At 42.7% G+C, this 72,089-nt stretch overlaps 1 protein-coding gene and 1 long non-coding RNA gene across 2 annotated transcripts; both read right to left on the minus strand.

Annotated features, from left to right (window-relative positions):
- Nucleotides 1-2,365: 2,365 nt before the first annotated feature.
- On the minus strand, nucleotides 2,366-6,604 carry LOC131401603 (5'-3' exoribonuclease 2-like). Its single transcript, XM_058536884.1, has 3 exons — nucleotides 6,516-6,604; nucleotides 4,451-4,562; nucleotides 2,366-2,712 (listed from the first exon to the last, which is right to left on the minus strand). The coding sequence occupies exons 1-3, from the start codon at nucleotides 6,531-6,533 to the stop codon at nucleotides 2,609-2,611; spliced, it is 234 nt and encodes a 77-aa protein (XP_058392867.1). The 5' UTR covers nucleotides 6,534-6,604; the 3' UTR covers nucleotides 2,366-2,608.
- A 24-nt stretch (nucleotides 6,605-6,628) lies between these two features.
- LOC131401604 (uncharacterized) lies at nucleotides 6,629-46,306 on the minus strand. Its single transcript, XR_009217778.1, has 3 exons — nucleotides 46,111-46,306; nucleotides 44,438-44,761; nucleotides 6,629-6,837 (listed from the first exon to the last, which is right to left on the minus strand). It is a non-coding gene; the product is annotated as an uncharacterized LOC131401604 (long non-coding RNA).
- Nucleotides 46,307-72,089: the final 25,783 nt, after the last annotated feature.

Here is a 72,089-nt window from a genome sequence, read left to right on the forward strand (position 1 = left end):
GTTCCCAGGTTCGGATCCTAGGCGTAGACCTACACCACTAGTCAGCCGTGCTGTGGTGGCAACCCACATATAACATAGAGGAAGACTGGCACAGATGTTAGCTCATGGCTAATCTTCCTTTAAAAATAAAAAATAAAGTAAAAACCATTCTTAGCTCATAGGCCAAATCTAGAGGGCTGGAGTTTGCCAATCTCTGACGGATAGCCAACCAGTATTTTGATGTGTATGCCTCTAGACCCTTCTCTGTGAGCATACAGTATACTTCTTACCTGCTTTTTTCACTCACTATGTCTTTTAAAGAGGTACTATATTCTTAAAACAGATAGAAACCTCTTTAGAGACTGGATATAATCAAGTGAACCCAAAATATGCAGAAACTAGGAGTAACTTAAAAGTATCAACAAGTTTAAAGTATCAACAAGTTTAATATATTTGATTTGTAGTTCCTTTTAAGAATAACCATTTGAAACATTACTTGTACAAACAAATCATGTGCCATGGACATTATTACCTATGAGACTTAAGCCTCGTATACTTACAAGCTATGTTAGAAAAAGTGGAGAGTAGAAAGAATGAGCACACGCATGCTTTTGAATGTGTCTTTAAAGAGTTTTCAAAGACACATTTCTATGAGAGGGAACAGAGTAAGTAGGTAAAAAATCTAATCAAAAATAGTCTTCTCTTTATTTTAAAAATGAAGCAACCTGAATATATTTAATGCTGTTCAATTATACACTTAAAAATAGTTAAAATGGTATATTTTGTATTATATATATTTTATCACAAAAAAAATAAAATAAAATTTTTAAAAATGAGGCAACTACCATCTCAAATTTCTTACCTTTCCCTTCTTTTCTCTTGGCAAACCTTCACAGTCCTTAACTTCATGTTCAAACTGATTACAAAGAGCACATGGCTTGGGTTTGTTTGGTTTGAATTCTTCTCTAATAATGGTAAAGTTGGGTTCATATGTAGCAAGGCCGAGCATAATGAGATCAGCTATCAATCAACAATGACAAAACACTGAACAGTGAGCACTTTCAGAAGATCCTTACCATAACCAAAGACATAAGACATTACCATAACACAAGACACCAACACAAAGAAAAGCCCAAAGGAGCACACAAACAGAGGCAGCAAAGTCAAAATGCCTAAAACTTCCTAGTAGTTCTCAGTCAACAAGATGTCCCCCAGATACATGGGCCTAGAGTGTAGACTACCACTCAGGAGTCAACACTCGTCCATTTTAAAGGTATGTGCAGCCATATTAAAAGGTAGAAAAATGTAAGAAAAAAATTAAAGATAGGTAAACATTAATCACAGATTAAATAACTCAGTACTAATTTCCTCTCAAACATAAAATCAGCAAGGCACTTTAGAATTTCCAGGCAATCATGAATAATTCATTACTATACACCAACTCATCAACTTGCTACGGTTTAATCCAAGAGACTCAAATTCCAAAGAAGAAACTTACCATCTGCTCCACATAAGCAATGATGAGTGTTTGGGTCATGGTTAGGCTGAGCTAAAGGAGGAGAAAACATATATTTATTATATTTATACCAGAGGAATATCACATTTTACCATTTTCTATATAATGGCTTGTCAATCAGATATTCATAAGTGATTTTTTCCTCTTTGTCTTCTAATGTAATCTATAATTTTATGTTCTCCTTCACCAGGAGCACTAGCATCAGATAAAATAACCTATAAAAGACAGTTTTTAACACTTTCAGCTCATCTCCAATTTTCTAGGACAAAAATCAACAGAACTGAGTATCTTAAAATAAACTGGGATAATTCTATTAAGATGTTATTAATTGGAAATTTTTCTTAATAAGGTGTGTGTGTATTAAACACCAAAACTGTTTACTTACCGCATGGAATAGAAAATCAAATGTCTGGGTTAAACTTAGCCATTAGCAAAACCGACCAGTCACAAGTCTCCACCATTCTCACTGCCACCTAAGGACACAGCACTGAAGCACACAAACCCTGGGAGCAATCAATAAAAGACACCCAGTAAACACAATTTCCCACACCTAATAACAGGGAAATAGGCTTATGACCCTAAAATCACACAACAGTTTGTTTAAATTTTACGTAAATACTTAGGAGAACACAGTGATTCTTTAAAGGCAGACCCACGACTTTAATTTTGCTATATTTTGATTTCAAATAGAAATTTTCATTTAAAAATTACTTTCATACATAAATAGATATTTTTTAAACCATGAGTACCATTTTATGGCTTCATAGTGACGGTACGAGGACAAAAAATTGGCATTGAGAGAAAATTCGACTGTCTAAAACTGGATCATGCAAGACATCCCATTTCTAATAACCCTGGCAGCCTCTCCTTTCCTCTGACAGTCAACTAGGATTTCACAGGGGGGAAAAAAGAAAAAAATACTATCAGTCATATCAAAGTATAGACTCAAATATCACCTTCATCTTTTTGAAGTACCAAAATGTGAAACTTACTGTCAAAATTTTCCACCCAGGATCATTATTTAAACGATCAGCTATGTAATAGCGAAGGCATTTAGCAAGATTGTCCATGAACTCGGTTCCCTAAAATGATAGAAGAAAATAAATTAAGCTATCATTTAAGAGTTAGCAATAGCCAGCAAAGTCTGAGACTACTTACTGGTGTAACACAGTTGCTGTCAAATCTTTCTTTTATTTCTTCTGGAGGAAGAAAGCCACCTAGAGAAAAAGGCAATGTTTTGTTATCGCCATAAAAAGTGAGGTAAACTACACAATATTAAGCCCAAACAACAAAAACAGTAAGTTCAAATACAAAAAAATGAGAAGTATTGTCACTTGAGGAACAATGTTCCCCTTTCTGGGAAGAAAATAAGATTCCTCTCCTCAAATTTAAATAAAGCTTTAACAGAAGTGTCAAACAATATATAGTACACAAAAGATACTATATTGTTATATAAAAATATAAAAATTATGATGTTCTTCCTAAGGCCCTCTGCAGCAGAATACACACACGGGTTAGGGGTTCTAATTTGATACCAGTTCTTAAAATAAAGGTGCCTTAGAAAAACAAAATTAGGGCCAGCCTCGTGGCTTAGCCGTTAAGTGCGCGCGCTCTGCTACTGGCGGCCTGGGTTCGGATCCCGGGCGCGCACCGAGGCACCGCTTCTCCGGCCATGCTGAGGCTGCGTCCCATGTACAGCAACTAGAAGGATGTGCATCTATGACGTACAACTATACACTGGGGCTTTGGGGGGAAAAATAAATAAATAAAAATTATAAAAAAAAAAGAAAAACAAATTAAAATGCTGAATTTATCACAGCTTATGATAAGAAATAAATGATAAGAAATAAAAATATCAGCTAGAGGGATACAAAAATCCTATTTTTCCCTCTGTATCACTGATTAGCTTTTTCTCAAGACACAAACATATTTCATAACATGTTCAAGAAAGAAGACATCTTTAAAATCAAAGATAATCTGTTATAGATACAAACAGGTTTTAGAGTATTAGTATAAGCTACAGCTAAAAGTAACTATATACTCGCATACTTCTAGCAAATTAAAATAACATAGAATGTATCATAATTGCAGGCTTGACCTGACTACACCATGGTATCCTTTTTCAACTTCCAAGTGTAATATCCTGAGCCAATAAACTGTGGCTTTCCTGGTCTATCATATTGCCCTATGTAACAAAACACCAAACAAACCACTCTGCTACAACCACACCCCATCTCACACACAGGTGTCTTGGGAAAGAACCAGTCAGAGTGGGCATGAAGACCTCTTGACCTTTCTCCTCTCTGAGCTTTAGCCAACTCCTACCTATGTACCCATCAGGAATTTCAAGGCTTTGAAGAATTGCAAAAATGGCCACATCCCACCCCTCCCCTCCTCAAAATTGAGAGAACCCTGGGTACCTCACTGCCTCGGTTCCTGCTACATCAATCTAGACTGACAGTGTGTGTGACTTGGTGAAAGCCTGGAATATGGATCACATCATCCCAGGCCTCCTCATGTAGACCTCTGAGTTCTAAGAGGAAGCAATAGGCAAGCTACCAAGACTGATTTGAGGAAAATGTTTACAGAATGCTAGCTTTCTAATAGCCCCCATTAGAAAAAAAGAAGTAAGAAGCACTTAAAATATTTCTGTTTTACAGATATAGAAAAGTTAGCAGAAGAGCTGCACTTGTCCTGAGAGGGACTGACAATCTGCTCTCCCTACCAGAATTCCCTCCTTGTATTCCCAAGTTTCTCTTTTACTACAGAGTTTGGAAACAAATAGTGAAGAATTCCATTAACAACTTTTCCTCAACAGTGAACATAAATTTTCCTTGCATATTCTGGGATTCTAAGTAAATTAAAACCTTATCTATTTGAAAGAAAAAGTTGCCGCCCCTCCCCCTTCTGCATACATCTTATAAAAAGTCCACCTTCAAGACTCATTTTCTTTACCTTTTGCCAGTATTTCTTCCCTGACTCGCTGCTTCTCTACTGCTGCTTCCATTCCTTCCTTTGATGCTCTGAACCTCCTCGAACGCTGCTGGCTCATTTTAGCACGTGGTTCCTGAAAAACATGTATTTCACATTCACATAATATTATTCAAAATATTTGCAACTAAATCTGCACATTATTTTGAATCAGTTGTTTTTATAAAAATAGTACACTAAAATGGAAAAGGTAAGTAATATGTCTAATAATCCTTTCACGACAGACAGGAGATCCTGAGGACTTAAATTTGGACCAAGAACCTAAAAGCTGAGCTCAGTGAGTGACATATCAAATGGACAAACATCCTATGAAGCCACAGCACTTAACAGTGCAGGCCCCACGACCTAATGCCAATTCCACTGGGTTATGGTGCTTCAAAGCACCCAAGAAGAAAGCTCACTTGACTCAAAGACTCAGCCAGCAGACAATGACTACAGAACCAGGATCAGGAAGAGCTTCCTTCTGTCCTTGCCTAAGAGGAAGGACGGTCTCCAAATGAGATCCACAATGCCCTATAAAAGCAAAAGAAAACTACTTGATCTATAGGACCCCAAGGCACTTCCATTTTGTACTTCCCACAATAAGCTTCATAATCACCACTCTGTCTCTACAAGCACAGCAGGAGACAGGGAACAAGGTTTTTACCAAAAGTACTTTTAAATCATTCTAACCAAGTGAAATTTAAATCACTGGATAAACCTAAATGAAGTGAACTGGACTGTAAGTTTCTGAAGTTACTGAACTGAGTTTTGGGGTTGGAAGGGACTCTAAAGTATCCTGTCTACAAAAAATAAGTTATTTTATATTCTCTTTTAAACAGTTCCCTTTTTTGTAAAATGAGACCACCTAATCTAATTCTTTCAAGCACCAAGTTCTGTGATCTACATTTATATTTTAACAAAAAAACATGTTACAGACATGAGCACATACACAACGCACACAAATATGTACATATTTTATACTTGATCTAGCAGTAAGGGCATACTGCAGTAAAGTTAAAAATTTTCTTCAAGAAACTTAGCTAATGTGAATTGGCATATGCTCCAAATAAGACATATTCCTGTTCCCTTTATTCTTTACTCCACTTTAACTACAACTTAACAAGTTATCAGGTAGCTAAGATTTTTCTTTGAGTAAAGAGAACCTCACAGAAAAGTTAATCTTCTTGGACCCAAAGTTTTCTGGATTTTCAAAATCATTCCATTAGCTACTACAATTGCTAAATCTAAAAGATAAAGAGAATCTATTTGCATATGGATAAATAAATTTAGGCTTATGATTTACCTTAATTTTCCTTGAACCCTGGTATATAGTTTGCTAACCAATTATAACCTAAGCTACTTGATATTATTATCATAGGTCAGTAAGTTATTCCCCTCTTAAGGTCCTGTGATGACTAATCACAGCCTATAGGATAAAATCCAAACTCCTGAGTATGGCAAGTGAGGCCTTCTTCAAGTCATCACTCTACTTCCCTTTCCAATCTAAAACTCCTACAGTTGCCCAAATATGTTAGTGTGATCATAGGCATGGAGAGTGTGTTTACCTGCCACATTTGAGAAGTCCATAAGGTCCTCCCTCCCCATATCTGTCCCATCCATCCCCTTCCACTGCCCACCAATCTCCAATTATTCTTTATCCTTCAAGAAATGGGACAAAAGTCACCTCCTCTCTATCTTCCAACTCTCTTAGTAGCACTGACACCTTCTTCCCTCAACATGCTGCATGTGTTATCTAGTGCCTATAAAGCCCATAAATAACTAACCTCACTCATTTATCTAAGTCTCTGTCCCTTTACTGGTAAGCCCTTCAAAAGCAAGGGCAGTCACCAACATCCCCAGCATTTCACAGTACTTGGTACAAAACAGGCATAAAAAGTGTTTGAATGCATGACTGAAGGATGAGGCTTGCTTTCTCAAATTTACCACACTCAATATTTTTCTTTATTTAGCTGACTTTCATTCTAGACACTGGGAACACAGCAAAAACAAAAACGGAAGACTCTAAGTTAATTATTTTAGCACTTACCACTCCATCTATTGCCATGTAGAGAAGTCATCTTGGTCTTACTATATTGAAAAGTCTGTCAATGTATTCAAAAATTGCAACCATCATTTCATCTTCGTTTTTTGGTGCCGGTCTATAATGATAAGCAAACAATGTAATATAATATAGTACTCCTCTGTAACTGGTGATGTCAGTGACAAAAACAGGTTACGTACTTGTCTTCAGGATGAGTACAGGGATGGATGATTCCATTCATATCCAAATACAGATTACCAAACTCCACGTCATTTGGATTAGGTTTACTGACATCAACAGGAATCTTTACACCATTGCATTCTTTTGGCTATGAGGAAATGATAATTAATAGTAGTTTGATTGTTCAAGTCTGAAATTGATATAACCTAGGCTCAGTAAATACCTGTGTTTCATTTCTGAATTGGAAATAAAACACTTTAAGCAATCTTTAAATTATAAGTTATCTTATTCCTTAAAGCAAACTGAAGTAGATATTTCATTTGTAGAAAGGAGACAGCTTCCAACACAAGTTAATCTTCTCTATGTGGAGGATAGTTATCAAATTTCCAAATCATTCAGTTGTCCAAGCGAAAGACCAGGGGAGTCACCTTAGAATTCTTTTCCCTTACCACCCATTCCAATAAGTCCTGTCAATTTAACATGAAAAACGCTAACAGCATCAGGGCATCATCTCTCACCTACAAGACTGGAACGGTCTTCGTGTGGACTGCCCACCTCTAGACTCTCCTGTCTCCAGCCTGCCCTCTATGCTGCCAGAGCTTTTTTTTCTAAAATACAAATGTGGCTGCATCTTAATCTTGCCTGATTCTCCCAGTGATTCCCATAGCGGGTGTAAACCAATGAGCCTGGACCCACCCTAGTCTCCTGTCCCACCACGATATTGTTCAGGTCCACCCCATCTCGTCTAAGTTCCTGGAAAACGCTCTCATCTCTCAACGTCTTTGCGCACTGCTTCCTCTCTCTCAACACCCACTTCCTGAAATCTTAGTAATTTTCCAGGGTCAGACTCAGATCAAATGTCGTTCATTTTATAACGCTTTGTACACATCTCCTAAGAAATGAACTGCTCTTCCTTCTGCATTTCCACAGAATTTTGCTTATTCACTTGTAGCACTTCCATGGTTTTATAATTAATTTGTCATTCTAACCCAGCTACACTGTGCATTCTTCAAGAGGTAAGGACTGTGCCTTACTCACTCCTGGAGGCACTCAATTATACTTTTGTGATAAACATTACCTTTGTCTTTTTCTCCCAGAGCTTCAGCAGATGATAAGAATATGAGATAGGTTTTTACTGTTACTAATAGTAAAAGTCACTTAAAAAATAATAGTTCCCCAACACATGCAAAGCATCATTTGTAACAGCAAAAAACTGTGAACAATTTAAAAGCCCACTATGTACATGCTATATCATGGATGAACCTCAAAAACATTCTAAGTGAAAGCCAGTCATGAAAGACCACAAAAGATTCCATTTATATGATCCAGAATAAACAAACCAATAGAGACAGAAATAGATTAGCTTTAATCTGAGGGTAGAGGAAGGGGAAGGGAGATAGGAAGTAACCACAAGTGGGTACAACATTTCTTTTGGGAGTGATGTAAATGTCCTAAAATTAGATAATAGTGATTGTTGTACAACTCTGTATATATACTAAAAACCACTGAATTGTACGCTTTAAATGGGTGAACTTTATGGTATATAAATTATATCTCAATAAAGCTATTAAAAATAGATAAATAAACGGTCAACTTAATTAGGAAAAAAAAGAGCCCAAAGAATGCATTAATAATCTGTGATATGTCCATATAGTAGAATATCAAATAGAAGTGAGATTCAAAGAAATAGAGCTGGATAGTCACAAACATATTGCTAAGACAAAAAAGCAAGCTGCAGAAGAATACATACAGTATACCACTTATTCAAAGTTATCAAACAGACAAAACAATATTAGGTATTGTTCAGGGATGAATACATATGCAATGAAAGCAAAATTAGAAAAGCAAAGGAATGATAAACACCAATTTCAGGACAGTGGTTATCTTTGAGAGAGAGGGAAAGGAATGAGATTGAGCTTCAGTTTGGATTTATAATTGGGAAAAAAGGATATCAAAAGAGATTTAAGGGCAGAATAGGGAAGAAGCTATCAGACAGTGTTCCATACTCCGTGCTATGAATCAGGAAAGAGGGGTTCAATCAGAAGCAGTGAATGGGATAACTGGTAAGGAAAACAGGAGGTCAATTTTTGGGGGGTCTATTGAAAAAGATAACCTGATGACCCCCAAACATAACAAAACAAATTCTATGAAGGCAGGAGGCTCTCTGCCTATCCAACTAACCTCTACACTCCAAAGTCCACATTTTCCTCTCTCCTGCACCAAATAGACACCACACTCAGGAGAATCCAGACTCACTTTCTTTATGCTCCCCAGGAAGCCAGATAGTTAGTATTTTAGACTTGTTGGCCATGTGATCTTAGTTGCAACAACTCATATCTGCCTTTGTAGAGTGAAAGCAACCCTAAAGAATACAGACATGAATGGGTATGGCTGTGTTTCAGTAAAACTTTATTTACAAAAACTGTACACTGGCTTGCTAACCTCGGCCTTAGTGCCTAGCACACCACTAGGCATATTGTAGCTCTTCAACGGATGTTGCGTATAGCTACATGAGAATTTCTACTTCCACTACCTAGAAAATATAGCACGGGGAAGGGTGCATGGGGAGGTCCTAACTTTGAGAAAAGAGCTCCAGGCATTCCCAATAAGAAAACTGAACATACTTTCCTCTCAGGAGTTACTGTAGATATAGTCAACACATTAATTATGTAAACTTAGAGTTTCTTTCTTCAAGAGAAGATTTTGATGCTCACCAAAGGAACTCACTCCTCAAGAGCCTTGCCAAACACAAGCCAACGTGTCTCCTGCTGCGTTAAAGAGATCCTCAATCAAAGGGCAGCTAAAAGGAGAGCCACTCTGAACCCTAAAAACAATTCATTTCAAAGAACTTTTCAATATCTCTTGGATTTACCAGATGATCAGAAAATAGTACCCTCAACTGAAGAAAGGAACGAATGTTAGATGGGATTTAAAAAAAACATGATTCAACTATATGTTGTCTACAGGAGACACACGAGATTCACAGAGACAAAAACACTGAAAGTAAATGGATGGGGAAGAATATCATGCAAACAGCAACCACAAGAAAGCTGGAGTGGCTGCACTAACATCAGACAAAATAGACTTTAAAACAAGAATACTAGAAATAGTGACATTTTATAATGATGAAATGGTCAATAGTTCAAGACATAACAATTAAAAACATATATGCATCTATTAACGGAGTATTGAAATACATGAACCTTTTAATAGAAATGAAAACAGACAATTCAACAATAGTTGGAGACTTCAATACCCCACTTTCAATAATGTATAGAACAACTAGACAGAAGATCAACATGGAAATAGACGACTTGAACAACACTACAAACCAACCAGATCTAACAGACATCTACAGAGCACTCCATCCAACAACAGAATATACATTCTCAAGTACATAAGGAACATTCTCCAGAACAGATCAAATGTTGGGCTATAGAACAAACCCCAATAAATTTAAAAGCATAAAAATAATACAAAGTATGTTCTCCAACCATAATAAAATAAAATTAGAAATCAATAGTAGGAATAAATTTGGCAAATTCATAAATATGTGGGAATTAAACAACACATTCATGAATAACCAATGAGTCGAAGAAGAAATCTAAAGGGAAATCAGAAAACGCTGGTTCTTTGAAGAGATCAACACAATTGACAAACCTCTGTCCAGTCTGACCAAGAAAAAGAGAGAAGATTCAAATTACTTGAATCAAAAACAAAAGAGAGAAAACAACACTACGCTATTACCTCACGCCCGTTAGGATGGCTATAATCACCAAGCCAAAAAACAACAAACACTGGAGAGGATGTGGAGAAACAGGAACCCTCATACACAGCTGGTGGGAATGCAAACTGGTGCAGCCTCTATGGAAAACGGTAGGGAGATTCCTCAAAGAATTAAAAATAGAGATGCCCTATGATCCAGCTATCCCACTACTGGGAATCTATCCAACGAACCTGAAATCAACAATCCAAAGGGCCTTATGCACCCCTATGTTCACTGCAGCATTATTCACCATAGCCAAGAAGTGGAAGCAACCTAAGTGTCCCTCGACTGATGACTGGATCAAGAAAATGTGGTATATATATACAATGGAATACTACTCAGCCATAAAAAAAGACAAAATCGTCCCATTTGCAACAACATGGATAGGCCTGGAGGGTATTATGTTAAATGAAGTAAGCCAGAAAGAGAAAGACAAACACTGTATGATCTCACTCATATGTGGAATATAAACCAACACATGGACAGAGAAAACTGTATTGTGGTTACCAGGGGCAATGGGGGTGGGGGGTGGGCACAAGGGGTGAAGGGAGACATATATATGGTGACGGACAAACAAAAACATACAACCCAAAATTTCACAATGTTAAAAACTATTAAAACATCAATAAAAAAAAAGACAAAACTGGAGGAAAAAAAAGAAAAAGAGAGGACAAGATTACCAACCTTACAGAAACAAAAAGGATTATAAACAAATACTATGAATAATAGTACACAAATTAGATAACTTAGATGAAATACACAAATTACTAGAAAAACACAAACTACAAAAATGACTCAAGATAATCTGAATAAACCTATAATAAGTGAAGAGATTGAATCAGTAATCCACAAACTATGCACAAAGAAAAGCCCAGGCCTAAATGGTTTCACCGCTGAAATCTACCAAACACTCAAGGAAGAATTAACACCAATTCTTCCAAAAAAAAAAAAAAAAAAAGAAGAGGAAGAAACACTTTCCAACACATTTTATGGGACTAATATTACCCCAATACCAAAATCAGACAAAGATGTCACAAGAAAGCAAAACCACAGGGGCCAGCCTGGTGGCGTAGAGATTAAGTTTGCACGCTCCACTGTGGCGGCCCAGGGTTCACAGGTTTGGATCCCGGGTATGGACTGATGTACCGCTTGTCAAGCCATGCTATGGTGGTGTCCCATATGAAAAAAAATAAATAGAGGAAGATGGGCACGGATGTTACCCCAGGGCCAATCTTCCTCCGCAAGGAGAGGAAGACTGGCAACGGATGTTAGCTCAGGGCTAATCTTCCTCACCAAAAAACAAAAAAAAGAAAGAAAACAAAACTACAGACTAATATCTCTTACGAACATGGATGTAAAAGTCCTCAACAAAATACTAGCAAACTGAATATAGCAATATATAAAAAGAATTATACACCATGACCAAGTGGGATTTATCCTAGGGATGCAAAGTTGGTTTAACATCCAAAAATAATTAATGTAATACATCATACAAATAGAATGAAAAACAAAAAATCACAAGACCATCTCAGCAGATGTAGGAAAAAGCATTTGACAAAATCCAACACGCTTTCATGATTTAAAAAAAAACTCAATAATCTAGGAACAGAAGGGAAGTTCCTCAATATAAAGGGCATCTACAAAAAATCTCCAGTTAACATCATACTTAATGGTGACATACTGGATGGTTTCCCTTTAAGATTAGGAACAAGACAAAGATTTCCACTCTTGCCATTACTATTCTAAATTGTAGCAGAGGTTCTAACCAGGGCAATTAGGCAAGAAAAAGAAAGAAAAGGCATCTATATCGGAAAGGAGGAGGTAAAACTATCTCTATTTGCATGAAGTGATCCTGTATATAGAAAATCCTAAGGAGTCTACCAAAATCTATTAGAAGTAATAAATGAGTTCAGCAAGGTTGCAGGATACAAGATCAATATACAAAACCCAATTGAATTTCTATACATTTGCATTGAAAAACCCAAAAGTAAAATTAAGAAAACAATTCCATTCACAATAGTATCCAAAACCAGGAATAAATTAACCAAAGAAATCCAAAACTCATGCTCTGAAGTTGATTCTAAATTCATACGGAATTCTAAGGCAACAAGCTACAACTAACAAAACAATTCTGAAAAAGAAGAATAAATAGTGTAAGACTCATACTTCCCAATTGCAAAAGTTACTACAAAGCAACAGTTGTCAAGACAGTGTGGTACTGGTACAAGGACAAACACACAGATCAATGGAACAGAACTGAAAGACCAGAAATAAACCTATACACCTATGGTCAACTGATTTTTCACAAGGGTGCCAATGGTGCTGTGACAATTGAATAGCTATATGCAAAAGAATGAAGTTAGACCCTAACCTTATCCCATAAGCAAAAGTTTACTCAAAATGGATCATACACTTCAATTTAAGAGTTAAAACTATAAAACACTTAGAAGAACACACAGGCATAAATCTTCATGACCTTGTATTTGGCAATGGACTCTTAGATCTGACACCAAAAGCAGAAGCAACTAAATAAATGAATAAATAAGTTAAACTTCATCATCAAAATTAAGAACTTTTATGCTTCAAAAGACACTATCAAGAAAGTGGAAAGACAATCTAGAATGGGAAAAAATATCTGCAAATCATATATCTAATAAGGACCTTGTATTCGGAACATATATTAAAAAGCTCTTGGGGCCAGCCTGGTGGTGTAGTGGCTAAGTTCGCGCGCTCCACTTTGGCGGCCCAGGGTTCATGGGTTCTGATCCCAGGCACAGACCAAAGTACCGCGTATCAAGTCATGCTGTGGCTGCGTCCATATAAAGTAGAGGAAGACGGGCACGGATGTTAGCCCAGGGCCAATCTTCCTCAGCAAGAAGAGAAGGATTGGCAACAGAAGTTAGCTCAGGGCTGATCTTCCCCACCTCCTCCCCCAAAAAAACTTCTTACAATTCAGTAATAAAAAGACAACCCAATTTAAAAATAGGCAAAGAATCTGAACAGATATTTCTCCAAAGAAGATATACAAATGGCCAATAAGCACATGAAAAGTTGCTCAGTATCATTAGTCATAAAGGAAACGCAAATCAAAACCACAATAAGATACCACTTCATACCCACTACAATGGCTAAAATTAACAAGTTAGATAACAAGTGTTAGTGAGAATGTGGAGAAACTGGAACCCTCAAACACTGCTACAGGAATGTAAAATGTTGCAGCCACTTTGGAAAATAGTCTGGCAGTTTCTCAAATAATTAAACATAGAGCTACCATGTAACCCAGCAATTCTACTCCTAGGTATATATCCAACAAATGGAAACGTGTCCACACAGAAACTTGTACATGAATGTAACAGCATCACTCATAATAGTCAAAAGGTGGAAACAACCCAAATGTCCATTGACACACAAACAGATAAACAACATGTGGTATATCCACACAATGAAACATTATTTGGTCATAAAGAAGAATGAGATACTGACATATGCTACAACATAAATGTACCTTGAAAATATAATGCTAAGTGAAAGAAGCCAGCCAAAAAAAACCCATATACTATATGATTCTATTCATAGGAAAGTCAGAATAGGGAAATCTATAGAGACAAAAAAGTAGCTTAGTGGTTGCTTAGGGATGGGGTAAACAGGGTCAGGGGATAAAGGGATGGTAGCTGAAGGGTTCAGGCTTCTTTTTGAGGTGATGAAAATATTCTAAAATTTACTGTGGTGATGGTTACACACATCTGTGAATATATTAAAAAAAACCACTGAATTATAAACTTTAAATGGGTGAATTGTATGGTATGTGAATCATATCTCAATAAAGCTGCCTAAAAAATGTAGCAGCCAGCTCCAAAAAAAACCATCATAGTGAAGAAAGCAGAATGTAGGGTCAGGGAGCAACATCGCTTTTGTTCATCATTAATCCTTCCTGCCCTTAAAGCCATGCCTGCATGTTTGCAAAAAAAAAAAGGACTAAATGAAGTAGACGAGTGACAGGAAAAAAGCAGGGTAGGAAACCTGGATTTCACCACATGAAAAGAGCACAATTCTACACTACGCAATGTCACCAAAAATTAGACATAAAAATATCCTCACTTATACCTGGACATACAAACTACTAAAAACTAACTTACCAAATAAATTTCTGAAACATCAAATGAGTCTGTGTTAAGGCACTGTTTGAAGAACTTAACTTGTATTAATTGATTTAACCCACACAACCACCCTATGTGGTACATATATAGCTGATCTTCATTATTTACAAGTTCCATATTTGTGAATTCACCTACTCACTAAAAGTTTTTTGGAATCCCAAATCAGTATTTGCAGCATTCTCATGGTCATTCGCAAACATGAGCAGAGCAGTGAAAAATTTCAGTCTATCAACACACACGTTTCAGTTGAGGTCAAACAAGGTGACACTCTGCCTTATTTCAGCTCTCATACAGAAATGACCAGAGGATAGAGATGGTAGGGAGCAGTGCGGTGTAATGCAAGAAGCTCCAGTTCTTTCGAGTTTAGGAGAGTTTAAGTCATTTTCCCAAGATCAGAAAGCTAACGAATGGAGGACTGTATGAGCCAAGGACACAAAGTGAAGAAATTGATGGTTGAATGAATTAATTGTTAAAGGGCTAAAAAAAGAGATAAAACGAGATCATAAAAAATACTTAAACCAAAAGAAGAAGAAATGGAGAACGGAAACAAAAAACAGATGAGACAGAAAACAAACAGTAAGATGACAGATTTAAATCTAACCATATCAATAATCACATTCAACGTAAATGTTCTAAATGCCCCAATTACAAGGCAGAGATTGTGAAAACAGTGTGGCAGTTCCTCAAAAAGGTAAACATGGAATTACCATATGAGGTAGCAATTCCACTCATAGGTATATACCCAAAGAAATGAAAGCAGGAATCACTCACAGGTATACACCCAAAGCATTGATGTGGCATACAGATACTTGTCCACCAATGATCACAGCAGCATTATTCACAATAGTCAAAAGGTAAAAATAACCCAAGTGTCCAAACAAAATGTGATAAACACATACAATGGGATATTAGTCAACCTTAAAGATGAATGAAACTCTGACATATGCTAAACATGGATGAAACTAGAAAACATGCTAAGTGAAATAAGCCAGACACAAAATGCCAAATACTATATGATTCCACTCATCTTAGGTACCTAGAATAGGCAAATTCATAAGACAGAAGGTAGGGGAGAAGGGAGAACGGGGAATTATTGTGTAATGGGTATAGAGTTTCTGTTTAGGATGATGAAAAAGTTACAGAAATGAAGAGTCACAATGGTTTCACAATATTGTAAATGTACTTAATGTCACTGAATTCTAAACCTTATAATGGTTAAAATGGCAATTTTTATGTTGCGTATATTTTGCCACAATAAAAAAAAAAGGGCAGAGATCATCAAACTATAAAAAAGCAAGACCCAAGTGTATGTTGCCTACGAAAACAAACACTTTAAATATAAAGACACAAACAGGCTAAAAGTAAAAGGATGGAAATAGACCATGCTAGCACTAGTCAAAAGATCTGGCTACATTAATATGGGACAAAGTAGACTTCAGAGCAAAGAATATTACCAGGGATAAAGAGGACCACTTTATAATGATAAAGGAGTACATTCATCAAGAAGACGTAACAATCCTAAGCATTTATGTACCTAATAAAAGAGCTTCAAAATGCAAGGAGCAAAAAACAATGGAACTAAAAGAAGAAACAGACAAATCCAAAAAATTATAATAGGAGATTTCCACACCCCTACCAATAATTGACAGAACAAGGAGACAGAAAATCAGTAAATATTGTTCAAGTCTTTCATATCCTATCAACAAACGTGATAACATTTATAGAACACTCCACCCAATACCAGCAGCACATATATCTTTTTAAAGTCAAAATGAAACATTTACCAAGACCATATCCTGGGACATACAACAAATCAGATAAGCTTTTAAAAGATTCAAATTATGCAAAGCATGTTCTCTGACAGCGGAACTAAATTAGAAATCAATAACAGAAAAAAAGTCTGGAAAATCCCCCAAATATTTGAAAATTAAATAATACTCTTCTAATAACACGTCATAAAATTTTTCTTGTTTGATTAGAAATTTGTCAACTATCCTTTTATTCTATAACTGTTCAGCGTAAGGAGCCAGCACAGTTTACTTAAATCATCCCTCATTTATGGACATTTAAGTTATTTCTGACTTGTTTTTGTTTTTGCTATTATAAACAGTATTGTCTTGAACATCCTTGTAGGTAAATTTTCTTCCACATCTGTGGTTATTTAATCATAACACTAGGCATGAAATTGCCTGACTCAAAGGGTAGGTTGGATTGTAACACTTTTAGTGTATATTGCAAATCGTTTTCCAGAAAAGTTATTTCCATTCACAAGAGTGCTTGTTTACCTCCAGCCTTGCCAGCATTGGGGTTTATCATTTTTGTTGTTTTGCTGATTTAATAGATGAAATACACTATCTCGTTATTTTACCTTCATATATATTATTCTATCATACAGAGGTGGGACTTTTTCGTATTCTTATAGAGCATCTGTGTTTCTTAATTTCACCATTCAACTAATGTTCATTTTAAGAACCCACCCAAACCAGACATTGTCTAGGTTTTATTGTCGGTAACCTAATGATGGTCCCTTGTTTGTTTTCCCGTCAGAGTCCAATCCTTCATCCATCTTAAATATTTTTTTCTAAAAATTACTTTTTAAAAATTAGTGCAAAAAGTTAGAATAAAGTTAATGTATGCCATGGCAAGAATAATTAAGCATTAAAAAAGGAAACACCTGAAAACTAATTCCTTCTCTCTTCCCTGACTCCTCAGGTCCCCAGATCTCTCCCACCTCAAGCAACCATTATCACCTGAATTGAGCTTCCTTCCAGAATATTCTATACTTACACATCCATCTTCTATTACATAAATGACAGGATACTGTACATATCATTCTGCGCTTGGTTTTTTTCCACATAATAGGTAGCTTATTTCATATCAGTACTTAAGGTTAAAAACAACTAACAAAAATGTTTATTTTGTGCCAGACATTGTTCTAAGCACCTTTAGGTCTAATGCTATCTCATTAATTGGTAGAACAAGCTTATAGGGTAGGCATTGTGTTGTCATCCTTATCTCAAAGTGAGGAAACTGAGGCACAGTGATGTTAAGTAACCTACTAAGGCCGCAAAGTTAGTGAATGGATCAGAATTTAAACACAGGCAGTCTGACCCAGAGCCTTACCCACTATAGTATATTGTCACTCTCATCTCATTTTAAAAAACAGTTGTATAATCTGATTTCTGTCTCTATGGATTTGCTCATTCTGGACATTTCATATAAATGGAATCATATGCTATGTGGACTTTTGTGACTGGCTTCTCTCATTGAGCATCATGTTTTCAAGGTTCATCCATGTTGTAGCGTGTGTCAGTGCTTCACTCCTTTTCATGGCTGAGTAATATTCTGCTATATGGATGGACCACGTTTTGTTTATCCAGTCATCTGTTGATGGACATTTGAGTTGTTTCTAATTGGGGGAGAAGGAAATGGGGGATGACTGCTTAATAGGTACGGGGTTTCTTTTTGGGGTGATAAATGTGTCTGGGAACTGGATAGTGGTGATGTTTGTACAACACTGTGAATGTGCTAAATACCACCGAATCGTACTTTAAATGGTTAAAATGGTGAACTTTATGTTATGTGAGTTTTACCTCAGTAAAAAAAAGAAGGCTTCATGGTATTTCATTGTATGGCTTCATTGTTCATTTAACGTGTTCTAAAATCTTGGACACATGGGTCCTTCTAGCCTTTCATTACTAATGAAAATATTGCATTAAATACATGTGTCCACACATCTTTGTGCCGATGTGTATCTGTAGGCCAATAGCCTTTTAAATGCCTATAGGATTCGATTTCCCTACACCTAGGCTTGGAGGCTCCACCCCACGTTTATTTCCATCTAGGTGGTGGGTCACATGGTGGCAGCCTCAGACCATTCCTGGGAGTGTGTCCCATGAGGACAACAGCCACCTCCCAGAACCTTATCCTCTGCAAACCTTCTCCTCCAGGTTATTGACATTCAAAGCATTTGCCCAGCTCTTCATCTTGGGGAGCTCCCGGGTGTTGGGCATTTTCCAGATTGGACCCTTGGCTGGTATCATGGCCTACCTGTTCACCATCATCAACAGCCTGCAGGGGGCCTTCATCTTCCTCATTCACTGTCTGCTCAACCACCGGGTATGTAGCTGCTGCCCTCGCTGTCCCTGATGCCCCTCCTTCCAGGGGACATGCCTGTGCCAGCATACTTCCCTGCATCTGGGAGTGATTCATCTCCCCGTGATGTGTCTCCATCTCCAGGTACGGGAAGATTACAGAAGATGGATTACCAGGAAGACCACACCCGGATCCCAGTCCCAGACATCAGGGGTCATACTGACATCCTTTGCCTTCACTTCCAAAACGGTGAGAGACTGTGTGTTTTATGAAGGTTCTGGTCAAACAGAATACTTGCTTCTTAGCAATCCCAACACCACCATGTGTTGAGTGTCTACTGTGAGTTAAGTGCGTCCATGTACATTAGCTCATTTGATGGAGGGTGGGGTTTAAGAGTGGAGGTTCAGGAGCCAGGCTGCCTAGGTTTAAATCCCAGCTCTGCCTCTTAGGAGCTGTGTGATCTAAAAAAGATAAACTCATGGGGGCTGGCCCCATGGCCTAGTGGTTAAGTTTGGTGTGCTCCACTTTGGTGGCCCAGGGTCGGCTCCCAGGTGCAGACCCACACCACTCGTCAGGGACCATGCTGCTGCAGTGCCCCACATACAAAATAGAGGAAGACTGGCAACAGATGTTAGCTCAGGGTGAATTTTCCTCAAGCAAGAAAAAAAGATAAAATCGTGACTCATACAGATATAAAATGAGCATACATTAAGGATTTTATTCCACTCATCAATCAGTGAAAGAACCAGGCAGATGTTATAACTGGCTCAAAAGAGAACACAAAGAACAGACATATATGTATATAATATATAATATATACAATGTATACAACGTATACATAATACATCATACACATAATGTATACATAATACATAAAACACATATAATGTATACAACGTATACATAATACATAATATACATATAATATGCATAGTGTATACATGATATATATTATATATTGCATAATATATATGCAATTTATCCAATGTATATCATGTATACATAATACATAATACACATATAATATATATAATGTATACATAATACATAATATATATTACATAATACATGTATATGTCTGTTCTTTGCTGTTCTCTTTTGACCCAGTTATAACATCTGCCTGGCTCCCTCATTGATAATTATATATACATAATATATATAATATAATGTTTAATTATATATTATATAATTATACGTATAATTATTAATATTATAAAATACATATAAAATTTCATATACCTATATGTTATATATGTATTACATATATATGCATTATAATACCTATGAATTATAATACATATATATAATTTCAGGAATATTGAAATGAATGTGCAAATGGACGCAAAACTGTTTTTTCCATGGAATTATTTTGCATCTCTGTCAGTTATTTAAAATTTACAGAATTGTAAAATATCTCCCACATAGATCAGAATTGGACAACCTGGAGATGTGTGCTCTGACAATACATCATTTTCCATGGAAGTACTCATTTTTCTCTACACCATAGATCTCATCCAGTCTCACAGCCATAAACAACATTAGCAATGACCCCAAAATATTAAACAATGTGCAGTCCAGCTCCTTCTCCTGAATTCTACACTCATATAACCAACCACCTACCAAGTGCCCCCACTGAGATGTCTAACAGATGTCACAAATGTAACCTGTTCCAATCTGAGCTTCTGATCCCCCACCTCTCATATCCATGGAGGGTTCCCTATCCTTCTATTGCTCAGCACAAGGCCATGGAGTTATCCTTGACTCTGCCTTTCTTCTTACCCTCCATCTCTGATCCATCAGCAAATCCTGTTGACCCTTCCTCAGAATGTATCCAGAATCTGATCGCCTGTCTGTTCCTTTGTTGCTTCTATTCTGTTCCAAGTCCTATTGTCTGTAGCCAGGATTATGGAAATAGCCTCATAAAGGGTCTTTCTGCTTCCCCTCTTGCCTTTTCCCTGCCCCACCTTTGGTCTATTCTCCTTGCAGCAGCCAGAGGGCACCTGTGAACTCCTGAGTCAGGTCACATCCCTTCTCTGCCTACAACCCTCTATGGCTCCCACCTTACTCAGTAAAAGCCAAAGTCCTCCTGATGGCCCACAAGGCCCTGTACGATCTGACCCTCTTTTCCTCCTTGACCTCATCTTCTGTTAATCTCACTTCCCTCTGCTCCACCCATGCTGGCCTGCTCAGGATTCTTCAGACACGCCAAGCTCACTTGCTCTTTAGGAATCTTGACCTGGATGCTCACTCTGCCTTGAATGTTCTTGTCCTGATACCCACATGGCCAACTCCCTCACCTCCTTCAAATCTTTGTTCCAATCATTTGTTATCAATAGTATTTCCTCTGGCAACTCTATTTCGTACTGCCTCCTTTTCTCCTACCCTGACATTCATGCTTCTCCTGCCCCTAATCCTGATTTTCTTTTCATAGCGCTTGCCACTTCCTAACATGCTATAACTTCCTTATTTATTTATGGTCTTCCATCTCACACTAGACTGTCTTATTTTTTCACTGACATATTCCAAACTCAATTAACTAAGATCCAGTGGCTTAATTAAATAGGGAATTATTTTTTTTGCAAGAATAGAAGCCCAGAGTTAGGTGTTGCTGGTATTGGTTCTATTGCTCAGTGGTATTGTAAAGGATTTAGGCTCTTCCCGGTTTTCCAATCCACTAGCAGCATGTTGGCTTTTCATCAAAATGTTTTTTATGGTTGCAAGGTGGGTGCCATAGCTCCAGACATCACGACCATGTTCAAGGCAGAAAGAAGAGGGATGGGGCAGAAACAGCAGCCTCTCCTTTTATGCCTCTCCCTTTGACAGGAAACAGAAGCTTTTCCCAGAAACCCCTCAGCAGATTTCCCTTTCACCTATTTGGTCAGAACTGTGTCACATGACCACTCCTAGTTACAAAAGAATTTGACAAAACAAGTATTTGGCTTTCTAGCTTCTAGAGCGAGAGCTATCAGTGGCGAAGAGGTTAAGAATGGCTTTTGAGTTTGCCTGCACTGCCTGCCATGCTAGAGATAATCACTGTTAACATTTTAAGGTTTATCCTTCTAGTCTGTGTTGCTATATTTCTCTCTCTCTGTATTTATAAGACCCATGCCCCTATAGATATGACCCCTGGGATCATGTTTGTACTAATCTTGGTACTGATTCCAGTTCTGATTTCTCCCTCACAGGGTTAAAGCTCTTTCTTGCTTTCAAATACACTATGAAGCAACATTTGAGGACAGCAGGTGCCGGCAGGAGCTGACGCTGAAATCTTCTCTTCATGGCTTAATGTGGAATTGCAGATCTCACCAGCCCCAGGACTCTCTGGGTGATTCAGAGCACTGATGGGTGGGGCGCTCTTCCCACGTTCCATGCGCTGGTGAGAAACAAGACTTTCTGTTCCAGATTACCATTTTATCTTCTATGTTCTGCAACCCTTTGAATTTCCAGAGTTTTGAGGAAATAATAGATCCTAGTGCAATGGCATGACCAAGAACATCTGCCTACCGTTTTGTTTTCTCCTAAGTTCTTTGGCGTGTGGCTGCAAGCCTGCCTCTCCAGCGCCTGTCACAGAGTATGGAAACGGCTTCAGGAAATGGCTTGTCTTCTGACCGACTGGCTTACCCTTTAACAAAGACTCCCCCTGCCTTTAAAGAAATGGCCAGTAAGACTGTAACGAGAGCCCCAGGGGATAAACAAAGCTCACTGACGTATAGGCTACTTTGGCACATACACTTAAAAGAGTTATGTTGGTAAGCAGGAGTGTCAATGGAGCAGAATTCCAGCGTTTCACAGAGAGTTGAAGGACTTGATGACAAAGCCTTGGGAAATATTTTGGTTTCCTGGAAACTTTCAGGGAACCAACATCTCCCTTCCTTCCTGGAACTGTTTTGTGACTTGGCTAGGATTCGCACTGCTCGCAAAGTTATCACCATCCTGCCTTGCTCTTCGTCCCCCATAAAGTGTTGAGTGCCAAGGAGAGAAGAAGGAAAATTTAAAATGTACATGTCCTCCCTTCCATGGCCACTCTCCAGCCTGCCTCCTCAAAGTGTGGTCCGTGGACCAGAAGCATCAGCATCCCTTTGTTGGATAAACAGGATCTCAGGCCCCAGCCCAGATCTGCTGAACCAGAACCTGAGGTTTAATGAGATCCCCAGGGGGTTTTTGTTGTGTGTGAGTGAATGCTCTAGAATATTCTTCTGTTTTCCATGCTTATACCAGAGCTTGTTTTTAAAACTAGAAAGGAAAACATATTCTTGGCTTTAGGACTTTGCATCTGCCATTCTCTCTTCCTAGGACACCTTTCCTCAAAATTGGACTAATTTCTACCCTCTCTTTGAGTCTCAGCTTAGTCGTCACTTCCACCAGGAAGCACTCTTTAGATCTCTTCAAGTAGGATTAGATGTCACCTCTGCGTGTCCTCTAAGGCTTCATGCTTTCTAGCTCTGTATTATAATTTCTTTTCTTCTTGAGTGTCTCCAATTAGATTCTGAGCTCCATAAGTGCAGGGAAGTATAGTCAGTGGATTCTTCATAAATATTTTGAATGAAAGCGTGAATGAATGGTTACTCTCCATTTTGAAGATGAGGAAACTGAGGCTCAGAGAGGTTAAGTAACTTTCCCATCATTACACAGCTGTAGCGGGCTGAGCTGGGCTTTGAACTCTTGACCAGAGAGCTCCTCTTCCAGGCCACTAGTCCTTCTCCTTCTCTTTCTTTGACCCTAGGAATTCTTAGTTTGGGGATACAGAGAAAAGACTAACTATTTACTTTGAGTCAACTTATCATTTAGGATTCAGTTCGCTCGGTAATGATCCTGTGTTGAACAATTTGATCACAACATTAAACTTGACTGATGGAGGCTCAGTCTTTGTTATTTGTGGCAGCCACAATTTGGGAGGGGGGCTGACACATGTTTACAAACAAGAGTTCATTTATGATAGGTTGGTCTTCAATGCCTGGCTTGTCCAGAGGGTTCAATATAGAGGTGACAATTCTAAGGGATACTGAAGCAAGAGAAGGCATGATTTTTACTCATTGCCAATTGTGGCAGGTTAATTGCATCAATGCCTTCAAGAATGGTTTCCATGCCTCCACACCCCTTCCCTGTAACTTTGTAACCCTTCCTTCTCTGACTCTGGCTTGGCCTTGAGAGTTTATTTGGCCAACGGAATGTTAGCAAGCATGACTCAGAGGTTTCAAAATTGGGTGTGCATCCCTTCTTGCCCTTTGCATGATTTGTCTTGCTCGCTCTTGCACCCCTGCCTCCGCCATAAGAACGTGCCCAGTCTAACCTGCTGGAGGGATGTGAGAAACATATGGAGGAGAGTTAAGTCATCCCGTTACGCCAGCTGAGGCTGTCCTTAATCAGCCACCTAACCAACTTGTAGCTGACTGCAGTCGCATCAGTGAGCCAAGTCAAGATCAGCAGACCTGCCCACCCAACCCATCAACTCAGGAGCAACAATCAGGTATCATTATTTTAGGGCACTGAGTTTCAGGAGTGGTTTGTTATGAAGTGTTATTTGTGGCAATTGCTAACTGATACAGCAGCCAATGGATTGTCAACATTTTGCATTTGATTGCAACAATTTGGAATATACAAAGAGGAGGATTTGCAGCTATATTTCCTCTTAGCTATCAAGGTCTATAAATCTATAATGCTTGAATAAAGTTCTTTCTGACAGAAGACTTGCACAAGGCATTGTCTATCTCTATTACAGTGTTACATGTTGGTTTAAAATTCAATCGTGTTAAGGAACTCTATGTTTCTAAGGTAAGTGAAAGCTGTAACCTCCACAATAAGGATCTTTCTTACTATAAACATCAAGCTATGCTTGGTACGTTCCTTTACCCCCATGGCCTCATATGCCTCCCCTAGAGACAGAAAAGACACTTAGAATAAAAACTGCATGGTTCTCAAATCCCATAAATATAAAGTGAAATAACTCTGTCCTCTTATAATCCAAATAATTTATGGTGTCCAAAAAAAGACAGAATCCATTCATTCAAGAAATATTTATTGACCACCTAAAATGTACTTTTCCTTCCTAAACCATTAAACATCATTGAAAAAAATTAAAAAATTGAAAAGCAAGGATATTAGAACATAAAATATTATTTTAAATTTAAATATTTTATTTTCCCCAAACCAGAATTTATTAAAATTTGACTTTGTTGATTTTAATGGAAGAAAATTCATCAATAATTTTTCAAAATCAATTTCTAGAAAAAAATTAACCATTAAAAGTACATTGAAAAAGTATATGTAGGGGCTCACATTTTTCCTTTTGTATCAGGTTCCATTATGACCCCAGCATAGCACTGTCAGATCTTGGATTTGGATATTTTGCTTATCATGGATTTTTCTTGCATTGATTTTGATATTTTTAAAAATTGCATTTACATGGTATTTATCTTGATTACTTACTTTTTTTGATGCACACTTAAATTTTGTGCCTGAGACGAGTGCTTCCCTCCCCTCACCCCAGTGCTGGCCCTGATCGTGATCTTTTGTTTTACTGAGGAAGATTCTCCCTGAGCTAGCAACTGCTGCCAATCTTCCTTGTTTTGTATGTGAGCTGCCACCACAGCATGACCACTGACAGACGAGCGGTGTAGGTCTGTACCCAGGAACCGAACCAAGGCCACCGAAACAGAGCATGCTGAACTTAACCACTAGGCCACTGGGGCGGGCCCTGGTCATGATTTTTGGGGGGCAGATTCATACTGGTTTTTCAGAAAGTGGGACAACATCCTTGGCACCCCTTGCTTAAAAACACTTGAGTATTAATAATGCTGTATTAGTCACACCTGTCTACATGGAAAGAGAAAACCATAACATAGTGCCAGATGTCTCATGGCTACACAGAAAGTTATCCTCAGGGTGACATAGAACAAGTATGCCCATGTTATTTTAAAACCTTTATTTTTCCCACTTGTCGTATTGTGAACATCTTTTCAACTCATTGAACCTCTTAGAACTTCATTTTTTTTCTCGAGAGCTGCACGGTATACATGCGTCATAATGTATTTAGCCTGTGTTTGCATCATTTCCAACTTTTTAGTACTATAAACTATACTGTAATAAACATCTTTGAGCTAAATTTTGAGCACTCTTCTAGTTAAATGCTTTTAAAATTAGTGGTAGGTTATCAGTGAGAGGAAGCTTATATGTCTTCCTTAATGTCTGGTTGAAGAAAAACATTAGTAACTGCACAAATCTATCAAACTTTCACAAACTGTCCAAAAGTAAATCATTAGAAATATAGTAATTTGAAGTTTACTTAAGCTCTACTCATAGAAAATCTTTCCATCCTCAGTTCTAAGTCATCTGGTTGCCTCCCTGCCTTAACATTTCTGTTCTGTTGTGCCTAAAGTTATCAATCTTTTATTTGTGATACGCAGCATGTTGGATTATAATCAGATGCTCATGTGTTTTTGTGCCCCTCTATCCTATGAGTTCCTTGTCATTTATCTCTGCACGCTTATGACCCAACAGAAGATTAGGTTCACGGATTGGATCAATAATGTTTGTTTAATGAATGCATCAAGGAAAGAGTGTGTCAATCTACCACACAGCAACAGGACACTGTTCTCTATTCTGCCTCCTGAAGGACACCCGATTTTACAGATAATGTCATGCTCTTGCAGAGTCACCCAAAGACCCTTTTTTTTAATATGCCTTAATTTTATCTATTTATTTATTTTTCCCCCACAGCCCCAGTAGATAGTTGTATGTCATAGCTGCACATCCTTCTAGTTGCTGTATGTGGGGCGTGGCCTCAGCATGGCCGGAGAAGCGGTGCACGCCCGGGGTCCGAACCCGGGCCGCCAGCAGCGGAGCACGAGCACTTAACCACTAAGCCACAGGGCCGGCCCAAGACCCTTTTGTTTAAGTTTACAATAACAATATGTCTGTGCTAATTCCATTATGAACACTGCTATTTCTAAAACGACAATAAGCAACTTAGGTCAGCTTCCCTAAAAGCAGAGCCTGAGACAGGGATTTTGGTGCCCATGATCTTTGAGGGAGTGCTCTGAGAAGAGAGAAAGTACGGGAAGAAGAAGGAGCGGAGCAAGGCTGTGGTCTCAGCTGGAACCTACTTGCAGCCTGACCTCACTGTGAGCTCTGGAGCATGAATTGTACCTCAGCGTTGGTCCCATTTTGAGGCACAGGGACCAGCCTGTTTTGTCCCTGTGTCAGTTAATTATTGGCTGCGTGCTGCCCCCATGGTGGTGGGAAGATGTATAACAGCTCCCCTTTGGCTGAGGCCAATTTTCTGGAGAAGGGGACAGCTGGCCCAAAAAGGGGACTAGGGAGAGCCACCAACAATATTGACTATTTCGCCCCATCCTCGTGACCACCAAATATGAAAAAGTCAGTTGTATCAATAATTCAGATACTTGCTTGAAGCTCATTGTAATGAGATTTCGAACTGCATTAAAACAACTTGTTTCAAGTGATGCTGCAAACTTCTTAGGCCTTCCAGTAAAACCTTCCTCTTACTAAAGATCTTAAAGATTATTTACTGTTACCATTTGGCTTTATTGAGTCTAGAATGCAATGGTTTTTATATTTCCAAATATACCTCTAATAAAGTACTTCCATCTTTAAAAAATATGAAAAGTGTCAGAAAGAGACATTTCTAATTCTTATCTTGGGAGGGGGCATACTTTCTATTTGAAATCCTACAATGTACAACACCCAATAGTACTTGCCATTACTCCCTGAACATTATATCGCTTTATTATCGATATTTAATCTTTGTCATGTCCCACTTCTGTGACCCTACTTCATGGGTAATTCCCAGCTTTAATAAAAGTATCCACTGTATGTGCAATTTGAAACTCTCAAGCTGCGTCTGCCAGTGCTACAGATATCGGCTGGCTCAATTTGCCTGGCTAGCTTTTGACCATGGGATCTCAGACTGTCTTCCTTCCTCTTCCCTATTTCTCATAAAAATCCCTCTTTGGGAGTTTGTGGGTTTTGCTGAAGTAGCATCTGGTCTCTGCTCCCCATCTTCCTCTACTCTGACCTCCTTGTCAAAGTCCCTCATATGCCTTCCCCAAGTTTCTGCTCAGCTCAGCACAGCGATATTTGCTTGTGGCCAGGTCAAGCCCACAGAGTGCCGAGAGTCATCCTGACCTGTGCCGGAAGAAGCAGGTTCTCTCCCCAGCTTGGGGCTGCCATTGTCTCCCGAGCTTGAAAGCAGCTGCCCTTGGGCATGGAATCACTTTTGACTCATAAACACCATGGCACCATCTCTCATTCTATCCCTTCACTTGAGGGGCCACCAAATAACCACTTAGGTCTGCTGGACACATGGACATTCTCCACCCTTCTGTCTTCTCTCTCTTTTCCTTCCAGTGGAATCTTCTCAAAACCTCCATGCATATCGACTCATGCAGGTAGGTGTTTTGGAGGCGTTATAAGGGTGTATCTCAATCACTTCCAGAAGCATCTAAATTCTACCTCTGGTCCAGCCCAAACACCCTGTGACAGACAGCTGAGAAAACCCAGGAGGCTTGGAGATGTTAAGGAATTGTCACGATGTCATTTATTCATCCTCTGAATATTTATGAAGTATCTATTGTCTAGAAACTGGGGCTATGATACTAAACAAGACATACATTGTCTTTCCTTTCATGGAACTTACATTCTAATGGTGGGGGGAGACCCAATAAACAAGTAAATAGATATTAAAGTGAGCTGGATGTCTTCCATTGACCCCTCCAAATCCATCCAGTTGTCTGCCTGGAATGCTAACATCTTTGGAGTATGACAATGGACTTTCTTGACCTCTGCCTTTCAGTTGGTTTTGGCCAGTGGGAAACACCAATAGGATATCAGAAAAATGGAGGAGAGAGAGGTCAGAGTATTTATTCTCTTAGCTCCTTCCCTGTGAGTCACCATGAGCTATCTGTCCCTTGAATGAAGACCACAGCTCCAAGATGTGGTGCACCAAATCTTATCAATTACAATTTCTTATCCTTGTCCATTCTGATATTGTCTTAATAGCATTACATGCAGTTCCTAAACATCTTCAGCCTATCCTGTGATTTTATTTCCACATAGAATAAAAAGAAAACTTAGAAAGCTTCAGTTAGGACATTTGCAGAATTAACATCCATACTTTTTGTATGAATTACATCATGTTGTGCCCTCCCCACCAGCATTTTGCATGATCGCCACAGAGATAAAAAAAAAAAAAGCCAATGTTGTCTGGATTTTATGAAAAATAATGTTCATCAAAATCCCTGGGTAACGGATATGATTTTGCCAAAACCCAAACTGATCAACTAGGTTCCCTGTTTAAACCCGTATGGGACCAGTAATTTATTTGTTATTTTTTAATAAAAGTCACATAACATAAAATTCACCATTTTAGCCATTTTAAATTAATATCCAGTGGCTTTTAGAACACACAAAATGTTGTGCAACCATCACCCTGTGGGGCCATGTTTTAAAGCATCTCAGGTACCAAGCACACTTGGCATGAGAGGTTTCTTTGAAACAAAAGTGACAGTATATTCTAAGGGCAAGATTCAGTTGATTTCCAGTGAGCCGGGTGAGAAAGAACGTTTGTATGAGCCACTAACCAGGACCACGTTGGCATCAAGTCTAGGCTGCCGTTCTGATGGGGCAGAAATACTGGGCTCTACTTGATACTTGTGTCCTGTTCTTTGCAGGGCAGAACACCTTCACCTTATTTCCAGCCAATCCTCCTAACCAAATATCACTGCTTCAAGGCGTGGGAAGTTTGCTGAGAAACAATTGTGTTCAAACGACAGGCAAAGGAGGAAGTGGCTTTTGTGTTTTGTGCTTCAAACTCATATATTGGCAAAGGGTGACGTTTCCTTCTTTTCTTGAAATGTGGCTTCCTCTTCTGTGACAGTGAATAAGAAAGATTTGGCTTCTGGTTAGAATGAGTAGAGCCCCTATAGTGCCAGGGTGTACGTTAGCTGGCAACTTGTTGAGAAGCGCCTGCCCAGCCAAACGGATTAAATGAAGAGGGTTTAAAGAAGATACAATTTATATAAGTGTGCGCAGGTAGAATAGGTTCTGAATCCAATGCCACAGCATGAGGTGGGGGGGTTTCCCCACACATTCAAGCAATTCTCTGACACCATCTGTGTGTTCTACAATGCATCTCAATTGTGACACTATCTACCCAGAGATAGCGTCAGATCCCATAGGTTAATGGCTCAGTCCCACAAGACTGCCTCCCCTCCTACTTCAGAAGCCAGTCGAAAGCCTAGATTGTCACTTGTGCTTCTGACTGACCGGCTATAGATTGGAGGTTCCCATGACCCCCTCCTCAAGTCCCATTAATTTGCTAGGGTGGCTCATGGAACTCAGAGAAACATTTTACTTACTAGATTACTGGTTTGTTATGAAAGGATGTAACTCAGGAACAGCCAGATGGAAGAGATGCATAGGGCAAGGTACGGAGACGGGGCTTGGAGCTTCCATGCCCTCTCCAGGTGTGCCACTTCCCAAATTTCCAGGTCTTCACCAACCTGGAAGCTCTCCGAACCCACCTTTTTGTATTTTTCTAGAGGCTTCATTGCATAAGCATTGATTGATTGGATTGATTAAATTATTTGCCATTGGTGATTGGACTCAATCTCCATCCCCTCTCCCCTCCCTGGATATCAGGGGGTAGGACTGAAAATTCCAAATCTCTAATCTCTTGGCTGGCTCCACTGGCAACCAGCCCCCCTTAGGTGCTCTCCAAAAGTCACCTCATTAGCATAAACCCACTTATGCTGGAATGGGGCTTGTTATGAATAACAGGTCACCCATTTCACCTTTATGGCTCAGGAACTGAGGAGGAGAGACCAAATACAACAAAAGATGCTCCCATGGCTCCTATTGCTCAGGAAATTCCAAGGGTCTTAGGATCTTTGTGCCAGAAACAGGATGAAGACCAAATATATATTTTTTATTATAAATCACAACATCACAGCAGGGCTAAGAGAAACCAACAGAGGATGGTGGGACACCCTGGGAGTAGCAATATGAGGGATCGCTTATCATTCCTTGGATTAAAGGAGATACCCTTTGATCCAAGGGGATGGAGCAGTTACAGGAACCTGGAAAGGGGCTTAGCCTGTGACAGAAGAATTGAACCACTGCCCAAATGTGCAGTCTCTGCAGGGAAGGGGGAGTTTCTTCATCTCTCTCTTCTCTAGCCCTCTTCTCTCCTTCCACAGCTACCATTTTCAAACTCATTTGGAAGAAAGAGCACAAGAGTGGGCTGATAATACAATCCATACAGGACAACCTACCAGTGCACAGAGCAGAGTAGAGAGGGATGGAGAGCAGATTCTTTCCCAGTTGCCCAAAGTGAATTGTTATAAACTTGTTAAAATTTGAGAGGCAGCCACACCCCATTGAATTTTTTTCCTCCTCCTTCCTCCCATTGAGATAAAATGAGTACATGAGGAAGGGCTGTATGCTTTGGCTGAAGCAGAGGCAACTCCTTCTGGTTATACCAGGAACACGACTGTCTCTTCCAGGCCGAATTTTTCCCACCACGAGTCCATTGTTTAAGTAAACCAACATTCCCTCTCTTTCATGGGTCTGGTTTCCCCAAGAACACAGTGAACCATCCCCTCTCCCTGTGCTGCATCACCATAAACCCACAGCCAGAAGATAAGCACCAGGTTAAAACACCACCAGATCCTGAATTCAGTCACTGCTGAGACTCTCCCATCAATGTTGTCATTCAATGGTGACTCCTGAGGACACCTTTCCCCTGAGACCCACTCCCAGCCTGTCCTCAGCTTCTTACAGTAACACTGAGATTTCCTCAGAGTCCTCCCAACTTGGGCAAGAAACATTCTGAAATGTTCTCTGTATTAATGTTCAGGGACTGGGGACATTGGTAGATGTAATTTGAGTGTGTATGTGCAGTAGTTTCTACGCAGGTATTCTACTTTTCAGACACAGATAAAATAGTGTGGCTACTCAATGCACCAAGAAAATGGATAACTGATCACATTTTTTCATGATGTGAAGTCTTTAGAGAGTAAATGTCATGCTTAGGAGCACAGACTATGGAGCTAACTCTTCACGTCCAAATTCCAGCTCAATCCCTTACTAGATATTTGTATTGACAGTTATTTGCCTTATTGGTGCCTCAGTTTCTTCATCTCTCAGTTGGCAATAATGATCAGCATACCTACTTTGTAGGTTTATGGAGAGTATTAAAGGAGTTAATGTTTGAAAAATGCTTGGAACACCTAGTGTATTCCCAGTGCTGTACCTATATATTAGAAATAAAATTTAGAAATTCTTCTGACACTGCCTGTGAGCCCCAGAGGGTGAGACTGTTGCCTGGATGTATGTAGAAAGCACTCCATGACATACGATGAATAAATGAGTGAACAACATTGGCAAATGCATTACCAATGTCACCTATGTCACCCTACAGGCATTCCCAAGCCGAAACACACGCAGACATTCCTGCTCTGTCCTGCATCACATTCCCTGGAGGAATCACTGGGGCTTCTTGGACCCTGGTAACCATGCCCACTAAAGGTTCTTTTCTGTCAGCAAAGTCCAGTCTTTGTCCAATTGCTGCAGCTCACAGGGTCTGCACTCTGATCCTTGTCTTCACTCGAGGGAGAAGTGCCATCCCCAGAGCTGGGCACACGCAGAGCCTGAGCCTTGGAGAAAATGTTTCCCTGACCCTGGGGTAGGTAGAAGAGCGCAGGGACAGAGTGGGATTTGGGGAAAATCCTCCAGGTGTTGTCAGCAAGGACTGGTCTGGTTGGTGGGCCTCGGTGGTTAAATAGTAGGGCGGGCTGGGAAGTTTCGTAGGTTCTAGCATAATACAATCAATATGACGGTCATGAAATCAGAATCAGCCTAATTTAGGGGAAATTAACCCAATGTCAGCTGTTCCCTGACTCTCTAATCCAGTAGTGACTTATAATAAGGGTATTTGTGTTCTATCATCTCCTTTTCATTGATTGGCTAGAGTAATTATTCTTTACATAGCCTGTCTATTTTTACATAGTAAAGAAAAAGTGAGTTTTAAAACAACCCTCCTTGGAAAAGTCTCCCTAACATATTGAATTAATAACAGAAGCCATGACAGGAAATTCACCACATATCTTGAGCTTTAGTCTCTGGTTTTAGATCTTCCTAACTGGTAAATTACCTTGACTTCTGCCTTCTTTCTTGAGATTAGTCCACTAAGGACTAAGTAGGAGTGCAACCTCATGCCATGTGAGAAGTGGTGGGACTCTAGGAAGAGGTTTGTTTCATTCTATCAGTGTGTGTGTGTGTGTGTGTGTGTGTGTGTGTGTGTGTGTGTGTGTATGACAGTTTTTGCTGCATCTTGCAGTGCGGGCCAGTGTAGACTCCATTTCTAGGGAAAAAATTTCCCGAACCACTTTCTCTGGACTTTATTTTCACTGATGGCTTCATCGGCACTGTCCAATAGCAACATTAAGCACACTCTATTATAGAATTTAAATATTTTTTTTAGTAGCCACATTTTAAAAAAGGAAAGCGAACAGGTGAAACTAATTTTAATGGTATATTTTAACCCACTATAACCAAGATATCATCAATGTGGGTGCAGTCTATACAAAACTAATAATGAGAGAGTTTACATTTTTTTCCTGGGTTTCATAAATCCAGTGTGTACTTCCCACTTACAGCACAATCTCCATTTGTAAGTTGAGTTTTTTCAGACATACGTTCTCTGTACTGAGATTTAATGTTCACAGTTGTCAAATAAGCGTCACTAGGAGTGGGGTGGATGATAATTTCACTACTGATTTAAGCTCTAATGGAGCTATGAACACCAACTGGTCAATGGGTTAATCAAATGAATAGTCATATAGTACAGAAGACTGGTATGATTTGGGATTTAGAAAAAGACTGTGGACCGTGTGTCCTGACAGGGGGCACCAGGGATTTTGTTGTTGAGAGTGACAAGGACAAGAAGAGAATAAAGTCATACTCATAAGTGTCTGACAACATAGGGGAGAAGAAATGACCTGCCGTAGTCCTGAGTTTTGACCTCGAGCTTTCTGTTCTGGACCCAAATCTCTTTGATGATGTCCCAGGACACAGGTCAGATTAATCCCCACAGGGAGAGAGGGAGTGTAGAAGCACAAGGCATCTGACATAATTGTCCTGGGAAGGCAGGTTTCCCTGCCAGACTATAACTCTGATCCACTTTCACAATTTATTTTTATAGGGTAAGAGGAAAAGAAGTATGATGGTCAAATCATCACAGAGGAAGTGACATGATTGTGGAAACCAATCCAAACCAAAGCCTGGTTTGAGCATCTCCACCCCTTTGAGGATGTCCAGTTACATATTCAAGAGGCCAGTTACTAGAATCACATCCTATCCTGCCAATGAGATCAGATGCCATCAATGGGAGGAAACCTTGGAGCAGCCCCAACAACTCTGCTGGCAGAAGAGACTGCAAGGTCTCCAGGCCTGCAGAGTACAGGAGAACTGTTAAGTCCTTTGGACCTTGCCAAAGCCCTGCCGAAACTTGCACCTAGTTGCACAGGTGCATCCCTGCCAGGTGTGCTCACAGGTGGTCTGAACTCCAGTCCCATGCCCACCCCTGCCTAGTCTTCAGATTCGGCAGAGATGATCCCAGGAGCTGGTCTGTACATCCCACAGCTCCTTTGCAAACAACTTCTGGTGACTGAGGAGGATATCAGGAAACAGGAAGGGAAAGTGAAGATGGCAAGAGAGACACTGGCGGTAGCACTAATGCAGACAGACTCGCTAGCGAGGTAGGGAGAGTGAGGGGCCAAGAAGGACGTCCGGACAAACACGATGAAGAAAAGAGAAGACGGCGCAGATGACATGCAGCTCACACTACATTAATGCCTCTGCAGGGGTCCTGATGTCTTCTTGCTTTAAGCTCTTGAAACTTTAATATATACCAATAGTTTTCTTTTCTTTGATTCCTTTGCATGACAGAGAAGATACAGACAGTGATCCTTCGGAGGTGAGAGATTGGGTTTCAGTGAAGAGAGAAAGGAGATCTTTCCTTCTCACTTTGTTCTCTCATTTTCCTTTCCTGAGTGTCATGTACTTGTATTTTAAGATCAACAGAGAGTTATCACAGTCAGGGGATTCTTTAGAGTTTTGCCCTCACAGTCACAGAGAAAACATACCTAGTCCAAATGGACTGTCCTTTTTGCGTAATATTGCAACAGATTCCAACATAGTATTTCACTAAAGAGCTGTTATATCTGTCTTCTCAAAAAAGACACCTACTTCTGGGTCTCTATTTTTCTGGTATTTGTTGCATGTTGAATCACAGTTCCATATAATGAAATACTGGATTTTCCCTGTTTTTAGATTTATATGCATTGGAAATTTGATTCATGAAAATTGATGTCCCATTGCGGTATCATGCTGTCAGGAGAACGACTGTTTTCAGCATCACAAGTCTCACAATAAGCCAGTGTGTTGGGATTTGTCTATTTGCCTGATCGAGCATGTTGCACTCTTCAAATCCTCTTTATCATTACTTACTTTTACCCCACAGATTTATCAGTTTCTGAGAGCAATGTGTTAAACAATAATAGAGTATCTTAGTATTTATATCTTCCCTAAAAATGAGTTATTTTTTAGGTAAATCTTCTCTCCTCTATTCTTCCATGGGTAATCATCTGGAATTTTGGTTCGAATGTGTTTTTAATGTCTTGTTTTAAAACTAATACTAAATTAGACAGACTGTTTTTTCCTTTCCTCGTGACTCCTGTTTTGTTTCCCTGGGTTCACATTTCTTCTTCCTGATGCACATTCTTTACCGGTTCTTTCACTGCAGGCCTGTGGGAGGTCAACTTTGAGTCTGTTTGTAGGTCAGATAACGTCTTTCTTTCTTTGACACATAGTTTGAATAGGTGTTTAATTTAGCTTTGGAGTAATTTTTTTCCTTCTTTGTCAAGTTATTTAATATTTCTGAGCCTCCATATCTTTAGCTTAAAATGGGAATAAAACCCTAAAAATGGTGACTGTAACTGAGATAATACACGCAGAGCTTGCCAGTCATGTTGCTTAGCAGAAATTAAATAGTCAATAACGGTAACTATTATTAATCATTAGAATGATATTATTATAATAATGTAATATATCATAATAATATATTTAATGTATAATTATTATTATACATTAATTTATAACTATAATGTACAGTGTATAACGTATAATGTATGCAATGTATAATAATAATATATTAATATTATTAATCATGATAATCTTCAGAGTGTGCATTCTCAGAGAATCACTGCTTAAGACTGAGAATGTGAAGCTCACACACAAAAAGTCTGAGAGAGTGGCATGACTGTGAATTTAATTCTCAGCCCTTGGGTATGTTCAGCTGTGGTCGTCTACACAGTGTGCACAGATAATGTAATCTGTTCCCACAGACCCACGGCAGAACAGCGCAGCCTGCCTCATGCCTGGATGCTCTGGGCTGCTTGTTGTCGGGGCCAATGCTGTGAGGCTAGTTGGACTCTGTACAGAGAAAGATGAAAAAAGACTCTTTCTTTTCCCTCAGATTTCCTCCCCCCCCCCCGAGTTTTATTCACTTTTACATCCAGAGCAGATACTCTCTTCCCAGAGCCTTGGTGTTACTCTGGGATTCAGGGTCTCCAGACACCTAGTCATTTCAGCTCCCAAGGCCCAAGGTGACTGCAGAGTCATGTCTCACCCATTCCTCTCATCTTGGCCTGTTTCCCGTCATGGAGGACCCATGAGTGGGGAGAGGAGCCATCGAGGGAGATTGATCTGGAAGTCCTGGTGAATCTGAGCTTCAGAGAATGAAGCAGAAAAGGGGAACGTGAGACTGCCAGTGCTTCAGTGGGGGAGGAATATGGAGGAACCGAGAGGGGTGTGATGGCTGCACAGAGTCAAGGGGAGGGATGTTCCAAAGTTTCCTAATAGGGAAAACTTGCACTGAAGTGGGGGTTCGATTTTACATGATGGCAATGTCTGTGCTGGTTTCACCAATTCTGGTGTCCCTGAGGGATGAACTGGTGTGACACCACAGGACAGAAGTTACGGTCACTTTCAGGACTTAAGGAAGTTGAAACCTTTCAGCTTAGTCCCCTGTGAGCCAGTCAGGGCCCAAGTCTAGAAAGGCTCGGAGCCTGTGTCCGTCCAATGTGGTTTCGTTCTGTTCCAGTCAAGCTGCTCCGGACCCCATCTGGGAAATGGGACCTCAGATCTAGTCAGATCTAGTCATCGCAGCTTCCGTAGGTCGCCACGAGGCAGGTAATAGCCCAGGCGTCGTCACTGGACCTCATAGTTGCCCTCCTTCTTCTGCCGGCAGACAAGTGACTTGTGAGGTGACGAGGGCGCATCAGAATGGTCCAGTCAGCTGCCCAGTATGGGAGACTCCAGGGGAAGGAGATGCCAAAGCCACAGAGACCCGAAGCCTCCTGTGTCTCTCTCTTCCTTTTGTCCACTTAATTTTCACCCTCCGTCCTTCTTTTCCTTCCCTTTTCCCTCTTTCGGCTCTCTCTCCCTCTCTTTCCCCTACATGTTCTAGCTTAATTGAGGTATTAACGACATACAGTAAACTGCATATATTTAAAGTGAACAATTTGATACATTTTGATTATAACTTATTGAACCATCACCACAATAAAGAAAAGGAACGCCCATCCTCCCCAAATTTCCTCATGCTCATTTTAATTCCTCCTTCCCTGCCGTCTGCAAACACATTCTCATTCCCAGGCAACCAGTGATCCGGTATATGTCCCTATAGATTTTCCTGTATTTTCCAAGAATTTTTATAAATGGGATCATATACTATGTACTCATTTTTTACCGGCTTCATTCACTCAGCATAATTTTTCTGAGATTCATGCTTGTCATTGCATGTACTATGAATTCATTCCTATCCCCAACCCTTCCCTGGCAGCACTGTACACAAGCCCGAGCACTTTCCAGGTTGGCGTGAGATCCAATAGTACTGCTGCATCCCCAAAAGTGGGAATGCACCTTGGTGCAACTCTGGGAGGGGTTGGCGGCAGCCCTGGACCCACACATGAATGCTTTCCTGGATGGCTGGAAAGCCCACCGTGCCACTGGAGTCCCAATGATCGGCCAATGCTCAGACCCGTGAAGAAGCCCCACCCACCAAGCACAGAGGCTGCCATGAGCATAAGAAAAGGCAGCAGCAGATACACGCGCACATGCAGATGCTTTCCCAGATGCACACACACCCATAGCAGTGCTGCGCTCTCACAACTGGGTACTTGCCTCCGTGTGGCGGGAGCTCTGAGCCCAGTGTGAATGCTTTCCCAGCTGGCTGGAACACCCACTGTACCCACACAACTTCCAGCATATGGGGGGGATCAGAAACACAGCTCATGCTTCCCCCACAGCAGTAGCAGGTGGAATCTGCGACCTGATACTACCACAAATACTCAGGCAAAAGATTAGTTCATCAAACACCATAAGAAACTACAGTAACAATTCAGAGCAGAAGGAAATGACAAATCTCCAGAAACCAACCTTGAAGTCACAGAAATTTACAATCTAAATGACAGAGAATTCAAAATAACTGTCATAAAGAAACTCACCAAGTTACAGGAATGTTCAGACAGTTCGATGAACTCAGAAATAAAATTAATGAGGAAAAGGAATACTTCATCAAAGAGACTAAAACTATTAAAAAAAAACAAGCAGAAATTCTGGATATGAAGAACATAATTAGTGAGATAAAAAAGAATCTAGAATCCTTAAAAAATAGATCTGATATTATGGATGAAAGAATTAGTGATTTAGAGGATAGAAATATAGAAATGCTTCCAGTGGACAAGGAGAGAGAGTCAGATTTTTTAAAAATGAAGGAATTCTTGGAGAAATATATGACTCAATTATAAAAGCAACATAAGAATTATACGTATTCTGGAGGGAGAAAAGAAGGAGAAAGGAGCAGAGAGCTTGTTCAAAGAAATAATAGCTGAGAACTTCCCAAACCTGGGCAAGAACCGGAGTTATAAATACATGAAGCCAACAGAATGCCTAATTACATCAATGCTAAAAGACCTTCTCCAAGGCATATAATAGTAAAATTGGCAAAAGCCAATGACAAAGAAAAAATATTAAGGGAAGCGAGACAGAAGAAAATAACCTACAAAGGAACCCCTATCAGGCTTTCAGTATATTTCTTGGCAGAAACTTTACAGGCAAGGAAAGAATGGAATGATATATTAAAAATAGTGAAAGACAGAAACTTTCAGCCTAGAATACTCTATCCAGTGAAACGATCCTTATGATACAATGGAGAAATAAAAGTTTTCCTGGATAAACAAAGTCTGAGGGAGTTCATCGCCACTAGATCTCCTCTACGAGCAATGATCAAGAACGCCCTCATACCTGAAACAAAAAGAAGGCAAATGTCTACAAAGCTTTGAGCAAAGAGTTAAATAGACAGACAAAATCAGAAAGCTACAGCTCTGTTTCACAATAGGGTAGCAAATACTTAATTATAACTTAAAAGAAGAAGGGAAGGGAAGCATCAAAAGTAACTATAAACACTTCAGCTTAGTCACAAACGCACAACACAAAAATGAATAACTTGTGACAACAATAACTCAGAAGGAGAAGAGGAAAGGGATGGAACCTGCTTAGACTAATGGAGACAAGAGGCTATCAGAAGATGGACTATCTCATCTATGAGATCTTCATACAAACCTCACAGTAACCATCAAACAAAAAATCAGAGCAGAGCCATACATCATAAAAAAAGAGAAAACCTCCACAGACAACCCCCAAAATGAAATGGCAGTCAGAAACACAAAGGAAGAGAAACAATGGAAATATAGATTAGGTGGGATTAAGTCCTCATGTATCAATAATCACTCTAAATGTAAATCGATTGAATTCTCCAATCAACAGACACAGAGTTGTGGGGTGGATTAGAAAACAAGACCCAACAATATGCTGCCTCCAGGAAACACATCTCAGCTCTAAAAACAAACAGGCTCAGAATGAAAGGATGAGAGACAATACTCCAAGCAAATGGCAAATAAAAGAAAGTATGTGTTGCCATACTTATATCAGACAAAGCTGACTTCAAGATAAAAAAGTCTATGAGATACAAAGAGGGGCGATATATAATGATAAAGGGGACTTTCCACCAAGAGGACATAACACTTATAAAGATATATGCACCTAACACAGCAGCACAAAAGAATATATAGCAACTATTAATAGACCTAAAGGGAGAAATTAACAGCAACACAATAATAGCAGGGGACCTGAACAATCCACTTACATCCATGGGTAAATCATGCAGAGAAAGACAACAAGTAAATAGTGGAATTAAGTGAAACATATGATCAGATGAACTTAATCGATATATATAAAGCATACCCTCCCAAAACAGCAGAATACACATTCTTCTTAAGTGCACATGGAACATTCTCAAAGATAGACCATATGTTGTGAAACAAGGCAAGCCTGAATAAATTTAAGATGGAAATCATATCAAGCTTCTTTTCTGACCACAATGCTATGACACTAGAAATCAACTACAAGAAAAAAGATGGGGAAGTCACAAATATGTGGAGACTAAAGAACACACGACTGAAGAACCATTGGATCAATGAACAAATCAAAGGAGAAATCAAAAAATACCTGAAGACAAATGAAAATGAAAAGACAACAAAACAACTCTTATGGGATGCAGCAAAAGCAGTTCTAAGAAGGAAATTCATAGCAATACAAGCGCACCTCAACAAACAAGAAAAATACCAAATAAGTAACCTTAAACTACACCTAATAGAACCAGAAAATGAAGAACAAATGAAGACCAAAGTCAGCAGAATGAGGGAAATAATAAAAATTAGAGCAGAAATAAATGAAATAGAGACTAAAAAAAACAGTAGAAAGGATCAATGAAACAAAGAGCTGGTTCTTTGAGAAGATTGAAACAAAATTGACAGACCCTTAGCCAGACTCACTAAGAAAAAAAGAGAGAAGGCTCAAAGACATAAAATTAGAAATGAAAGAGGAGAAATTACAACAGATACCACAGAAATCCAAAGGACAATCAGAGAATACACTGAACAACTTACATGCCACCAATTTCAATAACCTAAAAGAAATAGATAAATTCTTCGATTCATACAACCTCCCAAAACTGAATCAAGAAGAAATAGAGAAAATGAACAGACCAATCACAAGTAAAGAGATCAAAATGGTCATCAAAAACCTCCCAAAAAACAAAAGTCCAGGACCAGATGGCTTCTCTGGAGAATTCTACCAAATATTCAAACAAGATTTAATACCTATGCTTCTCAAACTATTCCAAACAGTTGAAGAAGATGGAACACTTCCTAATTCATTCTATGAGGCCAACATCACCCTGACAGCAAAAGCAGGCAAGGACAGCACAAAGAAGGAATATTACAGGCCAAAATCACTGATGAACACAGATGCAAAAATCCTCAACTAAATATCAGCAAATCGAACACAGCAATATATTAAAAGGATCATATACCATGATCAAGTGGAAATTATACCAGGGATACCGGGATGGTTCAACATCCACAAATCAATCAATGTGACACACCACATTAAGAAAATGAGGAATAAAAATCACATGATCCTCTCCACAGATGCAGAGAAAGGATTTGACAAGATCCAACATCCATTTATGATAAAAACTCTTAATAAAATGGGTATAGAAGGAACGTACCTCAACACAGTAAAGGCCATATATTACAAACCCACAGCCAACATCATACTTAATGATGAAAAATTTAAAGCCATTCCTCTGAGAACAGGAAGAAGACAAAGGTGCCCACTCTCGCCACTCGCATTCAACATAGTACTGGAGGTTTTGGCCAGAGCAATTAGGCTGGAAAAAGAAATAAAAGGAATCCAAATTGGAAAGGAAGAAATGAAACTCTTGCTGTTTGCAGATGACATGATTGTAAATATAGAAAACCCTAAAGAATCCATCAGAAAACTATGAGAAATAATCAACAACTACAGCAAAGTTGCAGCGTACAAAATCAACTCACCCCAATCAGTTGCAAGTCTATACTCTAATAATGAACTAACAGATAGAGAACTCAAGAATACAGTCCCATTTACAACTGCAACAAAAAGAAAAAAGTGTCTAGGGATAAATTTAACCAAAGAGGTAAAAGACCTATACAATGAAAACTATAAGACATTATTAAAAGAAATCAATGATGACCTGAAGTAATGGGAAGATATTCCATGCACATGGATTGGAAGAATAAACACAGTTAAAATGTCCATATTACCTAAAGTAATCTACAGATTCAATGCAATCCCAATCAGAATCCCAATGACATTCTTCATAGTAATAGAACACAGAATCCTAAAATATGTGTGGAATAACAAAAGACCTCGAATAGCCAAAGCAATCCTGAGAAGAAAGAACAAAGCTGGAGGCATCACAATCCTAACTTGAAAATATATTACATAGCTATAGTAATCAAAATGGCATGGTACTGGCACACAAGCAGACTCATAGATCAATGGAACAGAACTGAAAGCCCAGAAAGAAAACCACACATCTGTGGTCAGTTAATCTCTGACGAAGGAGCCAAGATCATACAATGGAGAAAGGAAAGTCTCTTCAATAAATGCTGTGGGGAAAACTGGACAGCCACATGCAAAAGAATGAAAGTAGATCATTATCTTCCACCATACACCAAAATTAAAACGAATTGGATAAAAGACTTGAATCTAACACTTGAAACATAAAACTCCTAGAAGAAAACATACGCAGTACAGGATTTGACATTGGTCTTAGCAGCATCTTTTCCAATACCGTGTCTACTCAGGCAAGGGAAAGAAAAGAAAAAATATACAAATGGGACTACATGAGACTAAAAGGATTCTGCAAGGCAAAGGAAACGATGAATAAAACAAAAAGATAGGGCCGGCCCCGTGGCTTAGTGGTTAAGTGCGCGCTCTCTGCTACTGGCGGCCCAGGTTCGGTTCCCAGACGCACATAGACGCACCTCTTGTCCGGCCATGCTGAGGCTGCGTCCCACATACAGCAACTAGAAGGATCTGCAACTATGACATACGACCATCAACTGGGACTTTGGGGAAAAGAAAAAGGAGGAGAATTGGCAACAGATGTTAGTTCAGAGCCGGTCTTCCTCAGAAAAAAAGAGGAGGATTAGCACGGATGTTAGCTCAGGGCTGATCTTCCTCACAAAAACAAAAAAAAATGAAAAGACAACCCACCAACTGGGAGAAAATATTTGCAAATCATATAGCTGACAAGGGGTTAATCTCCAAAATATATAAACAACTCAAACAACCCAACAACAAAAAAAACAGATAATCCAATCTAAAAATGGGCAGAGGATATGAACAGACATTTTTCCAAAGAAGATATACAGAAGGCCAACAGACACATGAAAAGATGTATAACATCACTAATTATTAGGGATATTCAAATCAAAACTACAATGACAGATCACCTTACACCTGTCAGAATGGCTATAATTCCCAAGACAAAAAATAACAAATGTTGGAGAGGATAAGGAGAAAAGGGCACCCTCACACACTGCTGGTGGGAATGCAAACTGGTGCAGCCACCAGGGAAAATAGTATGGAGATTTCTGAAATAATTAAAAATAGAAATACCATACCTTTCAGCTATCCAACTACTGGGAATTTATCCAGAGAAATTGAAATCAACAATTCAAAGAGATTTATGCACCCCTGTGTTCACTGTGGCATTATTCACAATAGCCAAGACATGGAAGCAACCCAAGTGCCCTGCTACAGATGAATGGATAAAGAAGATGTGGTATGTATTATATACAATGGAATACTACTCAGCCAGAAAAAAAAAAAAAGACAAGATCATCCTGTTTGCAACAACCTGGATGGACCTTGAGGGTATGATGTTAAATGAAATAAGCCAGACAAAGACAAATATGCATGATTTCACTCATATGCAGAAGATAAACATACACAGGGATAAAGAGAACAGATTAGTGGTTACCAGAGGGGATGGGGGCTGGGGGTTGAGTGAAAGAGTTAAAGGGGCACATATGCATGGTGATGGATAAAAGTCAGACTACTTGTGGTGAGCACGATGCAGTCTATACAGAAATTCACAAATAATAATGAACACCTGAAATTACACAATGTTAACACCCTTTATAATTTCAATAAAATAATGAAAAAAAATAATTCATTCTTTTTTATGGTTGAATAGTATTCAATTGTGGGGATATACCACAATTTGTGTATCCGTTCACCAGTAGATGGACATTTGGGTTGTTTTCAGTTTTTGTCTACTATAAATTGGTTGTTATCAACATGTGTGTACAAGTCTGTGTATAGACATACGGGTTTATTTCCCTTGGATGGATTCCTAGGGGAGGAATGGCTGGGTAGACGTACGTAATTATTAAAGACGCATCCAAGCTATTTTTCACCAGCACTCGATGAGAGTTTCAGTGAATTGACATCTTCAACAACACTTGCTATAGTCAGTCTTTTTAATTTTAGCCATTCTCAAGTATGGTGGAATCTCATGATGACTGTCACTTACATTTCCCCAATGACTCATGTTGTGAAGGAGAAGGCAAGCCACACACAGACTGGGAGAAAACATCTGCAAAACATATCCCTAGAAAAGGACGTGTATTTATAATATATAAAGAGCTCTTATAACCCAATAGTAAGAAGACAAGCAACACGTCATGGCTTACCAGCAGACAGCAGATCAGGCCTGTGATGAGCACCAGGATTCCCGCCAAGCAGATGAGGATGAGGGCCCAGACGGGGTGGTCTGGGGAGACAAGTGCTGGGGTGAGCCACCTCCTGTCATCGCCCCAGGGCTCCTGCTGACCCCACTGTGCCTCAACCGTCCTTGACAAGGGTTGGCCAACTTTCCTCATCATCCAAAACCCTGTGCGCATGGTTCTCTTCGATGAGGCACAGCATCAAGATACTCGCCCCCTACCATGGGCTGGGGCTTCCTGCAGGTTTACTAGGCTTCTCAGTCGAGGTGTCATCTCTGTTGGCAGAATATTCTGGAAGTGAATGAAATGGAGAATGCATGTGAATGTGTTTCACTCTTTTTAATAAAACTTTTTAGACACAGAAAAATAAAGGGAGAGTCTCACAAACATCCATCATCTAATTTAACCATGTATATTCCATCCAATTAAAACAATATTTCATCAATGTATAAATTATTAACACTTGCCACCCTTGATTCATCCCATGTTTTCAATGAAATATTAAAGTCAAGTAAACATCATCATGTTTCACCCCATTTTACTTTCCATCTCTAAAAAGTGAGCACACTTTGCTACAAAATCCAAGACCATTATCACAGAACAAAAGTTTAATAAATTAAACCAAATTCATACCTCTGGGCACAGAGGACTGAATTTGGGGTGGACTATCTTATGACGGCCGGGGGGAGAATGGGTCATCACAGTTGGCAAGCCTATGGGATCTCTCTAAATTTGTAAATTCCCACTCAAAATTGTTCTTCCGTGCCTAGAAACACATTCATCCCCTTCTCCTTTATCTATCTGCTTAATATTCATTTTCTAGGATTAACCTACAATGTAATATCCTGCAGGAAGTCTTCTCTGATTTCCACCTGCAAGTATGAGTTTGTTCACATCAAATAATTGATAATTTTCAATTTTCTATTCTTGTTATTGCCAGCTACAACATAAACTCCAGGAGGGTAGGACACGCAGCACCCAATGGGCATGGGAGGAGGGGTGCAGGTCCCCCTACTTGTACCTCTACCCAGACAACCTCTTAGAGGAGTGCTGTCTGATATGGAGCAGCAACAAGTCTCTTTTTGAATTAAAATTAATTTTAGTTAAATAAAAGAAAAATTCTAGTACCTCAGTAACATTAAAAATCAGTAACAATAAAGACCAGTCACAATACCATCCTTCAAGCACTCAACAGCCACATGCAGCTATGCACTGGACAGCACAGATAGAACATTCCACCACTGCAGAAAGTTCTAGCGCATTGCTGCTCATCTAGAGCGGGACTTGGCAAACTATAGCCTGTGGACCAGAAACCACATCCACCCCCAAACCTGTAAGTCTGCTTCACACACAGCTGGAGGCCCTCACTGACCATCCGGCCAGTGGCTCTCAGTGCAGAGATGAGGAAACAAAAGTCCAGAAAGAGGAGGTGACTAGTTTGAGGTCACAGAGCTGTCTAGGAGAAGGTGAGGGCCTCCCATACTACACTGGTGTCCTTTTCTCTCTCTCAATGGTGGCTAAAGACTGGGGGACTATGCCACCTCCTGCCAGCCTGAGCAAGTTCAATGTTCTCTCAGCCCCAGGCCTCCAGAGTCCCCAGAAAGGCCTCACTTCCTTTCCCAATGACCAGGGAGCCTTACCATCCCCAAGGACACTCTTCCTGTCCAGGGTCAAGTTCTGCAGCTGGGTACCATTCTGGGTCAGCCACAGGAATTCCTCATAGATGGCAACTCTGTCCAGTCTCTGTGCCAAGGCAGCAAGGTACACAGGGAGTCCACTCCAGTGTGGTTACTGTGGGGGACAGACCTGGAAGGGCACAAAGGATAATCAAGGGTGTCTGGAATTCTACCCTGAATCTAGATTCCCTGCTTCTGGGTCCTGTCCAAGAGAACTTTCTGCAATAATGTAAACATTTGTCTGCACTACCAAATACACTCATTATTAGCCTCATGTTGTTATCGAGCACTTAAAATGTGGCTAGTGTGTGTGAGTGAGGAACTGAATTTCTCATGTAATTTCATTTCAAGTAATTAATTTATAAATAAATAACTACAGGGAGAACATTTTTGAAACTTTGGAGTAAGGACTTCTGCAAATGCATAAAAACAATGAGAACACTGGTAAAAATGGTCGAAATCATCTTTTCAGAAGTCTAGAAATTAATCAAAGGCTTGTAAGAATCTGAGGAGGGTTTAGTGAAGACACACGGTGGAATCTTGATACAGGGAGCAAACTCTGTGGCACTATAACTTGCACTATTCCCATCCTGCTCTCACAACATCCTCCATGACTGTGAAAACCGTCAGTCTCAGAACCATGGTGGCTGAGACAACCCGCAGCACAGCAGCCATAGTGGGTGTGGAGCTCTGAAAAGACCCCTCCCCACCCAACTGCAACTAGCTGACCTGCCTGGCAGCTCCCCGAAAACGCCCCATGTTCAGGGCTTGTCGTTACTTGAGTCAGAGCTTGCCCAGGATGGAAAGTCTGTCCCCAAGGCACTTGCTAAAAACAATCAGGGCTAATTGTTTTCTATTGTAGTTGCCTGAGGGAGTGATACCAGGAGAGGCAGGCAAGAGGTGAGCCAACAACTTAGAAGAAAAATTGGGGGAATGAGATGTCCACAGGGGGCTTTGAAAAGCTCCAGTGTATTTGTGGGCCTCTAGAAGGCCACAAGGGCTCAGGGATGTGGCACGCCCAGGACAGACTTGAGAACGTCTGAATCTCTCACCTCTAGTTGGAGGGGTGGCTTAATATCTGAAAACTGATTATGTAATACACCATATTAATAGAATAACCGCCAATACCACGTAATCTCGGCCATATACATAGAAAAGAATTTCACAAAATACAACACCCTTCATGCCTAAAAAACAAAACACTCAACAAATTAGGAATAGAAAGAAACTTTCTCAACCTATAAATAGCATCGATGAAAAACCCACGGTTAACACCATATTCAATGGTGAAAGACTGAAAATTTCCCCCTAAGACCAGGGACAAGACATTGATGTCTTCCCTCATCTGATATGTTAATCACAGGTACTAGAGGTTCTGATGAGGGCAATTAGGCAAGAAAAAGGAATAAAAGAAACCCAGATTGGAAGGGAAGAGGTAAAACTATTTGTTTTGCACAGGAGAAGATATTGTATATAGAAAAACCTAAAAAATACACCCCCCGACACACACACAATATGTGAATCGTATCCCAAGAGGTGTATAAATAATTTAAATTGCCCCATGTGGTTAGTGGCTCCACTATTGGAGAGCACAGTTAGACTGCTGATATTTGTTGAAAGTCTCCAGAAGAGGAGGAGGAGGATGATGCTGGAGGTTGGTGGCCCCAAATGTTAATGCTTTTCTCAACTCCCGAAAACCTATGGAAGGAGATGGTAGGATTAGCTGACAGGGATGTGGGGGAGACTGGGCACCATGTCAGTGACTTCCAGATCAAGGATATGTTACGGGAGCTCAGAGCCATCAGCCACCAACTCAGCCAATGCTTCCAATCTCCTCAACCTACACCAAGTCGGTGACCAGGCAGGAGTGGAATATGTCTCACAGCTGGCTGCATCTGTAGAGCTTGGTGACCTAGAACAAACGCGAGGGAGAGTGGGTGAGAGGTCTCCTGGGGATGCAGGGGGCCACTGGAGCCAGTGAAAGATCACAGATCTTGGGGCAAGGGAGACCTGACTTCAAATCCTGGCTCTGCCCCTAACACACTGTGTGATCTTAGGCACAATACTCCCCTTTCTGAGCTTCAGTTTACCCATGTGAGAAATGGGGAAGGCAGCTAGGACATCACCTCTGGAAACTGAGAGAACCCAGACACGCAGGGAAAGTGAAGGATTGAAACAACCAGGTAACAGACGTAAGTCAGGCGGAGGAATGAGGGTGCCTTCAGGGCAAGGAGAGACGGGACAGGGGAGACCCCACCTGGTCCTGGGTGTCCCTCAGCAGGGCGGCGTACTCCGAGGATGTGGGCTCCGGGTTGCTGAGGTTCCAGCTGATGCTGCGGAAATGCAGCTGGTGTTCTCTCTGCATGCATAAATTCCAGGGTGCAGAGCCTGGAGCCACCGAGAGGAAGAGCAGACACGTGGAGACTCTCCGTTCCCAGCACACAGGCATGGTGGCCCACGGGGTCAGGATGGTAGGTGCAGACAGCGTCCACACTGCTGGCTTCCCCATCCTTTTCAGGCCTGGGGAGAGAGGGACGTGGGGACTCTAGAGAGAGGTCCGGAAACCTCTGGGGTGGGGGTCAGAACAGGAAGGAGGAAATGGGAGGACAGGGGCGAGACAGAGAGGGGTGGTGACAAAAGTGGTCATTAGGGGCAACTAATCAGGGGAGGGTCTCACCTGAGGGAGACCAGTCTGCAACTCAAGGAGAAGAGGCCCAGGCTGCTCTTCTTGAACAAGGATCCAGCTGGGGAGGAAGGAGGAGGAGGAGGAGCAGGAGGGACAGGGATTGGGGGAGGGGCTGGGTGGGATTAACCCAACGGGAGCTGCTGGGACCAGGGTCTCACCAGGCTCTGCAGGACCCTCTCAGTGAAGTTGAACGTGGCTGAGCCGTTGCTCCTGTCTGATGAATACTTGAGGGTGGAGATGGGGAAGGTGACTGTGAGGGTCTTCAGGTTGTGTCCCAAAGCTGCAAGACGAGAGGGAGAGCGATGGCCATCACTGAGAGCTGGCCTGAGACCACACCAGAGTCCTGCACTCATTATCATCTGTCGTCTTCTCTCCCAGTGGCACCACCACCCACCCGTGTGGTCACCCAAGTCAGAACCAGCACATCTGCTCAGCTCCTCCTCCCTCCCAGTAACACAAATTCCAGTTGCACACTGGTCCTCACATACACTCCCTCTCTCCATCCCTGTCCCAGCTTAGGTGTTAACTTCCTTCACCTGGACCAACACCCCAGCAGGCTCACTGGATGCTCTGTCTAAAGGATGTTCTACATGACTACTAGAAGAATCTTTCTGAAATGAATACCTCACTAGGACCACCACTGCTCTAGTACCACCCGTGGCTCCCTATGGCCTTCAGTGTTTAGTTCAACCTTCTTGACCTGGCACTCAAGGCTCTACTCAATCTGGCTCCTGCTGACCTTTCAGTCTCATTTTATCCATGTACCGCGGGTTAAACTTCATGCTTCACGCAACCCAAATTCGTTTCAATTATCCCCATATGCCATGTTGTTTCTGGCTGGAGTCTTTGCTCATGGAATCCCCTCTGCCAGGAAAACTCTTCATCCTCTATTTGCCAGGGTCCCTCCTACTCATTCTTAAAGACTCCATTCAGGTGAAACTTTCTCTAGCAAGCTCTTCCCCTCCAAATGATGCCAGGTGCCTCTCCCCGAAACCTCCCACATTGTACTATAATGGTGTGTTAATTTCATAAGACTAGGGGCTCTCTGAGGGCTGACCTTAGACTGAATCGTTGGTATAATCTATAATCTATAATTTGTGATCAGCATGATTGCCCTAAAACCAGAATTTCACACCCTGGCTTCCCAGCTCCTGGATCACAACTGGCTGGTGGAGGAGTGGGGCCGGAGAGCTTCTCTTGGGAAGGAAAAGGCACCCCCAGATACCTGTGGTGGCTTCTGGTGGCACAGGTGATGATGAAGTATGCAGGGACGTGGTGGCCGGCTCGGGAGCTGTGGTGAGGGCTGTCTCAGGGAGGGACAGAGTGGGAGGAGCCCCCAGGCTCACCCGGGCTCCAGCAGTGGCTGTCCCAGGACCACCATTCACAGGTGAAGCATACATGAGAGTGAGGGGAGGGGTGACTGTGTGAGTAGAGGGATGAGCAAGCCTGTGGATGAGAGGAGCCCGAGAGAGAGAGATAGGTGAACAAGAGAGACTGAACACAGAGGAGAGACAGATGGACGGGCAGAAAACTGGACAGACGGATGGGACACCTGGAAAAGGAGGACCAAGGGCGGGGCTTCAGGAGAATTAAAGTGAAAACCACGTGGGGTCAGAATGTGGTGGAGAACACGTCTGTGTCTAAGGCTTTCTCACACTGGGCTGGGACTCTCAACCAGAACCCGGGAGGGAGAGAAGGGATGAATTAGGGCCCTTCCAGGTGCTTCCCTCACCAAGGACAGCGGGTGAAGGAGAACAAGTGCTCCCCAGCCCCAAATGCGGACGTGACCCAGGATGTCAGGGCCAGGAATACTCACTGGTGGTAGTCGGGGCTGCAGCTCCATAGGTGTAATCTGTGGAGAGAAGGCGAGAGGAGCTGCGCAAGAGTTGGGGTGAACATAAAGGATTAAGGGAGAGGGAGGATGTAGGGAGCTTGGTGGGGAAAGCAGAGGGGAAGAGGGGAGGGGAAGAGGGGAGGGGAAGAGGGGAGTGGTGTTCAGGGGGGGAGGCAACGAGATGGAAGGTGGCTGGACCCAGTGATCACACAGTGATGAGAAGACTGATCCCAGACCAGGAGCATAGAGAGATGGATCATAGCTCACTTTAGAGCAACGCAGGCAACACAGAACTCTGACTGGGAGAGAGAGTGTGGCTGTAGCACAGCCCCTCACCACTGATGTAGAGGCTGTCCCCGTCCAGGGTGAGGGAGCCCAGGTGGGTGACGCCCTGGGTCTCATGGCTCGGCTCCCAGTAGAGTCACTCTCTGTCCAGCCCTGGACCAGCCACCTTCCATCTCGTTGCCTCTCTGAAGTGGAAGGTGCAGATGATGTCCACCCCAGTGGCTGCCCCACCCTTCTCAAGCCTGGGGGAGGGAGAACCTGGGGACATGGAATACTGAGCAGGGGTCCTTCTGGGTGTGGAAAGCGAGAGAGTGGAAGGGAGGAGTCTGAGGGAGAGGCTGAAGGGGCTGCTCTGATGTCTGGAGAGGCTCTCCTCGGTGTCTCCCATGTGAGACAACCCCCTCACAAGTAAGGCCTGACTTCCTGTAGGATGTGGAGCGGGGCCTGTGAGTGACAAAGAGGGGTGAACACACAGACCTGAGTGAGGGGGCGCCTGCAGGTCTGCACGGACAGCAGCAAGGAGAACAGTCTCTGCCCTGTGCCATCTGACACATGCAGGCAAGAAAGTACCGTTACGTTCTCTCGGTTCTACACTCCAAGGTCTTTTCTTTCTACTTCTTTCCTACTCCACAGCCATCACCCAGGCCTAGGGAACAATCATCTTATTCCTAATCTCATTCCCAGTACCTTGCATCTTGCCTCTTAAGTCTACATTCTTAAACATGAAGTCCATTTGAACCAAGGTGCTTAGACCAAACGCTAATCACATCATCCTTCTACTTGCATCTCTCCAGAGTCTTCCCACTGGTCTTAGAACAGAATCCCAAGTCACTCCTGATCTGGTCCTGCCTGTCCCCCATCGCCGGCGTGGCTCACACCCCTCCCCCTGTGTTGACTCGGCTCAGCCATCCCTCTTCTCAGTTCATGGACACACCAGGCTCTCTGCTTCAGGGGTGTCCTCATGCGGGTCCCTCTGTCTGAAACGCTCTCTTGAACACACTCCCACACCCTCACTCCAGTCTAACCCTCCAACTAGCTAAATCCAGTCCCAACTCTAGCTCTCAAGCTAAATATCAGTCCTTCTCAAGAGGGCTTCCCTGCCCCCTCAGGTTGAGACCCCTTGTGCCAAACTCCCACATCACTCTCATCATTAACTGTCTAAAATCCAAATTCCCAAATACAATATAAATTCCACGGAGGTGGGACAAGGTCTCTCTGGTTCTCCAGGTCCCCATGCATGTGGCCCAGGGCCTGGCTCATCAGATGAGGAACCATCCCGGTTTGTCTAGGACTGCCCTGGTTTGAACACTAAACGTCCTGTGTCCTGGAAAACCCCTCTGTCCTGAGTAAACAAGGATGGAGGGTCACCATAAATTATACACTCAAAGACTATCTATTGCATGACAAGCACACATTCCCCTCAAGAACCTCACAGGAAAGCTAGAATGAAAAAGGCACACACACATACACACACAATTAGTAGAGGCCAACAACTAAATACAAAATTACTTAACAAGATTCTCTGCAACGTGAATCACCAGACCGTTATTTCAGAAAAGTTTCAAGAAACAAAGTTAATTCCCTTTAGAAGGCAAGGTGATGAGGACAGTCTTTTTAGAGACTAGTGCCCTGCCCTTCAATCTACAGCGTTGCTTAGTACTCCTCCAAATGATTTGAAATGTCATAAAGAAAAAAATGTTCAAAATAAATCTGGCTACTGGCAAACTCAATGTTAAATTTGTTATTAATACAAAGAAGTTTCAATCATCTTTTTCCCTGAATGCTCCTATATTTCAAATTTTTGTGGAGGATTTATAGGACTTTAGAAGTCAAGTTGAATGGGTCTAAGGAATGTTGCTGAGTATCCCTGCTAATATTTCATGGGATGTGTTCTAATACTACATACACACGCAAAACATTTCTGTATTTATATTATATATAAATCCTGACTATTGAGTATTATGCAATGCAAGTAAATCTATATTTTCTACTATAATACACATTTGCAGTTATTTACATTTGTTTTATGTGTTCTTATTTGCATATAACTGTACTTACTGAAATATTTACCACACAGACCCACACACAGCTTACCATCTTTCCCTTGAATATAATCCATCCAACATCAATAATTTTTCTCAAGATACCCTCACTCTCAGTGTCCATGTGGTGACAACCTGAGCCCAGGAAAGCCCACTAGCAGGTCTTCTGCACAGCGGAGGCTGCCAGAACCTGTTGGTACCAGGTCCACAGGGTACTCACCTGGTCACACAGAAATCCATGGATCAGCGAGCACAGGTGGACTCTGAGCCTGCTTTCACCTCAAACTTGAGCTCCACAGATGCTTTTCGTGTCTGAGGGGGGAAAAAAAGCGCAAACAAGCTTTTGAAGCCTTTTATAGGGTGTTGGATGGAAAGGTCACCCAATTCACTTTTCTTTTTTGTATTTACTGATGTAACTGTAACTGTTGGCTGAGACTGGATTTTCCCGATTCCTATCCAGTCACCTGCTCCCCAAGATGGGAGGAAGTAGCTTCGTGCTGTGTGCACTTGTGTCGCTCAACTCACTTGGCTGGACAGAGACTTTTTGGTGACTCTGGACCCTTTAAACAAGCTTGTCCTTTAGGGACCCTGTAAGTGACTCGCTGACTTGTAAACAATTTTCACACTTCATTCAGGGCTCGGGAGATTTTCAGGCCCTGGAGCAGCTTTCCCAACCTCGGCACCACTGACATTTGGGGCCGGATGATTCTCTGTCGGGCCGTCCTGGGCCCTGGAGGACGCTGAGCAGCATCCCTGCCTCCCCCTCTAGATGCCAGGAGCGCCCCCATTAGTAACAACCCAAACACCGCCTCCAGACGCGGATAAGCCCCCTGGGGACAAAATCACACAGAGGACGGTGACGGGGACTCTGAGGAGGGGCCGGCGGCGCCCGGAGCCGGGAGGAACAGCAGCCTCGGGCGCCCTGAGCGAACAGCCCGGGGAAACGGGGCTCCGGGGGGACGCGGGGACGCCGGGCCCTGACAGGGCTGCCCGCGGCCCAGGCCCCTCCGTCGACCGCGACCGGAGACGGGACCGCCCGCCACTCACCGCGCCTCGCCCCTTCGGCCGAAGGTCCACGGGAATCCCGTCCGCGCCGAGAAGACTGGACACACCGCGCAGACCTCCCGCTCCATCCAGGGCGCCGCCCGCGCTTCCGCTTCCGGTCTCGGGCGGGCGTTCTGGGAGGACGGACGTTTGGGGGCTCTGGGTTGAGGCGGCGTGGGGGGCGGGGCAGGGCGGGGCCGAGCACCCCAGCCTCGGGGGAGGTGTCTAGTTTCTAGAGTTAATGTGAGGCCGGGCCTCGGGCTGGGTCAGCACCAGGGACAGGGACCAGGTCTAGGGGCGGGGCTGTGGGTGGAAACCAGTTCTAGGGGCGGGGCTGTGGGCGGGGACAAGGGTGCGGGCGGGGCAAGGGGCGGGACCAGGCTGTGGGCGGAGCCAGGCCCGAGCGTTGTGCGGAGACCAGTTCCAGGGGCGGGAGGAGGCGGGGGTGGGGCTGGAATAAGTCTGGCCGACTTCACAGTGGGAGGAAATCAGCTCCAGGGGCGGGGCTGGAGGCGGGGCTTTACGTGGACCCTTGACTATACAGGTAGCTGGATGTTGAACAACTTTTCTTCATTCCTTTCCTCACGTTTATACAACCTCATAGAATGATGTGCCCATATTTAGAATAACAAATTTTTTGTGCGTGTTTGCTGTTCTTAATTTCGTTAAAAAATTGGATCATATATTCACATTTCTCTACAACTTGCTGTCCCAAGCCAGTAGATAAGGATATAACGCTATTTTAATTTTAAAAATCTGGGGGGAGGGAGGCCACTACGTCGTAGATACACGTATAGGAAAACTTCAAATAGTGGTGCAAAGTCAGTAAAATATTCTCACTCTACCACTGTCTCCCAGTCCTTTTGCACAGAGATAAACATCCTTTTCTCCTCTATCCTTCCAGACATACTGTGTATATGTGGGCCTGTGTATATGTTCAAGCCCAAGAGGGATGTCCCCAAGCAAAACCTGAAGCCCATGAATTGTCTCATGCGTCAGAAGTTACTGAAAAGAGATTTAAATTTCTGGTGGAAGGAGATGAACCAGTGATGAATCCATAGGAAGACAACAAAGAAATAAGAGAATTTTACCATTTAAAAGGTCAAAGGACAAAGTGAGAAAGAAAATGTGTTCATAATATCTGATGTAGCACATCTCTGGATAAGATTCGTATGCTATAAAATGGTAAACACTTATGTCATAAAACAGTAGACATTGAATTTTGATTTATCCTAATTCATTAAATAGTTATATTGGGCAAGGGGAATTATGTTTTTAATGTATGTAAGACCTCTTCATGCTGATTGTTTCAGAGAAGAAAGAAACTATAAATAGTCAAAAGATGAAAAATGAAAAAGTGTATGAGTAGCTAATATAGAAATATAGATTTTCAACCAGAAAATTAAAGTTGTTTTTGGAACCAGAGTCAAGAGTGGGGAAGGTAGATTTCATTATAAGGCTTGAAGTATTATTTGAGAGATGTGCGTATAGACACACACACACACACACACACACGGAAGCCTGAATTTGTATTCCAAAGTGATCATCTAACTCTACAAATAATTTGTAAAAAGGAATCACTTTACAACAGTAGAACATATTTTGAAAACTACCAACTTCAAGCATAAAAAAAGCTCTCATCATCCCGGTAGAAAAATGAGTGGGGCATCACTTTCCAACTGACATGGTGATAGGCATTTGACATACATTACTCTTAAGTATTTTCACAGCAACCCATAGGAAGATGGTATTATCTATCTCCATTTTGCAGATGAGGAAACTGATGACAGCATATTGCTAAAATTTTCATATAATTTCTCAATAGATGTTGTTTTATGTTAAAATTGTTTATTGAATTTTCTTTTCATTAATAAAACGATATATGCCATTCTTACAAATAAGCAAAGGGTGTGTAAAAACAATTTAGCAAAACGACAGTTTTCTTTTGATGTAATTAAATATGACAATCACTTTATTATTTTTCTGCTCTCTGCCTCACATCTAGGAAGATACTTCCTATCCTAAAGGCTTACTAGAAAACTCTACTAAAAATCAAGTATCAGGGAATACCCATATTATGCAAGGTTCCTGAATACATGCAAAAAAAGCCATTATAACAACTTTTTGTACAAAAATCTAAGATCATTCATGAACTGATAACAACACAAATCATGATTAGGCAAGGTATTTCTGTAGAATGACAAATATTTAAACTTTAGACATTTAGAAAGTAGTTCATTACAGTAACTAATGTGTAGAAGGAGAATTTTTTCAAACTCACTAAGTGCCAGGAAAACGTTTGACAAAATGCACTGCAATATTATTCACAATAGCCAAGAGATGCAAACTACCTAATTGTGCATCTGTGGGTGAAATGATGAAGAAAATCTGGGGCATCTGTACAATGGAATATTATTCAGCCTTAAAAAGGAAAGAAATCCTGTATTCAGAATTGCTTGCCCGGATCATTTCAGTAGTCATGTGCTTTCTTGCTTAGTCCCCTCTGGTCCATTCGCCAACCAGAAACCAGGGTGATCCTTTTACAATGTAAGCGCCACGACCTCTAATGGATCCCTAAAAGAGACTTTGGAGGTAGGCTGCCTGGGTACCAGCTGTGTGACCTTGGACAATTATATAACCTCTAATATTCCTCATCCATACAATAGGGGTTAATAGTATTGTCTCCATAGCATTGTTGTGAGGATTAAATGAGTGAATACATGTCAGATGCCTAGAATGTGCCTGGCACATGGTAAGGCAACATGAAAAATTTAACTGTAATTATAACCAAATTAAATATTGTGATGGCCTATTAATTAAGTTGAACCATATGAAATTTCTAATATTCACCCATTTTGACCCATTATTATGGTTGAATAAATGATAAAACTCAGTCTAGGCAGGTTGTGTAGAGTCCAAAAGGATTGGATAAATGAAAATATTATTAGAAAAAATAAGCTGAAATAGATGGCTTTGCAATTTACAAAGCAGTTTCTCATACTTTGTTTCATTTAATCTCTATAGAATGCTTTTCAGGGTATTATTACCACTGTCTGTGAAGGAGTAACTGACTTGCCCCAAATCACACCACATTAAATAACACAATTAGAGTGGAAACATCATTTCGAGTATAAATCCCATATGATATTTTGTTTTCCTTTCGTAATATCATCCGTCCTCTCAAGAAAGTGATGAAATAATGCAGATTCATAGGAACTTAGTCTTAAGGAGACATACTCTCAGATTATCAACACTATGTCTTTGAAACAGGGGTGTTGCGAGAAGAAACATGGGACCCATGCTTTCTGGGTTTTCAAGTCCATGCTTAGAGTTCTGGGAAAGAGTAAAAGAAGGGAAAGAGTGAAAAATAGTCCAGAATGAAAAATGTTTGACATATATATAACTTTATTGATCACCTCAGGATTCTCTTTTTGTTTATGGTCTGTGTCACCCTACTAGAATATAAATGCTCTTAGGGTAGATCACTGATATCTTGCAGCAAGTGGTAGGCGCTGAGTAAATATTTATTAAAGGAATGAAAGTGGCCTTGAATACATCTGCTCTTGACTCACCAGAGAACAGCCCCATACTAGGCAAATGGCATCATTAGTAAAATTTTAAAAATCATATCTTTATTAACTCGTAACCATGGATTCAAGGCTCCCATTTATTTCATACTTTCAAAGTACGGAAGAATTCTGGTGTATTGGGGAATGTTTCCACAGCCTTGCTGTAAAAAAAAGCAAGACATTGCTTTAAAGCATTGATTGCTGGTTCCAGCAGGGCCCATCTCTATACTTACCTCTAAACAATTAACTATAGATTTGTTATCCCAATGAACAGCGATTTGGTATGGAACCTGTTTTATCAGTGTCATGCAAAAGTAGACATTTGATATGTCTTTAAGTGGTGATATGGATAATAATGTTGATGCAGAAGAAGACAACTAAAAATTCTCTCTGATCTTTGTTAAGTGTATCTGGGTGAAGGATATCTTGGAATCACTGGATTTCAGACCTCAAAAAGACTCATCCAACTCTTCATGTTACAGGTGAAGAAAACGAGGTCTAAAGAAGTTGAGAGATTTGACCAGGACTAATTCCTGGGACTAGAGAGAGATGCTCTGATTCTCAGCTGGCTACATTGTCATAGCATCTCCAGCTCCAAATAGCCAAGAGAAGCAAGTCTGTTGATTTCCAGGTAGAAGTGATTCCCCTGCACGTTTTTACTTTCTCTCTCTTAGATGCCTGCTCTGCCCTGACAAGGAATTTATCTGGTGTTTACGCTACACTTAAGAAGAGGAAAATGCTCCTGGCAAACATTATTGTGATTCAGTGTGGCACTGGAGAGCACAGTCATGAAAAAATGAGAATCAAAAAGTAAGAGGTAAGTAATATTAGAGAAGAAGAGAAAATCTATTATTTGAGTGGGACATAACTTATAAAGTTTACAACTGGTAAATAAGTTGAGGAATGTGAAAGGAAGCTAGATTCCTATATGAAACATCAAAAATACTGTTACATGAGCAAGAATTAGTTTAAACACAAAGGAAAAGAAAGGGTGAGTCCACTCTCTCCTCCTGACCTGGGACGCCCATTGTTTCCTGCCCTTGGACATTAGAGGTGCTGGTTCTCAGGCCTTCAGACTTCAGCTGAGTTATACCACCAGCTTTTCTGGTTCTCCAGCTTGCAGATGGCAGATTGTGGGACTTCTCTGCCTCCATAACCTCGTGAACCAATTCCTGTAATACATCTCCACATCTCTATGTTTATATATATTCTATTTCTATTTCTCTAGACAACCGTGACTAATACATGTGGATGACAAAGTCCATAGTAGGTGCACGGAGAGGAACTTTCCCAAAGCAAAGGAGGCTCCCCCACCCCACAGGAGAAAGCAACTCATCCTATCCTGGCAGCATGCATCAGCACATGCACGCGCGCACACACACACACACACACAAACACAGCTAGCCTTGAAAATGTACTCAAGCTCAAACTCTCTCTCTCTGCCCTATTGTTCATCACAATGGTTATTTCCACATGGCATGTTATAAATTCTTTGCAGTTTATTATGTCTTTCCTCACGTTAAGACTAGGTCAAACAGGGGCGGTGAGTCTGTTTAGCTTTTTTGTAGATCACAGGTTTTACACCAGAGTTTTGCATGTGGTAGGTGCTCTATAAATAGAATGACCAAATAGTTTTCTCTCCAAACTGGAACATATTGAGGAATGAAAAGGGTAGTATTAATAATTATGATAGGACAACAGGAAAAATATCTGCTGAAGACAGAAATTGAGGATTTAAAAGGTAAGGTGAACTGATCAGTTTTACATTTTAAACAGATCACTGTAACTAGAATCTCGTTGGCTGATTACAGGGAGAGAGGATTTGGAAATCTTAAGCTGTAATTGCCAATTTATTGCAGTATACCAAAAAAACTTGATATCTTTGCATAAATGTAGTTAAGTGGATGGGTTTAAAATATTTCAGGAAGTGAACTTTTAGTATTTGAATTAGATAGGTAGGTAGGTAGATAGATAGATAGATGGATATAATATATGAACTCTTTTTGTGTGAAAAGCCATATGAGAACACTGTTGAGGGAAACATCTAGAAAATCTACATTAGTCATGTCTATATGGAGTATCCCATTTAGTGAGAACTGAATATTGAAAGAAAGAGATGATGCACATATAAGTAAAGTGGAAACAAATATCAACAAAGAGGAAAAATGGAGTTTTGTAATTTAGGTTGCTAGAGCAGGAGAGTTCACTGTGTGGGAATGGTATTTTGTGTCATTTCTGAAAGGTGATTAGAAATAATCCAAAAGTGAAGAATCTGTAGGAGGATTCAGGAGGGTGGATGGATGGGTCATTGATATGAATGTGGGGTGGCAGAGCGTCCAGAATGACACTCAGGGACAGACAGGATATTAGCACAAACAAGTGAATTTGGGAACACTGAGAGAGAAGTGAATTATTTGGGAATGTGTTTTTTTCAATTTGGAACCTGGACACTGTGAGTCGAGTCATCACTGATGGGCTGAGTGGGCAGGTAGATATTTGGGTCTGGGGGGCAGAGTCAGATCTGTGCTGATTCTTTGAACATTTTTAGCTCATTAGTGGTATTTGAAGCCAGGGAAATGGATATGATTGCCTAGTAGGAGGGTGCAGGTGGACAGCAGATGTCAGAGCAGGGCTGACTTCTGGGAAGCATCAGGCATTGTGGGTTGGTTATAAAGAGAAGCCAAGAAGTGACTCAGGAAGTTTGGAGCAGGAGAAGGACAGTGTAGCACTGGTGGATCCCAAGGACAAATGAGCTTTCTAAAGGAACTTGTAGGCCACAAAGTCACATGCTACTGCAGGACATGTCAGACAAATAATGAAAAGGCCACATTGGAATAGTAAGACCCCTGACCTGTGAGCTTAGCAAGAGAAGCATCCACAGAATGGGGACATGGGATCAGTTGCCAGTGTGGAAACAGAGGCATTGGGATGTAAGTGAACTTTTCACAATGAGTCCCTGGCAGGAGGAGGAGAGGGAGGACATCGAGGGTGAGGGGCATTAAGAACAATGGATGAGGGATTGGTTTGTAGATGGTAGAGATTTGTGCATATTTGAAACATGAGGCATGATCCCAGTAGGGAGGTGATTGAAAGTACTGCGAATATTGAAAGCATAAGGTCATTGAAATGGAAAGATGAGATGAAAATCAGAATGGTTTTACCTAAGAAAGAAATATATCTGTATAAAACAACAGAAATGCTGTGATAAATGAACTGCTTATGAGGAAAATTTCTAGATCTGATGACTAGAGTGTGAAATAGTTCTTGTGTGGTGGTTAACAATTTGTCTGTGAGATATGAAGTAGGTCAAGAGAAAATAGTTTTATGGAACTCAAGAAATGGAAAGAAATTAACAGAGCATTCAGGAAGCATTAGAGAATGCATGGAGGCCCATTGGTTGCTGTTGATTCTCTGTTGGGACCCCCAGGCTCCTCGTGTGCTCTCTCTTCAGCGGTGATCCTCAGTGCAGGTGTCAACATGGCCTGGCAGGTATTTGGAATCATCCAAAGTCAGAGGCTTGCAGGGCAGATATGATGAGAGTAAAGAATTAGGGAGCATTGTCAGTGGGTTATTGAAATGATTGCCACAGAATCCAAGATTAATAGGGAGGAGTAGGAAGAGAGAAGGAAGAGAGCCTTGTTAAGATACTCTAACTGGAGTAATCTATTTTCTTAAAGAATGGTTGTATACAGTAGAGTTCTTTGTGTAAAAACTAGAAATGTGGAAATTTGTGGAGGGAATGTGGTGTTTCTGACTTACTGATTTGCAAGCAGGAGAATTTTGGTTGAAAACAGGCTCTGGGTGTGGAAGTGAGTATCTAAGGGTGGAAGAGTGCGTGATTTCATTAGAGATGGGACACTCAAAGGAGTTATGGAGTCCTTGGATCTCTGTGTCCCAATAACGTAAGTTACAGGGTACCAGCATGTGTATAGTTGACAATGATAGAGAAGGGAAGAGAATAACACCCTTAAGCAAGATGGAGGAGGCAAATTGGTCTGGATTTGCACTGATAGTGACACATCAGCTTGATAGTGTCCCAGAATCCCGTTCTCAACGTGTGATGCCTATATCAGCAGCATCAACATCAGCTGGGAACGTCTTAGAAATGAAAATTCTCCGTTGCCTCCCCAGACCTACTTGGGTTGAGTTCCAGCAATCTGAGTTATAAAAACTCTGCAATGATTGTAATGGACAGTATGATTTGAGACACATTTCTCCAGGGAGAGAAAGAGGGTGCAATATCCAAATGAGCTGCGAACATTCTCCATGGATGGTAGTCTTCATGCTCCTCTTTGTTCCAATTTTGCATTTTATTCTGTTTTTAAAGAGAAAGCTCAAAAAATATGTCCTAACTTCATAGTAGAAACAATGAGACCATGAAACTAAAACCAAGTAGAAAACTGAAGTTCTATACAGTCTGAAGGCTGAGCAGCTGTATATTCCAGATGTCAGTTACTAGAATCACTTCCCATCCTGGCAGTGAGGTCATGTGCAGTCAATGGGAGGAGACCTTGGAGAATCCCCAGCAAGTCTGTGGATACAGGGGTCTGCAGGGACTCCAGGCCTGCAGCAGTGAAGGAGAACTCTTAAGTCCTTTGGATTCACAAATACCTTAAAAACAGTTGCACTGGGGGGTCCAGGTGAATCCCTGGGCTGTGGCTGGAGCTGAGGGGTCTGCACACCAGCCCTGAGCCCACCCCTGGCCAGTGTCCATATTGGGCAGAGATGAGTCCTGGTTTGGGTGTGGGTCTCTCATAGCCCCTCTGCAGGCAACGAGCATCTTTTGGAGATATCAGGAGACAGACACAGAAAGTGAAGAAAAGCATGGGAGGGAGTGACTGTGGCCTCGAGGACAGACGAGATTGCCCAGGAGGCAGAGAGAGCAAGGAGCCAAGAAAGGCATCCTGAAAACAGAGTGAGGAAAGCAACAACGGTGCTGAAGAAAAAGAGAGTGATGTGGTTGAGAAATTCCCCATGAGACAGGCTTGACTTTCACAGCATCTCTTTGTAATGTCCGTCGTGATCTTAACCTTTCATGATAACATCAATTTTTATTTACCATGATTTTTCTTCCTTTTTATATTAAAATTGATAGGATAATTGATGCTGAGGAATTAGTGTTTTGAACTTATATCTGTTTTTTCATTAAGTGTTAACTCAATGAAGAGATGATACCTACTTGAATGAGATTTATCTTTTAATATATATTAAATCTGATTCCATAAATTATTCTCATTTTGCATGTAATTTTATTTTTTTTTAGCTGAGGGAGATTCACCCTGAGCTAACATTTGTTGCCAATCTTCCTCTACTTAGTATGTGGGTCACCGCCACAGCATAGCTGCTCAGTGTTGTAGGTCCACACCTGTGAACAGAACGTGGGCTGCCAAAGCAGAGCTTGCCAAACTTAACCACTAGGCCAGGGGCCAGAACTATGATTTTGCATCTAATTTTAACATAAAATCCATCAAGCTTTCTCTTCTTTGTCACATGTTAATTCAGACATAGGTCATTTCTGTATCATGAATTAAGTATCTCTTGTTTGTTACCTGGCAAACCTGTGTAGCTTTGATTTTGGAATCTTAAAAATGAGCACACCCCCTGGGGGCATTATTTTCCCCGTAGAGAACCTTGGCAGCAGACTCATTGCCTTCCTTCCCACACGAGATCCAGAGTCGTGGAAATGTGTTCGCCTTGCACACAGCACAGAGCACATAGGAATTACTCCACAAACATGTGGTAAGTGAACAGTTGGTGGCATCATCAGGTCATTCACAGAACGAGACTGAGAGAGAGCTTCCTTAGGTCAGGAAGGAGAAGCATTCCTTTATATTTTCAATCAATGTTTTAATTTGTAACATTGTAACGTGAACACCGAGTATACTATTTGTATCAAAATTGTGTTCTGAAAGTTTTCAAAAATCTCTAAATCTCAGAGTAGAGAAAAATCAACCTCTGTGAACCTGTCACTTGCTTCAAAAATTGTCAACTCGTATACCATCTGGCTTTGTTTATCCTCACACCCACCCCGCTAGAGGTAACCAGCTGAGATGGCTGAGAGCACATCATTTCAGCTGTAAATATTTTCAGTTTCTCTTACAGATGAGGGATTTTTTGAACACAAACACACTAATGTTATCACACACAAAAATAAAAGTGTCATTCCTATAATCAACTATCTGGTCAGTATCCAAAGTCCCCCAGTTTTCTCAAGGTGATTTCCTGGTTTTGCATTTTATTTGAGTCAGGATCTTTAAAAAACCCTTTTTTTGCAATTGGTTGATGTGTTTCTGAAGCGCCTTTTACTCTCTTACTAGTTCATGCATCTTGATGTTTGGGTGGGATATGCCTGTGTGTGTTTACATGTCTACACCGAGGTGTGAATTCTTTCTTTCCTGGATGGCAGTGCCCTGGAAGGAAGGGCCTGGGCTGTGGGAACCAGGATTTCTACTCTGCATCTGGCTGAACTGAAAAGGCCTCCCTGGGTGACACTTGCAGCCTTCAGAAAGGAGAGGGAAGAAGTACCAAGGAATTCAAGACAATGGCCCTTGTCTTACAGGGTGTTTCCAGGGCATGATGTTCAAAATGCCGGGTGGTAACCCTTTAGCTCCTAGTCGTAGGGTGGGTTCTGGGGGTGAGCTCAGAGTAGTGTCTGTTTACCACCCATGTGGGAAGCGTTTCAGTATTTTAATTGGTAAGTTTGTGTCTGTTGTGTCTGTGTTGTCTAAGATGGGTTGCATTCCCCTGCTGGACCCACTCCTATACCTGCCGCTCTCGTGCCTCATCTTTAAAAACACCCAACAGGCAAGATTCACAGCCCTGTAACACACATCCACATAACCACAGCACAGACTGGGGAAAAGAACACAGTCATCCCAGGGGCTACGTGCTCTATGCGCTCAGGCCCAGCTGCCCCTTTGGGACAAGTCAGTAACAACACGACTGAGTGTGTAAACTAGTGATTGTCTGAGACCATGGACCTCAGAACACCAGGGTCCCAGATGTCACCCTAGGCAGCAATGGACAGTGTGGGTCATTCAGTGGCCAGGATTAAGGTCTGTTATCTTGGCAAACCAGAGCTCACCCCTGATCCATCAGGCCCAGCCAGGGAGGAATGGCCACGATGTACCTGACAGAGAGGCTGGGGGCCTTCTAGGGAATTTCTGCCCAAAAAGAATCATATAAGGAAGTGCGGGGATGCTGGAAATCCTAGTTCACGGGGAGTGGTGAGGTTTATGGAAGAAAGTCCTGTTGTAGGTTTAAAAGCTGCATCATGAATCTTTTCCTCTGGATATGAAACAAGTGGGAAAAGGACTTCCATGGCATGGGCCAGGATCCCAGGAGGATTCCAGTCTAGGCGAAGGGTGAACAGGGAGCCCTAGAGGCGTCCTGATGGGGATATCCTGTCGGCCCTTATTCCATCAGCACATGGTCTTCCTCTGGCCTTGTCCTTTCCACACGCAAACTTTTATCTTTTTACATTTTTTCCTCATTTAGTGTTGATGCAAATCCAGAGACTGATTAGAAAACGGTAACTTCCAATATTTGATCAAAAGAAACCTCAATGGGAGAAGCAGAAAACATTCCTTCTTCCTGGAAAGCTGTAGAAAGACAGCCGCTGTCCTGGGGACGGACATGGTCCTGGCAAGTGGTATTTGAAAGACACCCACATTTCAGTGGTTGTTGCTCTGCCTGGGAAAGTCCCTCCAACCTCTACATCCAGGGAGATCTGAGGGGCTGTCTCTGCTCCTGGCCCAGGTGAACCACACTGAAATGCACCTGTCCTGTGAGGAAGGGAGACTTGAGAGTGTCATTCAGTAGCCAGGGAGGGGACTGGCCGTCCTCCCTTCTCCCACATACCATAAGCTCTGACCATACATGAGTTCTTAACTCAAGGCAGAATGTGAGATTCTGTGTCTCATTTACATGAGCATGAGAAGTGAAAGAACCACACCACAACACCCAGGCTGTGACAGAAACAAAACTTACTGCAACATTCAAATCTGATATTTACTCTTAAACATATACTAATGCTCTTCCTCAATGGATAAACAGTCCCTGGGGTGGAGATGTCAGGGATTTGGAGGGGGGTCGTGCCCTCCATCTGGGGCTTTAGTGGAAACCAGGGAAAGTCGTCAGATGTCCTCCTTTACTTGGGATGGGGGGGGAAGAGCTGACCCGGTGCACCCCGAGGGTCCCAGTGGCCCTGCTGCTCAGGAGGAGCTGAACTTGTGGTCTCCAGAGGGTTATGGCTCATCGCCAAGGGCACGGTGGCTGAAGAGAAGAAACAGACTATTTTGGGGTGCCTCTCTGAGATTCACGGCACACCTCCCTGCCCCCCTTCACTCTTATCCAAACCCTGTGCCGAGTGCTCAGTCCATCAACAGCACCCTGTTTGTCCCTGATGCAGGAGGCAACATTTAGCATCACCCATTTAAGAGGAGGCAACCGAGTCCCCGAGAGGAGAGGGGAGCGGCCTGTCCCAGGCCTGCTCAGCACTGGAGCTGGGATCCAGGCCCATGCTTAGCCCGAAGCTGTACTGAGCCCCTGGATTCAGTCGCTGCTGCTCCTGACACTCACTCGGCCCTAAACTGGAGGATGTCCGGTTCCTCTTTCTCCTGAAGAGCCGCATTTTGCTCGCCTTCTGGTGTGCGGGCTCCAGCCGGCAGGAGACCCAGTAGCTACAGGACAGAGTGGCCTGTGAGCTACCAGGAGCCACACCTCAGGTGCCCCTCCCAGAGCCTGCCAGCAGCTGAGTCCTGGTGCCCCATGGGTCACCACGCTACGAGTTCTGAGGCTGATCAGCGATCCAGGACACAGGCTCTGGAGCTGGTCATCAGAGAGAGTCTGGCCTGCCCTCACCCAGCTCCTGTCCCCCTCACCTCTCATGGACACTGATGGGCTCCATGGCCTGGAACCAGGCCCCAAATCGCTCATCGGGCTCCAGGTCATATGAATTTGCAGCCTGCTGGAGCAGCTGGATCCTATGGATGACTTTAAATTTCTGGGAGGAAGGACAGGATGCAGACAGGGCTTGGGTGGGGAACGCTGCCAGGAACTTGTGCGGAGTGGGGATCTGGTCTGGGGTCTGTGCTCACTCGGGAACCCTCCTTCCTTCCCACTCCATTCAGGACTTGCCTGTCCTCACAGTTGGCTTGAATTAGTTCCTCATCCAGGAAGGTGTCCTTGATGCCAGCCCCTCCCGCACCCGCCAACGTGACGGGATTCCCAGCTTTGTGGATCTGACTCTCCCAATAAATGTAAGACCCAAGGGATGAGGCCAGAGAAAGTCTTGCCAGGGGAGGTCTCTGATTTCCACATCCCCACCCTCCCCATAGCTGCTCACGTCACACCATTTCTGGAAGTTGACCCAATTTCCCTGGAAGGGAGACAGCCAATGTCCATCAGAAACAGCCCCCTAAGCCCAGAACCAACCCCCATCCCACCCCTTCTCAGGCTGCAGGAATGTCAGGGCCCAGCAGAGGGCAGACCTTCCACAAAGAGAACTTGACACTGGGCCAGGCTCTGGGCTCCAGGGCAGGAGGGACAGGGGAGCTGAGGCCAGAGACCTTATGTAGCACACCCTCTCTGATGACAGACGGGGAGACTGAGGCCTCAGGGAGGAAGGGACAGCTGGAACACAGAAGTGCTTCCTCACTTGCAGGGGCTGATGGCACTTCCCCAGGGGCAGGGCCCGAGGGGGAGGCTGAATCCATCTCAGACACAGCCTCCTGCAGCTCTGCAGGCAGGCAGCTATGAGCTTCACCAGCCCAGGTAGACTGGTGGGGGGCTTATGCGGAGCGTCTATTCACGCATTGCTAAGATGGGCCTGACTCCCCAACTCCCAGGGGTGGCTATGGGGCTCTCATGAGAGGAGGTTTGCCAGATACTGAGAGCTCAGGTCCCAGTGCAGGGCTCTCGCCACCCAAACCTCAGGATCCTGCTCCCTGGCCCCACCTCCAGGCTCACTCACTTCCAGATCATCCTCCATCCCAATGTCCAGCAGCTTCAGGTGATTGAGGAACGTGCCCAGGAAGGGGACGACACCCTGTGAAATCAGGGTGGGAGTGGTGAGATTAGTCTCACCTCTCAGGTGCCCCCATGGACCCTCCCCCAAATCCCTTCACCCCAGCCTCCTGCCCACCACAGACTCCCACAGAGAACAGCCTAGGACCCTCAGCGGCCTCCCCCCAGTTGCCCCCTCCAGGACCACTGAACTTCCCCAGTCACCTCCCAGGGGCGGCTTTTGGCAAATCCCAGGGTATGTGGTCCCTGCCCCTCCCCTCCCTAACCCATCCTGGGCCCAGCCCTTCCAGGCCTCCTCCTGGTCACTTCTAGGGCAGGCATTTCAGGCTCTTGGGCTCCTGGAGCTGGGCTGGAGGAGGAGGGACCCCTCTCTTAGGGAGGCCTCCAGCCGTGAGGAGAGTGACCCCTCCTCTGACACTTGGTCCCTCCCCCTCAGGCCACCTCACCTGCTGCCTCTCCTGGGCTCCCTGCGGATCCATCTCATGGGTGGCCCTCACAGATGACACCTCCTGCAGGGTCAAGGACAGGCTCAGGGAGGCCATGTTCCCTTCCCCGTGTCTCCCAGGGCCCTGATCTTGGACCCTGGCCATCTGGTGTCTATGGCTGCTCCCATTCCAGGGTGCCCTGATGCTAGATCAGTCCCAGCTCCAACACTCCCTCCTCTGTGCCCTTAGGCCTGCCCAGACCCCTAAGCCTCTCTCCTCATCAGGAAAGTGTGACAAGGACTCCCCATGCCTCCCAGGGTCCCCTGAGGACTCAGTGTCATCTGACTGTCACCAGTGCTGTCCCCTCCCCCCTCGAGGAGGAGGAGCACAAACTGCTGCACATTCCTCTCCCCCTTGTACCTCATCACCCCTGTGAGGCCTGCACCACAGATCATCTCCCTCCATTTCCCAGATGAGGAGACCGAGGCCCACAGAGGGGCAGTGAATTGCTAAGGGGCCCACAGAGGAGACCGCTGCCCCTCGCAGCCAGAGGCCCTGGCCCCTGGCCTTCACTCCTCCTCCAGACACACCTCTGACCAATGTCCTGTCCTCTGGACTCTCGGGGTGTGTTGAGGCCCTCAGTCAACCTGAGCCATGGATGGAGAGGCACAAGGTTTCTCGGTGTCCCATGCAAGTGGCTTCTGTGTTTTCCAGCCCCCAGGGATTTTCTGACACCAGGCTGGACCTGAGGCCATGCCAAAGGCCTCAGCTCCCTAGAATCCCCTCAGGATGGTCCCTGCACAGAACTCCTCCTTCATTCACTCAGGAAGGGGACCCCATTGTGCCACATCTGAGTGACAGTGTAGGGGGTGACCACGGCACTGTGTAATGGTGACATTTGCATCCTTTTTCACTTGGAAACTTCTAATGTCCCTTCTCCTTTCTCAGCTCTCATGTTTGAAGTCTGTGGTCTGAGCCTTTGCACAATCCTTAGGCCCCTCCTGCCAGGGCCTCGATGGAGGCCATTAAGAATCTGTCAGGAAGGTCCATTAAGAATCTGTAGGTTCCCTGATAATTCTCATTGCCATCTGGGGCGTATCCTTGACGACAACGCCCTGGGGGAGACTCACTGGTTTGTCAGCAGTGACCACTATCGGGCTAGAGTGCACAGTCCCAGAGAGCACACAGTTCTGTCTCAGATCCACCATTTGGCCCAAGGCTGTGCAGCCCCTATGTTCACAAGGCATGTGTGACCTCACAGTGCCCATCCCTGGGACAGGCAGAGTGCCCTCCCCTGTGAGGTGCAGTGAAGACAGAAGGAGCAGCAGGGGCCTGGCTTCCTGAGGACAGACTGGGCTGCTTTAGGAAGAAAGGAACCCCCACCCATTCCATCCACCCGCCAGCCTGGAGGATGATGAGGGCCAGCTGATGGGTCTGCATGGAAGCCAGACATCTGCTCATTCTGCCAGCTCCTCACCTCTTGGAACAGTCCAGGCGACACCACTGTATCCCGTGACCAAGGCCTCCTGCCCCAAACAGTCCCCACCTGCCCCTGCAGCTCACACCCCCGCTTCCTGTCCAGCTGGACAAGACAGACCGTTATTTCTCGGGGAACCTTAAGTGAAAAACTTACCAAAGCACATCCTGCCTGGTCCCTCCCCACCTCACCTCCCGTCCTTCCAGATTTCCAGCCTCCACTCACCTCCTTGAGAAGCTTCCTGCTCTCCCGGTGGCATGTTTGGAAGATCTTTTCAACTATCTTACAGTTCTTCCTGAGGAGGGAAAAAACGAAAGAAACACTGTGGAGTGGTTTTAGGGTAAATCCCTTTTATTTGAAAACCCAGAAGACCCAGAAAGCCTGGATGAGCATTTTCACTGTGTCCTCTGAGCCCTGAGGTGTCTGGGACTGGGGAGGGGCTCTCCTATTGTCACCTGGGGCCTCCATTCTCTTATTTTCTCAGCAGATGTGTTTTAAACAGTCTTAATTTCACGTGGACAGAGAGTACTGTTGCTGCAAACACTTGAAAATCTTCAATTTGGTTCAAGCCATGATCTGTCACTTAGGGAAACTGATTCCTGAAGCAGAACCACTGGCCTAAGTTTTCAGAAAGACTTGAAGCCTGCCAACCAGGTCAGACCCTAACCCCAGGGTTTGCTGTCTCCCAGGAGGTCCCAACTGACTGAAGGGCAATGCCAGCCCTGTGGGGGGTGTCTGGTCCACCCAGGTGGTGCTCGCATGGAGAGAGGCCTACCCACCTGGACACCTGTCTCCACGTCTCTTTTAAACGTTGAATGGAGGGGCCCTCCAGAGCCCAGAAGATTGCATGGAGAGAGGAAAGGTTCCTCAGTCCATGGCATTCCTGGGGAAGGGAAGAGAATGAGCTGTGAGGGGGAGCTGGAGCCCTGCTTCTTCTGGCTTCTGTCCCCTCATTGACGTCTCCTGTCCTGGATGAGACAGCGGCTCAGGGAACCCGGAAAAGGCACAGCTGGAACCTGATGAGGAATACTTCCAGGGAGGAGGATTTGAGCTCAAGCCAAGAAAGGAGCCCAGGAAGGGGTGAGCTTCCTACCACTGGGACCAGGAGTCAGGTCATCGAGGCCTGGCAGGAGGGGCCTAAGGTTTGTGCAAAGGCTCAGACCACAGACTTCAAACATGAGAGCTGAGAAAGGAGAAGGGGCAGTTCCCCCAACTCCAGAGAGGGGCTCCCAGGGCTCCCACATCTTACCTTGGCCACCTGGATCCAGAGCTCCACCACCCTGGCCCTGTCCTGGGCCGTCATGCTCGGGTCCCCAATGCAGGTGGTGATGATACATTCGACCACTCTGTTAAAGTGGGTCATGGTGGCATGGATGGTCGGTGCCAGGTGCTGAATGTCCCTGTTGTCACCCTGGGACCAGATGGAGTCCAGGAATTCGTGGGGCCTCACTGTCTTGAAGAGCTCCTGGGGAGGACAGGGAGTGTCACCCAGCCCTGCCACAGCCCAGCTCAGTGTCCACAGCCCCCAGTCCCAGGCTGGGTCAGTGGTGAGAGCTGGAGCTCAGGAAGCTGAGAATGTGGCCTGAGGCTTGTGGGAGTCCCTGGGTGTTGCCTGTGTTCCCTGAGGGCACCCAGCACGGGATGACCCAGGAACCGATACTGTGGCGCGGGATAGTGACATTTGCTCCCAGCCCAGTCTCACTTCCTCCAAACACCAGAACTCGGCTCCTGCATGACCATCTCTAGAGGCATCTTCCACCCATTCTGACCATCCTAGGGTCTGACTCCTCTTTCAGATGCACATTCCCCCAAGGCAGCAACAACCAGGGGCTTTGTTTGTCTGCCTTGTAGTCATGTACACATTAAATGCCTAATTAGTGTTGAGGCTGTTGAGGCCTCCTGGGCAAATGAGTGAAGTACCCAAGGACAAGACAGCACTTCAGTGTGCTCCTCTCCCCCACCAAAGCGCAGACTCTGCCCAACTTCCTCTCTGCTCCACCTCATCCATCTGCACAGCCACTCTGCATGGCAGCTGCTCTCAGTGTCAATCTCTCCTGTCCACATGAGGACAGCAAAGGCTCGAGAGTTAAGAGGGCTGCTCAGGTCACATGAGGGTATGTGGGGAAGCAAGAGGTTGGACCGAGATCATGGGATTCTGGATCAGGAAATGGCAGGTCTGGGGCAGCTGATGGCACAGGGAAGGCCTGCCCCACCTGCCCTGAGAGCCCCGCTGCTCACCACATCCATCAGTGTCAACTGCTCTGCCACCAGCCAGGGAGGGAACTCCAAGAAGTCAGGCTTCTCCTCCCTCAGCAGCTTCTTGGTGGTCACGTCCCAGGGGCAGGCGGGCTCTGGGACTGGATCTGGCTCTGCTGTTATCTTTCCAGGTGGAGGGAGGATTCTCCCTGGAGCCAATGGTGCAGCTGGCTCCAGCTCAGGAACTGGCACTGGGGCAGAAGCTGATGGTGTTGGTGGCTCTGGCCCTGGAGGGACTAATGGAGGTGACACTGGCTCCAGCTCTAGCACAGGTAGTGGAACTAGAGCTGGAGCTGGAT

This window comes from Diceros bicornis (assembly GCF_020826845.1).
Source record: "Diceros bicornis minor isolate mBicDic1 chromosome 12 unlocalized genomic scaffold, mDicBic1.mat.cur SUPER_12_unloc_1, whole genome shotgun sequence".
Taxonomy (NCBI): domain Eukaryota; kingdom Metazoa; phylum Chordata; class Mammalia; order Perissodactyla; family Rhinocerotidae; genus Diceros; species Diceros bicornis.

What these genes read in the sequence shown, in the direction of transcription:
- LOC131401603 (XM_058536884.1), bottom strand. An exon ending in GGAAGAAATACTGGCAAAAG is followed by an intron (nt 2,713 to 4,450) that starts GTAAAGAAAATG and finishes CTTTTTCTCTAG; the next exon opens with GTGGCTTTCTTCCTCCAGAA.